Source organism: Carya illinoinensis, chromosome 15 (assembly GCF_018687715.1).
Source record: "Carya illinoinensis cultivar Pawnee chromosome 15, C.illinoinensisPawnee_v1, whole genome shotgun sequence".
Lineage (NCBI taxonomy): Eukaryota > Viridiplantae > Streptophyta > Magnoliopsida > Fagales > Juglandaceae > Carya > Carya illinoinensis.
The window spans coordinates 17,139,493-17,203,487 of NC_056766.1; the positions used below are offsets into that span (position 1 = coordinate 17,139,493).

The 63,995-nt window shown below is 39.7% G+C and overlaps 3 protein-coding genes across 3 annotated transcripts; 2 read left to right on the top strand and 1 right to left on the bottom strand.

The window, feature by feature from the left end:
• The first annotated feature begins 1,087 nt into the window (after positions 1–1,087).
• LOC122296709 lies at positions 1,088–2,038 on the top strand. The gene has a single exon (XM_043106509.1). It carries the CDS (start codon positions 1,088–1,090, stop codon positions 2,036–2,038), a length of 951 nt encoding a protein of 316 aa, XP_042962443.1.
• Positions 2,039–21,530: 19,492 nt separating this feature from the next.
• On the top strand, positions 21,531–25,977 carry LOC122295421 (U-box domain-containing protein 5-like). The gene is made up of 4 exons (XM_043104428.1): positions 21,531–21,629; positions 21,931–22,116; positions 23,321–24,405; positions 24,955–25,977. The coding sequence occupies exons 1-4, from the start codon at positions 21,576–21,578 to the stop codon at positions 25,700–25,702; spliced, it is 2,073 nt and encodes a 690-aa protein (XP_042960362.1). The 5' UTR covers positions 21,531–21,575; the 3' UTR covers positions 25,703–25,977.
• Positions 25,978–33,328: 7,351 nt separating this feature from the next.
• LOC122296710 lies at positions 33,329–33,937 on the bottom strand. The gene has a single exon (XM_043106510.1). It carries the CDS (start codon positions 33,935–33,937, stop codon positions 33,329–33,331), a length of 609 nt encoding a protein of 202 aa, XP_042962444.1.
• Positions 33,938–63,995: the final 30,058 nt, after the last annotated feature.

Below are 63,995 nucleotides of genomic sequence, written 5' to 3' on the forward strand. Positions count from 1 at the left end.
TTTGACAACGCATTGTTTCTTCTTATGCCCTACGACGAAATAATGATACATGGGAAAATAACTTTCGACAGTGAATCTTTCTGGATGCAAGTCCATAATCTACCTTTGGATTGTATGTCGGAGGAATGGGACAATCAAATAGGAAACTTGGTGGGAAAGGTAATAGAAGTTGACGTTGAGGAGGACGGCACTGGTTGGGGGAGGTGTTTATGTGTAAAGGTGGAGTTACAACTCAGAAAGCCTATTGCAAGGGGCTGATTCATAAATGTCCAGGGCACAAAACATTGGGTTCACTTCCGGTATGAAATGCTACCAAAGATTTGCTTCCAATGTGGTTGGATTCTTCATGAAGAACAGGGGTGTCAAGCAAATCGAGAAGACCATAGTGAAGAAGACTTTGCTGGTAAGTCACAGTTTGGACCATGGCTTCGGGCTGAGGGTGCTCCAAGATGCTGGTCTGGCCAAACGCGAAATTCCAATGGAGAGGGGGTCAAGGAAAAAAGGAAAAGTGGCGATTGGGGAGGGGAGGAAACACTCGAGGGAAGCGTTGCAAAAGGGTGGCCGGTAGAGGGGCTAGACAAAGGACAGGCGAGTCCCATTCTCCCTTAGGTGCAGAAACCTACGACAGCAATAAGGGGAGACAATGTAGATGCTAGCTGGCAGGGTCAGAAGTCTGTAAATCTTGAGGAAGGTAGGGATGTGATGGAAGCTGATCTCCCCTCTATCCTGGGGGAAAAATTTCGGTCAAACACTGGGTAGGGTATTTTTAGGCAGGAAGATGGAAGGGAAACCGAAGTGAACTATGGGCTAGAAAAAGGGACTAGGCTCTATGGTACACCAAGTCGACCTCTTAATCAAAACGGGCCCAATCCTCTTACAGTTGCTAGCTCGGATGAAAATGGAGTAGGGGAAATACCGAATCCTGCTTTAAGTTAGTTAATGCAAAAAGAGGTACGTAGATGGAAATGCCAGGCTCGGGTGCAGAAATGCTCAACAACCTCTTCCATCTCTACAAGGTCTCAAGGTGCAAAACGTGGTATAGAGGCAAGTACTGTTAGCCTTGTTCCTCAAAAGAAATCCAGAAGAAATGAAGATCTTAAGTTGGAACTGCCGGGGGCTTGGGAACCCCCAAACAGTTCAAACCTTTCGCATGTTTGTGAAGGAAAAGCTTCCCGACGTGGTCTTCCTTATGGAGACCAAAATTCCATATGCTAGAGCTCATGGTATTGCTAAAACTCTCAATTTTAATGGTTGCTATGTAAGTGAGGCAGTTGGTAGAAGTGGAGGACTCATTCTTTTGTGGAAGCAGAAAGATTTGCTTGAATTGGTAATTTTCTCAAAACACCACTTTAATGTAATGGTGAATGATGCCTATTTTAATTTTAAGTGGCTTTTGACTTGCTTCTATGGGCACCCGAATTCAAACTTAAGAAAACAGGCCTGGAGCTTGCTTTCCTCTTTCAAGCCTGGTGATGAGGGATGGGGAGTGATAGGTGATTTTAATGAGATTCTTTTTAATGATGAGAAGGTGGGGGGAAAACCCAGAAATGAAAATCTCATGTGCACGTTCAGAAACCTTTTAGAGGAGGGAAACCTGCTTGATCTAGGGTGGAAAAGAAACAAGTTCACATGGTGTAACTGTCACGAAGATGAGTCTTTCACTAAGGAAAGACTTGATAGAGCTATAGCCAACCCAAGATGGAGATTAAACTACTCGAAGGTTTCAGTGGAATCACTTCCAGCTATCTGTTCTGATCACAGCCCAATACTACTATCCTGTAGTTTTGAGTGGTGCTCAGCATACAAATATCACTTCTCTTTTAAATATGAGGCCAATTGGAACAAGAAAGAAGGATGCAGTGAGATAGTATCTGAAGCATGGCAAGGAAGTAACGGAGGAGAGACAGATTTGAATAGGATTTTAAAGAAGCTGGATAGAACAAGGAAGGGGCTTCAAAAATGGAGTAGGCACGTGGTTAGGGACAGAAACATATCCATAAAAGAAAAGACCCAGTTGTTAAGTGATTTGCAAAGTTGAGAAGGACCTAGGACCAAAAAAGAACAAAAAGGATTACGACAAGAACTTGATTTTCTGTTGGAACAAGAAGACACAAGGTGGAGGCAAAGGGCAAAGAGACATTGGCTGATTGGTGGAGACAAAAACACAAAATTTTACCATGCTTGTGTCAATCAGAGAAGGAAAAAGAATACCATCACTAGAATACTAGATATGGAAGGAACAGTAATGAGTGAAAAGGAAGATATAGCAGGTTTCAAGAGCTACTACACAACAATCTACAAGTTGACACAACCAAATTTAGTATGTATTGAGCAGAGCCTTTAGGGCTTGGAACCAAGGCTTACAGTTGAAATGAAGCAATAGCTGGACAGGGATTGTACAGAAAGGGAAGTGGAGGTGGCTCTCAAGCAAATGTCCCCCTTCAAGTCTCTAGGCCCTGATGGCTTTAGTGTAGGCTTCTTTCAAGAACATTGGGGAATAATTGGCCCTGAGGTCTCACAAGCAGTACTAGATTTATTTAAATTAGGAGTTTTACCAAGGGATTTAAACCACACACACCTGGCTTTAATTCCTAAGGTTAGCTCCCCTATTTCAGTACATGATTTCAGACCCATCTCCCTTTGCAATGTGGTTTATAAGCTTATCTCTAAGGTCTTAGCACACAAAATGAAAGGCATGTTGGACAAGGTGATCTCATGGAACCAAAGTGCCTTTATCCCCAAAAGATTCATAACCGACAACATAATGGTGGCTTATAAGGTCCTTCATACAATGCAAACAAAACAGAAAGGAAAATAAGGTTCCATGGCAATCAAGCTAGATATTTCTAAAGCCTACGACAAGGTTGAGTGGGACTTTCTAGAGGTTGTGTTATTAAAATTGGGTTTTGAATAGAGATGGATAGACTTATTGATGAAATGTGTAAAGTATGTACCATATTCTGTTATCATTAATGGAATCCCATATTCTGTTATCATTAATGGAATCCCATGGGAGGCCATTCAAGAGGACTGAGACAAAGTTACCCCTTGTCACCTTATCTTTTTTTAATATGTGTTGAAGGACTTAGTGCATTACTGCAAAAAGCTGAAATGAGAGGGTTGATCAAGGGAGTGGCAGTAACAAGGGGTGGATTAAGAATCAACCATCTCCTTTTCACGGATGACTGTGTTATCTTTTGTAGGGCAAAGTTAGTGGAGTGGTATGTAATTCATGACATCTTGGTACAATATGAGCAAGCTTCTGGTCAAACCTTAAACAAAGAAAAAACCAGTGTCTTTTTAAGCTCCAACACAAGAAGGGAAGCAAGGGATTTCATTTTACAACAAGTAAATGGCTCGAGGTGCAATGACTATAACAAATATCTGGGCCTCCCTATAGTGGTTGGAAGATCAAAGTATAATTCTTTTAGAAGTCTGAAGGAAAAGATATGGAAGAGAATTAACTGCTGGAAAATAAAATTTCTATCTACTGCAGGAAAGGAAGTCTTGATAAAAAGTGTCTTACAGGCTATTCCAGCATATGCCATGAGTGTCTTTAAGTTACCAATTCTGCTTCTAAAAGAGATTAAAGCCTTGTTGGCCAGATTTTGGTGGAGCCATAAAAGAGAAGGGAGAGGTATTTACTGGAAAACCTGGAAGTTTTTAGGTTCAGTCAAAAATCAAGGGGGATTAAGCTTCAGGGATCTCAGTTGTTTCAATAAAGCACTTCTTGCAAAACAATTGTGGAGGTTTATGAAGGAACCAAACCTTTTGGTTTCTTAGGTTTTCAAGCATAAGTATTTTCAACATAGTGATCTATTGGAGGCCAAACTGAGAGGTTCACCCTCCTTTGTGTGGAGAAGCCTATGGTCTAGTCTGGGATTGATAAAGGAAGGAATGGTATGGAGGGTGGGGAATGGGAAAAGTATCAAAATTTTGAAGGACAAGTGGCTACCTCGTCCTGTGACTTTTCAGATCCAGACTCCCATGAATACCTTTGATATAGAAACCAGGGTGGAAGCATTGATTGATGAGGTAACCAAATCATGGAAAAAAGAGGTGGTGGCTGCAGTTTTCAGAGAAGATGAAGCAATGTTGATCCAATCTATCCCATTGAGCAGCAGAGGGTCATGTGACAGAAGGATATGGGAAGCTTCAGCAAGAGGGACTTTCTCTGTCAAGAGTGCCTACTTCTTGGAAACTTTACTATAGAAAAGACGCACAGGTGACACATCCTCAGGTGGGTCTGCTAATGGCCTGTGGAAAAAGATCTGGTGCTTTAATATACCAGGTAAAGTCAAAATGTTGTTATGGAAATGTTTTAACACGATTCTTCCCACCAGAGACAATCTCTTCAGAAAGAACATAGTGGAAGGTAATACATGTCCAGTCTGTTTGAGGGAACCTAAAACCATAGTGCATGGAGTATGGGACTGTCCTGTAGCAACAGATGTATGGGGTGGGATTCCACTTTTTAGAAAATGGAAAAGGAACTTCCATGATTTCCAGCTGGCATTGGAACTGGCATTGTAGTTTTCCATCACATATGGACAAGGAGGAATGGTCTGATTTTTCAAGATGTTTTTAAGTCTCCCAATACAGTTACCACAATGGCACAGGTAGACCATGCAATGTACAAGGAGGTTTTGACAAAAAATTCAGAGAGAATAGCTGGAAGACAAACAGATGAATCTAGGGGATAGGGGTGGTTATAAGGGATTCAGAAGGGGAACTAATGGGGTGTTTGATTTGCACCAAAGGAGCACGTCTCTTAGGTTTTCCAAGCAAAAAGCTATGCTCTTCATAGAGCTATGGAGTTATGCTTTGAGTTAGGATTGTCACAAATGTGTTTTGAAGGGGATGCTAAAGCTGTTATAGATGCTGTAAACTCAAAGGAAGAAGATAGTTCATGGTCTGGACAGAAGATTGAGGATCTTCAACAACTTATGGCAGCTTGCCCTGCATGGAAACTAGTCTTTGTACACAGATCTGCTAATGTAAGTGCTCATACAACAGCTAAGCTAGCAATTAGAGTTTCTAGTGAAAATGTTTGGCTGGAAGATGGACTTGTTGAAGTCAAAAGATCCATCATGGATGACTTAGCTTGGATTGTACCAAGTCATTCTTAGTAATGAAATTGTTTTCCTTTCAATAAAAAAAAAAAAAAAGTTAGATGTTTTATTGGATTTTGAGAAATGATAGAGAAAAAATTGAATAAAAATATTATAAAATTAAAATATTGTTAGAATATAATTTTTGTTTTAAGATTTGAAAAAGTTGAATTATTTTTTGTGTTTGTTTAAAAGTTTGGAAAAATTGTAATGATTAAATGAAAAAGTTGAAGATTTATAATTGAAATTTATTTGTGTTTGAGTAATGTTTGGAAAGGAAATGAGATGAAATGAAAAGAAACCATCCAAATTCCCAAACAACCCCTATGAGGAGAGGGGAAGAACAATTCCATATCATGGGAGATATATGCATATAAAATAGGATAATGATTATCCCACAGACAAAAGCCACCGATGGTGGCCATCGGTTCTATATTTCTTTTTTACTTAGTGATTAAGAAAGTGTTTTTAAATAATGTTGTGAATTTTTTTTAAAATATTTAAATATATAAAAAATGCATGAAAACAAAGAGGAATAGCCTATTCGGGGTTCACCATCAATGGCTTTTGTTTGTGGCTGTAGCAAGATCCTATAAAATACTTCACATGATGAAACATTCCAAGGTTTATTTTCAAATTTTTATGGGAAACCGATTGGCATGTTTACTCTTAATTATAAACTTCTGTCCTTCATGTTGGATAACCTTTGGCTAGTTGTTTGATATGAAATTGAAATAATAGTTTTATTAAACTAAAAGGAAATGCAAACGATGGGGATGGGACACCAACAAATACCACAAATAAGTTAATATAGAGCAAAAAATAAAAACAACAGCCAACGGGAAATGGCACCAAACCCAGAGTTTATGATCACAACTCATGTGATTTTTAACTCATTCCATTGACAGGTTGCAATGTTGTGCATTGCTAGGATTAGCTATATATTTAGAGACGACTTTGAAATAGATTAGTAGAAGTAAATATAAAAAAACTCAACAATCACACAAAGAACATCAAAATCTTAGTGGTCCAGTTTGAAAAAGCAACCTACATCCATTGGCGGAGTCGATCTCAAGGATTTCACTATCACAAAGATAGAGTAAAAGAGAGCAATCAGAAATCACTTCTTAATCCCGAAAGCCCTAATACACCCAATGAGCTCTCATATCTCACAAAAGTAGTTCTCTCTCTGTTCCTCACTCACTTCATGGTTAGTCGTAGACGAAGACGCCTGGCCGCTTACCTCCTCACCATTAAGCAGAGGGAAGATGAGAGCCTACAAACTTATCTGGCCAGGTTCAACAAGGAGCGGATGACCGTGGAAGACCAAGACGAGAAGATCACATTAGCAGCATTGCTCGGAGGGGTCCGGCCCCGATCGATGTTCATGGCAAAGATGGCAACGAAGACCCTTGCCACTCTCTAAGAGTTTATGGATCAGGTTAACAACTTCATCAATGTAGAGGATACCCTCCACGCCTTGGCAGAAGGAGGTGGACGGGGCACGCAAAAGGGAAAGGGCCCTGAGCAAAGGCCCCACCTGAGAGAAGATAGAATGCAAGCAGCGGGAATCAAGAAAGGAGGAGCCCGCTGTGGGAGGCATGCGGCACAGGTTTGACCGTTCGATGTTCATCGTCGCGAAGGAGAAGAAGCAGCACACCTTGGGGGAACGTCCCTACTGCACCTACCATTGAACCACTTCCCACAACATTGGGGAGTGTCGATCACCTCCAACAGGCTACCATCCACCACGGTATCCACCCTCTCAGCGGAGGGAGCAGTCGTGGAGGGGACGCTTTAGGGAGAGGAGTCCAGCCTGGGAGCACCAATAGAGGAGGCGAGAGAGCCCAAGAAGAAGAGACACACAGTGAAAATTGCTCCCACCCTTTTAACATTTGTACCAGACGGTTCCCCTTGTAGGGGTAATTCACACCATCACAGGAGGATTCATCAGTGGAGGGGAAACTTCGTTTGGACGAAAAGCTCACGCCAGAGAGGCCCGATACCAAGAAGTTTACTCAGCCTCCTACTAACTAGTGAAGCACCCTCGAACTGAGCCCTCTCCTATAATCTCCTTTGGGGAAGCTGATGAGGAAGTTTTCTATCTGCGCGATGATGCACTGGTGTCACCATGCAGATTGCCAACTTCAAGACTAGAAGAATCATCATTGACAATGGCAGTTCGGCGGATATCTTGTTCTAGGATGCGTTCATTCTCATGGGGATAGACACGGCTCATTTCCAACCAACCCCAATGCTGCTAAAAGGCTTTTCGGGGGAAACGGTCCCATCGTTAGGGACCATTGCCCTGTCAGCTTTGGTGGGCAACCCACCCTGCGTCACCTCAATTATGGTCAACTTTCTGGTTGTTAAGGCTCCTTCCTCCTAGAATGCCATCATTGGCCGCCCGATACTTAACCAACTATGGGCCATCACCTCCACCTACCACCTAAAAATCAAGTTCCCTATGGTCTAGGGAATCAGTGAGATCTAGGGAGAGTAGGCCTTGGCACGGGATGCTATATGTAGGAGTTGAAGCCCACCAGGGGGGAAGTGACATGCTACACAAGCATGCTCCAATCTTGAAGTCATGATAGGCTCCCATCAAGACGCAAGCTATCCTGACTAGGAGGGAGGAAGCGGGGCTCATGCCAAGAAGAAAGGACCATTGGGGCCCTACCCATTTTCTCACATTTTTATGTTTTGTCTGCTTGCTTTGTAAATATGAACTTCTGGTAGATTAATGAAAATGCTAAACTTCTTTCAAGAAATTTGCAAAACCAGTCCCAAATTGCAAATGACTACGATTCTTAATGAACGAAAGCTCCCTTGAGGGAATGACGAACCTCCCCTAAGGAACCACCTCGCGCAGGAAAGCTCCTATGAGGGAATGCTCCCCTGAGGAAATGACGAACCTCCTCCGAGGCCATGCTCTCGTGGGGGAAAGCTCCCCTGAGGGAATGTTCCCCTGAGAGAATGAACCAATACTCTCTTGAGGGACGGAACGAACCTCCCCAGAGGAAATACTCCTCGTGTGGGAAAGCTTCCTTGCTTGGAAAAACTTTTGTTAAGGAAAGCTCCTTGAGAAGATGATGATCCTCTCCTAGGGGGAATGCTCTTGGGTGAAGGAAAGCTCTTGGTCGAAGGAAAGCTCCCGTTAGGAAATGAACGAAGGCTCTCTTGAGGGAACGATGGTCCTCCCTCGAAGAAATCACCTCGCACGGGAAAGCTCCCGTAAGGGAATGAACGAAGGTTCCTCGGCACAAGAAAGCTCCCCGAGGGAGTGAACATGCCCTTCCCTCAGAGGAATGCGAGAAGTCCAGAGATCAGCTTAAGCTCGCAAAGGCCCTAAAGTCCCATCGTGCTAAATTGGAAAGATAGGTCGGTAATGGTCAAGTTAAGTTACATATATACACATGCACATTGACTTTTGCAGCAAACTTGGTTGGGTTTGCCTTACGTGTTGCTCGGCCATCTACTAAAAAAATGCCAAGTCAGCAGTATAGTGCATCAAGGAAATTTCCATCATGGCCTCAACTGCGCGACGTAATTCAAGCAAGATGGGGACCTTATGTGCAAGATCGCAAGCAGGTTACACTACAAATAGCCTCAGGGGTCAGTAAGGGCAGATGGTCAGTTATGCCTGGTGAGGTACCGGCAGGATAATCATCAACTCACTAGAAATCCAGAGGCAAGGTTTGGAAGTCGGATAGAAATCGGCTCAAAAGGGGGGCGCTGTCAACTCGAGCTCTATAGACTTTCACAAAGCTCAAGTTGAAGGAGAGATCCTCCGCTGTCCCTTTCATGGGACTCCTCTCCTACTTCTACTCCCCCATGGGCCGAAGAGGAAGTGTTCGAGCCTGTACAAACCCAAGATGTTTGAAATCTCCTTCGATACCCAAGCCAAGGAAGGAAGCCCCGCTCTTATTGGATGCTAGGGCAACTTGGCATGTAAGGAAGAACTGTCAACTATACGAGGAGTTCTGAGGCAGAAGAGCAGAATTCAAAGCATCACATCAAAAAGGAAAATGCTACCAGTAAACAGCAACCAAACAGTGCGAGAGGATAAGTCAAAGTGTGAGAAGGAAGTCAGGGCATAAGAGAAAGATACATTTCTTTATTGATTAATCCATCTACAAGTTACAAAGGGACACTTGGCATTTACTACCAACAAGACCCCAAGAAAGTAAACAACAAGGAAAAGAATGACTACGACTGTAGGGGAGGGTCAAGACTGGGAAGCTTCAATCCCTCTCGCGGATCAAAAGAGCCTGTCTCTACAGGGTTCCACTCATGTTCGGTGCTAACCAGGTAATCTTCAAAGTCCCCTCCTCTTGTGCGAGCCACAGAAGTGCCCGTAAGGGGGAAGTCACCGGGGTCATCATCTTCTGGTAGGAATGCATCCGGGATCGTTTCCCGCCCCAGCTCGCCAACATGATTAAGGGTAGTGACATCAGGTTCAAGGATCTTGAAGTCCAAAGCCCGCAGATGCGCCTCCAGTGCCTCTGAACTACATTGAGGGTTGAGGATGACGTAGTCACTCATCCTACACAATCCCTCAAGGTACTTGTGAGATCACGCCTCTTTGCGGATAGAAAGAGTCTTCCTCAATTGCTCACTTGATCGCGTAGCCACCTCTTGCTCCTGCAATAGGTCGCTGTGTAGATCCAAGATAACCACATCCTGATTGGCAATCCTCTCATTGGCAGCAACCAGGTCAGTTAACGCCTCTTCCTCACAAACCCTCTGCAATGGCCAACAGGTTGGAATGCTTCCCTTCTGACATCTTGATCCGGAGTAAATGGGGCTCTCATAGGCCCCTTAACTCCTCATTCTCCATTTGGATAATGTCATGCCATTCTTGGAGCTTACTCAGAGACTTCTAGGCCTTCAAAGCCCAATCTCGAGCCACAGCCTACTCTGCCTCCAATCATCCCCGCTCTTCCCTCCCCTGCTCCACTACAGACTGGAGACACTGTATCTTGTCTTCAGCAACACGTTGGGCTAGCGCTTTGATTCCCTGCATGGACTCCGAGGTTAGACAGCAGACTCAAGACCAAGAAAGTTGAAAGGGAATGTAGAATGTAAGAACTACATTGGAGAGATGTTTTTGAAGTTGCTCCACTTCGCGGCTTATGGTGGGATCCTCCCGCAGGGACTCATTCAAAGGATCGGCAGGAACTGCTATGTTTGCGGTCTCCAAAGAAGGCATTTCCCTTCTTAGGGATCCGACTGCCAGCCCTCTGCTAGGCTCGATCAGAGCACCCTTGCTCACCAACAAAACAGGAGGAGCCACCACAGAAGGGCCACTTTTGTCCCCGCACTGGTGACCGTCACCCCCACAAGGACCTACGACCCCAGTCATCGATTTGACAGGGCTCGGCGGTGTGCCGACTAAAGGCACATCTGGCACATTCCTTCCAAGGCTAGGTGGGGTGGAAGAGTCTTGCGCTTTTGCTGGCCTCTCTTTTCTAGACCCACTAGTAACTCTACTAGCCACTAGCTCGGCCTGAGGGGCAGCAGCTGGGCTCTCACCCACAGCATGAACGCATCCAGGATCAGAGACGCATTCATCATTTGGATCTACCCAAAGGGGATCTGAAGCCTCTTTGAGATCAAAGGCTTCGATCAAGGACTGAGCAGTGGATGATGAAGAGTGAGACATCTCAACATTCAGATCCAGAGGGGGTTCCACCATCCAAGTTTGCGGAGGTGCCCTGTCCAGAAGAGTGCTCTAGAAGTATATATTGACCACTTCCGCCCTTCACGAAGTGCCAGATGCATTGCCAAGATACAACAGGTACAATAAGAAGAAGAGACTTAGAAGTTGCACTTGAACCCGGAAACTCCCTGGCCCATCGTTGCCGGGAGGGCATTGCAGAAGAAGGAATGCCAACCATCTCTGCTGAGATGAGACGACCTGCACTAATTGTCTAGGGAGCCAGGCCTTCAGAGATGTTTGGACCTCCACCCTTGGCTTTGGACAAATCCTCTAATCCTTGTCTTCAGGAGAGGATTCAGCTACCCATTTCCTTGAAGAGTACGACAAAGGATCAGCCACCACACCCCTAGCAGAGGGAATGACATGACCAAATGGGGGAAGGAAAGTGACCAGATTGTCTTCCCTAATGAAGTCCTTGGAGTGAACCAAGAGTGGGTGCTGAGCTACCCAATCCTGCACGATTGTGATGTGACGCAACTCATCTGACATGGCCACAGGGCACACCATGTTGTTGCCCGACACGACTCCCCATGCTGCCTTGATCAGGAACTCGGCCACCCACAAAGAAGAATCTACTAGATCAGTCCGAGACTTTGCGGTCCCTCAACTCTAGCACAACCAACGCAGGCGCGATTGCGCTAAAAGATCTCTCTTGTTCCTCTTTGTACATGGTGAGTTAGGAGGAACTCATGATCAGTAAGATCAACATTTTATGGGTCAAACTTTAATAGAGCCTGTCGCCATAGCAAGCAACAACACATCAGAATTCGCCTAGCATTTGGATGAAGCTAAGCAAGCACCAGCCCCAAGTGGTACAGGACTTTACGAACAGGACGGGGCAAGGGCAGTCTTGGCCCATAGGAAAACATGCTGGAACTTCTAGAGTAATTGAATTTGAAATGTGGTAGGTTAGCACCTGGGCTCTCATGAGCCGGCCTCAGAGTGGTGCACAGAGTCAGTCAGGTTGGTGGATTTTTGGGAAGCCATCGGGACTAGAAAAGCTAAGTCAAGCAAGGAAGGGTTGAAGTTGCAAAAAAAAGAGGGTACTGGTCACATCGAAAATACAAAAGGTAGAAGAGAGGTAGTAATGCGGACGGAAGGGGAGCGAATTTAAAGGCAAGGTCTCACAGTTGCGGAAAAGGGGTAGTGTCTAACAGCCTAACTTGCAGGATATGTGAAGCGACGAGAATCATGTCAACATCCCGGTAGTAGTATATGAGGAATTGGCATCGAACACGTGTAACGGCCATTGACCAGCCTATAACGCCATTCGGTGAAGACTGTGATAAGCAAGAAGCTATGGAAATTCCCATCAGGTCAACTCGATGAGAATTACTAGGGTAACTGTTAGCGGTTATTTTTTTCAGGGTCTAAAGCCCATAATACTACCCCAGGCTCTTTACTTTGCCAGGCCTCATAAGCCTTGAAAATGTCTGCTCGAGCCCTGAAAGCCCCCCCTTGGTAGCCTAGGGTGGGTCCTAGACCCATGCAGGTCAGGGAGGCTCCAGACTCGTGCGGGTCGGGGGTAATCATCAACATTGAGATGAGATGTTGTGGAAAGGCATGGGAAACCACGATTGGGGAAAATGGAAGAGACAACATCAGGAAATTCTGTCAAAGACCCACGCCGTATTAAATGACTGACATCAAGAAAACTATGCCTGATTAAATTCAGTATGGCGGTGGTGACTTTGAGGAGAGGCATCCCTCTGCCCCAAAACACAAGACATGGCACTACTAATCCAAAAGACCAAGTATAAAGGTCGACCAGAATTGCGAGGTTAAAAAGGGAATGAATTCAAGTCTATTGTCAATTATACACAACTATTTTCTTCTCATTTAAAGCATTTTTTATCTCTTCTCTATACTAACTTTGGTATCAGAGGTTCCCCGGGCCACCTCTCTACTGACTCAGGATCTGCCACGAGTGAAGACCCGTGTTGTTAAGCAACCGGGCCTAAGGGCGTACAAAACACGACGTTAACATATGGTATATGAAATCACTCTACTTTCTTGCCTGTTATATTCTCAAAGCCTTTCCAAGTGTTTGAATTCATCAAACATGACACTCACTGCTTTAGTAAAACAAGTCCAGCCTTTTCTCAAACGGTCATCGAACAACATGAGTAAGAATAGAGCACCACCTTACACAAGATGTACCCCAAAGATTAGAATAAATAAACTGCAGTTAACTTGATTCTGCAATGCTTCACAATGATACAATGCTACAAAAGTAAAAAAATAAAAAAAATAAATCAAGCTTCCCTATCTTTTGATTACACGAAAGCAAAAGTTGTCTACTCACAAATGACCACGCTCGTTTACCCATATGGCCCAATCGCATGTGCCATAAATGAGTAATACCTAAATTTGAAACGTCTGAAGATAACCTTATAGCTGCACCAATCACTATCTCACCAAATAGAAAATAAATACCATCAATCTTATTTCCTATCATTGTAACCAAACAGCCCTTATAGACTCAAAAGACTCCACCTTCAAATGTATACTAATAACCAAAGGAGTCAAAAGTAATCAAAGATATAAGATTTCTATTCAAAGATGGAATATGTAGAACATTAGACAAAGATCTAACGGTTCCATTATACATCTTAATTTTGATTGAACCAATCCCAACAATCTCAAAAGCCATATCATTCCTAACCAAAATTAAATCACCGTTGATTGATTGTAGGTACCAAACCAATCTCTATTGGGACATATATGGAACGTACATGGAGCCCACTTGTCACCAAAAACACCATTTCAGGCGTTGATTTTTAGGACAACATCAGAGTTATTAGTATTCTCAACAATACTAAAAAGATTAGAGGAACTTGTACCTTCGTCCTTGTTCTTCAATCTTGGACACTTATTTTTGTAATGACCGTATTTGTGACAATATTGATAGTTAACGTTTTTCTTGTTAAATCTAGGGTTGCCACTAGAATTACTCCCACCCTAATCCGAACATTTGCCACCAAATCTACCACCAGTGGAACATTTCACAAACAAGCTATCGGCTTGATTATTCGTGCCTTATACACAAAATCTTTTATCAACTCTTTATAATTCAAAGCAGATTTTATATTTGCCAAGGAGATGGTATCTTTACCATACAACATCGAGTTCACAAAATTATGAAACAACATAGGCAACGAACAAAATAAAATTAAAGCTTGATCTTCCTCGTCATGTTTAATATCAATGTTTCTTATATCCATAATGATTTTGTTAAATTCATTTAGACGGTTGGACATAGGAGTACCTATCTTCATTTGGAGAGTGTACAACCATTGCTTTAAATGCAAACTCTCCACTTTTCTTCAAAGATCTACGGTGGTCTCTTCTTCTACCACTTCGTGCAAAATTCCATCAGAAAGAGATAACAACATCGTGCTATGCGCTTTCTTTTTCTCTTCCTTTGTTGATATAGAAGGTTCATCTGACACCTTGTCCTCCAAAATTTTCGTCAATCCTTGTTGTCTTAACAGGGCCCTCATCTTGATGCACCACAAGCTGAAACTATTATGACTATCAAAGTTCTCTACTCCAAACTTTGCCAAAGCCATCTCTCAAGATCTTTCACAAAGTCTGGCGCTTTGATATCGGTTTGATAGGATTAGCTAGATATCTAGAGACAACTTTGAAATAGATTACTAGAAACAAATAACCAACAATTTGACAATCACACAAAGAATACCAAGATTTAAGTGGTTCGGCTTGAATAATTGCCTGTATCCACGAGGGAGTCAATCTCAAGGAATTCATTATCACAAAGATGGAGTACAATAAAGCAATAAAAAATCATTCCTCAATCCCAAAAGCCCCAATACACCCAATGAGCTTTCAAATCTCACAAAAGGAGTTCTCTCTCTTTTCTCTCTATTTTGGCCGCAACTCACACACTTCTTTATAAAAATATGTTTATATATTAAACAATGTGAGAACCAGGTTTTCTGAACATTTTCTCGAGTGGATGTTGAGCTAACAAGATGTTTGAATTTCGCTTGAGTGGACTATTGAGTAGATGTTGAGGGAAAAATCTATTTGAAATTTGCTTGAGCCAAGGTCGAGCCAAATTTTGCTCATGTCAAGGTTGAGTCATAGTCAAGCCAAGTCTCTAGAATGGCATTTTCAAAATAAAATCAAGCCACCATTTCAACGGTCCAAGTAAAGGAAAGTGCATGGAGTTCCTGAAAAAGCAATGCATAAGAGGTAGCATAGATGAGGAAGGGTTTAGCAAAACGTGTTCCACATGTGTTTGTCAAAACGAGATTCTAACTAAAGAGTGGTGAAGTATGATGGCTGTGTTCCTGCAAATAGGCATGTGCATGTGCGGCATTAGGTGGCTGACCGGCGTTGATCTAAGCTCTAGATTCCTTGCAGAACAACCAAAAAACCTACAAAAACAAATTCGCCAAAAAACATAAAATTTGAACTGTTAGATTTGTATATATACTGTGAGCATATATCTATTGACACACACACAATATTGGGGATTAAATGAATCTCCATTCGTTTATTTAGGTTCTGATATAGTGTGTTTGGAAACCCATTAGAGCTTGTTTGGGATTGTGGTAAGAAATAGAGCTTTTCATATTAGTGCTTTTAGTTGTAGAGCTTAAAGCTTTACAATTAAAAAGTTGTTTACTATTTGGTAGACATGGATCTAAAGTAGTTTTAAAGTTAGTTATAATAGTTTTTTTTTTTTTTTTAAAGTATTGTTATCTATGGGAGCTTCTTTTTTTTTTTCTTTTTTAATAACAAAAATAATTATTAACATCATAACAAATTACATGTAAGTTTTTTCAAGCCAAACAGCTTGTGCAACACACATTAGAATTGCTTCCCACCATATCTCAATATCTTCAACCTTCCAAGCATAGCATGCAAGTTGATGTATAACCTCATTTTCCATTCTCTTGTAAGGAATTTGCATGAGCTTTTCAATAAAAGTTTCAATTTGGTGTTTTAAAAAAAAATGGACTTTCACGTTTCTTTAGGTGCTTAAAGAACTGTTTATGAATTTATTTAACATAAAATCTTTTCTTTAAAAGAGCTTTTAGATTGTTAAAAGTACTTTTAAACTTCCAAACTCAAACATGTATAGGCTACTTAATTTAAAGGATTTTAATATGTGGATTTCATGTGGTTTCTATCTACTTATGTCATGTTAGTTTTTAAGACTATTATATGGTATGGATTTAACTTGCCTCTTGTTAAAACTTTCACTGGACATATCATGTTCAAAAGTGAATAGACAAAATTGAAAGATTAATGTAAAAGTCAACTTATTTTTTCATATAAAGCAATCTTGCCCATTCATTTTCCAAACACGATGTATACAGTAAAATCTTAATAGGATGAAAGCCAAACCCAACATGGTATAGGGTAATTTACTTAGGATTGAATGTCTAGCCAAAACCATGAAAATCGAAGGCTAGATGGTAAGGTTAGGGGATGCTTGGAGAATGAGATGAGATGAAAATTTTGTGAATAGTAGTAAGATAATTTGAGTTAAGTATTTTTTGGGTTTTGGAAAATGAGAGATAAAAAATTGAATAAAAATATTATAAAGTTAAAATATTATTAGAATATAATTTTTTAATATAATTTTTGTTTTGAAATTTGAAAAAGTTGAATTGTTTTTGTTTTTTATTTGAAAGTTTGAGAAAGTTGTAATAATTAGTTTGAAAGTGTTTGTGTTTGAGTGATGTTTGGGAAGGAAATGAGATTGTATGAGATGAGATGGGATTAGATGAGAATTATTTGCATACATCCCCTAAGTCCTAATACAAGTCTTGACTAAATCCATGTCAGGCATGAAATGATGTCCCTCACAGCTCCTTCCTAATGCTTGAAGAATACAAATGCGTTGTTGTGTTTTATTGGCTAGTGGTGTTGAAGGGGTCAAGTATTAAAACACTAGCCTCTTGGTTAAGGATTTCCTCTACGTCTACCAGTAGGTATCCCAGACAAATGGCTTATAAAGTTTTCAATCTCACTTCAAGAAGAAGCTGGTGATAATTCCTACCAAATATTATAGCAATAAAAACTGGGATTCTAGGTTTTTCTTTGTGTCTTGCTCGGGTTGGGAGTTCCAACCAATGGATTTGCCTTCTACTTATTTATTGTTCTCTTTGTTCTTGTACTCTACTTGTTTTTTTTTCTTGTCCTAAGTTAGAGTTAATTACAGTTTCTCCTTCTGTCTGATGAAGGCATGTACCACATTAGGAAGGTGAGCTATAGGAATTGAAGAATGAGAACTCATGTTTGGAAGGTTTTTGTTTCAAGTGAGTGCTTGGAAGAGCACTAATTGTTTGAGCGTCTAGTGTAGGCTGATCAAAAGGTTGATAAAAGAAAGAAAGTCAACGATCCCCTAGGGCAAGAGGTGTTGAATTGAGGAACCCTCATGAGCAACCCTCCAAGTTGATAGAAAATATAATACATAATTGAAAATGAGAGAGAGAGAGAGAGAGAGAGAGAGAGAGAGAGAGAGAGAGAGAGAGAGAGAGAGAGAGAGAGAGAGAGAGAGAGAGAGAGAGAGAGAGAGAGAGAATTAGGTAGAAATTTTGTGGGTCACATCTTTCTTATTCTTAAGTACAATTGAATATAAAGCATAGTTCCCTATGATAAATATTTTAATTATTATTAAAATCAAAACAAGAAAATATCAAATCAAATTCTTGTTTTGATATTATCTTTGACACAAACTTTTTGGGGAGAAAAAGCCGGATGCAAGTAGCTTGGGCCGACATCAAGCTCCAATCCCTTTGAGAGTAGTGCTTTTGATGACATTTTTTTAGATGAGTTGGCTGACTACTAAGGGGACAAGCGGCTCCCTTTTTAAGAAAAAGCTATCAAGTGACAGCTTTTCATGACCTAGTTTTGATACTTTTTCCTCTTACCCTAAAACCCCAAGGTGGCCAATTATGTACCTTTAATAACTTGGAGATGTCTACACCTCCAACCCACTACAAGGTCATTTTCTTGGCATTCAAGCACCTTGGTCGCTAGGGTTGATTGGGACTCCTTATCATTGGTTGGGACTCCTTATGTAGTGCTACTTTAGGCTTCCTCCTCATAAGAAGCAAAGACCTCTACCCTTGAAGGAGTAAGGACCTCCTTTGCTGAGCCTACCTAGGTTGCTTCTACCTTCTACCTATCATAATCGAGTCGAGATTCCCTTGACTCCTTCAACTTTGTAAGCTCCTTAACTTCCTTGACTTTTTGTTATCCTGTGAGATACTTTTGAATTCCTTGTTAGCTCCTAAGGGCTTCATGCAAGGGAGCGGCAAAGTTTTTTTTTTAATGCAAATTCAATAGCACTCTACAATGTATGTGTTCTCTCGACCCTAGCAGAAGGGTAGGCAAGCCCTTGCTTGTGCAAGCGAGGGGTTGAGTTGGGCCCCCAAGCCCTGCCCCGCCCGACATATGGGCCCAAAATATATTTTTGTAGTTTTTGAGCCAATTTCTAAACCTATTCTTCGCTTTGAAATTACAATTATTAATGCAAAATTGAAAATATAAAAATATAAAATTAAATATTATCTCCAAGTGTAAACAATTCTAATAAAGTTGCTAACTAATAATGAGAAGTGCTATAGTTATTAGTTACAAAGAGATCCCATGAAAGCAAACCCAAAAACTGATGTGACATCATATATTACATTAGATCTACTTTACAATAAAAGTAGTTTTACAATATAATAAACTACATCAAACCATGTAAGTTTGTGAATTTACTTTTGTAGAATTTTTTTGTAGCTAAAATATTTTTTATAATCCTAACCTATTACAAAGTAGTATAAACTATTACACATTAATCTAAAACTAGTACAAATTAATCTAAAAATATTATAAATCGTCAAATAACTTGAACGAATAATAATGTTATCACAATTGAAATACATTAAACAAAGAAAATAAAGATAAATAAGAGAACTTAGCCAACTCCAAGTGACATCATAGAACCTAAAAGAGCATATGAATAATATGATGTCTCAAAAAGAAAAGAACATCAATTAGGAAAAACCAATAGCACAAGTACAAACTAAAAAGAATTAATTAACAAACCAATGGTGTATCAAAGTCATACTATCAATGTGTAGCTGATGTAGATTGAGATGGAGTCTCTTTTCTCAAAGTTGTCCCTATAACATTTGAAATTAAAATTAAGTTTGTCAAATAAATATAACTAAATCTATTATAAGCAAAAATAAAGATTAAATTAAGAATGATTACTGCTTTCAGGGTGATCAACATACTCCTCCTCATAGCTTTCACAAAGTCTACAACCTCCAGAATCTAAATTGGCTTCGTTTTTATCCAATCCTGAGCGCAAATCAAAGTCTCTACAGTGCTAAAAGACAAGGAACTCCAAAATAGAATCAAGATGTGACCCCGGTGCTAAATGCGGACTCTTAAACTACAATAGAAATAAGGATGACCAAAATACTGTGGACAAGGATGAGATACTTGATGGGTTTACCTTCCAGCAAGCTAAGATATCAAATTTCTCCACATATAGGTGTAATCCTACCGACGAGTGTCTTTTCAAGTCAAATTGGCTGTCTAACTTCTTCCAAAACTCGTGGGTATCACCAAATCTCATACCTTACTTATGCTTTTTCGGCCTATCAGTTTTGATAGGAGGCGATACGGTGAATGGTGGAACGTCTATATTAGTTCACTCCAAATGCGGCGAACTCATCATACAACTTATTGAGGGTGTCCTTAACCCTTAGAACAAGTTGACCCGTCCATCCCTTCCTTCTAGTGTTTTTCAACCCATACATCATTTCATCTATTTTGTATCGTGGGTCAATAACAATAGCAACAAAATCACCAAACAGAAAGTTCGCTCAATGTTTGTGCCCCAAATCGCTCGAGTAAAGTTCAAACAGAGAGTTTGCTTTGCACTCGTTTGACATGTTGCTTGAGCAAACATAAGACAGAGAGGTCACTAGAGACTTGTTCGACATCTCGCTCAAACGAATAACGCGATAATTGAAGAATTAGTGCTTTTTCCTTGTAATTATATTAACAATAAGATTGTTCTCAGCATTGTAAGTTGGCCCTATAATGTACTTTGACATTCCTCAAGAGAATAAAATCCTCTACAACTCCAAAAATGTAGGCACATTACTAAATCACACAAATTTTTATATCGTCTGATTGATTTCTTGTTTTACTTTATTTTCTTGCTATAATTTTTCTCTACAAAACTAAGATCTCAAATCTCTCGGGCACCTTGGCATCATCACATCAAAAGTCTTAACGCTACTCGAGCTTAGCCGGTATTGAGCAAACCAAACAGGAATAGTTGGCTACTCAAGAGAGCCAACCTCTAATTAAACTCGTTGATATTTTTTTAATAATAGTATAATTTCTTTTTACCGTTGCTTTCCTTCACATAAATGGTAGTATTCAAATGCCAAAGACAGATATCTTCAACGTTGTTTTTAATAGGCAAGAAAAGTTACTGTTTGTTGGCTTTGAAGGGTTATTAGAAAATGGTGGGTTTAATTGTTTTTCTGATTTAAATCCAGGATCAGTTTTTTGTTCAATAGGTTATATATATGTTTGTTTATTTGGTTATTCCTATTGTACGAGTGAGAAAAAATATACCTTGGAAAAGTGAGATAGGAAAAATAAGTTTAGTGAGTTTATATTTTTTGCAGTATTTCCAAATAAAAGAAAAGAGTTCTATTGGTAGAGCTCGAAGCTCCACCACTTGTATAGAGTTGGTTTGGGTTATTCGACGATTAGTTGTACTGTTGTATCCTGGAAGAGTCAAGTCAAGAAGATCAATTCTGCTATATTGATTAATTTGAGACTTTGTATACTGCAGAGAGCTTGAATCTCTTTAAAGAGAGTGAGATTTCCATGCCTCAATCCAAACTAGTTTCGTTTAAATATTAATTTCATTGTAATTTTTATTTTATTATTGTGTATTTCACTAACATAACCAAAAGCTGGTTGAGGCATGCGCGTGGCTTATATATATAAGGAATACCACTTGGGTCTTTGAAAATCTAAAAGATCTGGTTGTCATGAGTCTAAGGATTTGGGCAACTTATTGTAGCTCTCCTCACAGCTAGTTCCCTTCGGATGAGCAAGCTGTTATAAACTTGATCGCTATTGCATAGGGCATTGATGGTATAGGTGAATATTCTAACTCCATCGTAGCCCTATCTTTGCCTTGGAGAGCTATGATAAGTTGCCCAAATCCGACGTACAGCTCGACGCTGATGGTCTAGGTGATTCTTACTACTCCATCGTAGCCCTATCTTGGATGTGCATGTCACTATCAGGGGTGTAGCTAGTCCCGTTCGATCCCCTTTTTTGATATATTATATAATTTATATTATAGTATATAATAATATAATGATAATATATTGTAACATATTATAATATATATTATAATTATATTATAAATTATAGTGATATATTATAGTATATTATAATATATAATGATATAATATTAGTATAACTACTAATACAATAGACTATAGTGATAATATATAGTTATTAGTATAAGGTTTTAAAATTTAATATTATATTAATTAATAATTTATCATATAATATAAAATTATATATAAAAATGATATATAATATAAAAAATTTGCCTTTTTCTAATGTTTCTTATCGTCTGAGTACAGTCTTGCTATTTGTGTAAAATTGATAGAATTGCTCAATTTACGCAAATGGATTGATCTTGTCAATTTGCAGATTGGATGGAGAACAACAGTCCTGAAGTCGTTGAGCTTCGATATTATTGTACAATTAAGGTGAATACTCATACACAAATGTTGCAGCTTTCTTTAATGACATTTTCCAAACCCTCATGGACAGCTCTGGGTTAGAGTTCACTGGTCTTAATATTATTCCCTATCAGGACATAGATAATTGATTCTAGGTTGACAACCATTCTAGAATGTACAGAAGTGTTGGCTAACTATATTTTAAACCATACAGTGATCCCCTGAGGGATAAGGCTTTATCGTTCTGTTAATGTATTTTTTTAACTTTGCTTATTCCAAATTTCCCTGTTCTACTACAACTTTCTGACTAAATTACAATTGGATGCAGGTTCATCGTTTAATGTGTTTAGAACTCAAGAAATTCATTGGCAGAACCTCGGAAATATTACCAGCCATTGAGTCTGCCCCGCCACGATGCACATTGGGAATACAGGCACTGTGCACATTAAAAATTGCAATGGATAAAGCAAAATTACTTATACAGCACTGCTCAGAGTCTAGTAAACTCTACCTGGTACATATTCTCTTGTATACATTCTGAGTGGTTGGGCTTTGCCTTCTGGTTATCAATAAAATTTCCTATTACCTATACAGAAACATATTTTTCTGACATAGTTTGGACACAAACGGGGTCTTTGAAACAAAAATATCTGCATTCATACAATTTTTAATCTGTCATTGTGCAAACCTGAATTTATAATGTGTACGAGAAGTAGATGTCTCATCCTCTTCTAATAAGAATGAAGATTGCATTTTTTGGTTACTGATAATCGCCTCAGGATAGTGTTCGTTATTTTATAAAATCTGTTAAAACCAACCTGAATGTGATTATTAGAGCTTTAAACCATATAGAAATTATTTTAACTTTTGTTTTTTGCTCAATGAACATGTGATTACTAATGCCACAAACTATTATAGATGAGTTACCACCTTTCCAAGTTGTAAACTACATTTGAAAGGCAAGCATTGCGTTCAGTCCTATTAATATTTGTATGTATGTTCTCAAGGCTTTTATTTGCATCTTTCTTCACTATTAAATTGTTAATATTTTTCAGGCAATTACAACAGAGAGGATAGTTTCCAGATGTGAGAGAATACGAAAACCTTGGGTAGTATCTTTGAGTCAAATTCAAAATATGGTCCCATTGCTTGTTGGCTGGAAAGGTTTGCAATACTTCAAGGCCTTATTATATATATTTAGGAAATGGTGAATAATCCGAGATGTTCAAATTCATTTTGTTCTAAATTTCCGTGCATGGCTTTGTAGGTTGTATACCCTTCGATGCCTCAGTAGTAGTCCCCTTCCCAATCAACTTTTCCTGCTAAACGGTGTTGAATGGAGTAGAGAATTAAAAGAGTTTACACACCTCTGATGGTTCTACCTCATAATGCAGGCTCCACATGCTCATGTAGTATGAAACAGAACATAATTAACTCTGACTGTTGTTTTAAAGGATCCTTACTTGTTTCACAGACTTCCAAAATGGACTACGTACTGAAGAGTCTCATTTTCCTTTTGTCTTCTTCTTCATCCCTTTTATTTTTTATTTTTTCTATCTTGCTTTAAGTTTGGCAATTCTAATTTGGAAAATTGTTAGCTATACTTTTTGACGACCTTATATTGTATATTCTAAGTAGTCCAAGTCACTACATTATATGTCTGGTCAGTGCACCTTTTAATCCCTCAACTAAATATTCAAATTGAACATTCTCTGTAGATATCTGGAATTGCCCGTGATCTTAAGCGCACAAAGTTTCCCCTTGCACCTGCTGAAGAAGAGGCTGGGAAGGTTATATTAGGACTACTTCGACAAGCAATTCCTGTGTCCAATTCTGTAAATGATTTAGAACTCGAGGCTGTTCAACTTGCAGCTTCGACACTAAAAATTACATTCCCTTCTGCAGTTTTGATAGAGAAAAGATCTATTAAGCGTTTGCTTGATAAAGCCACTGACACAGACCCTAAGAAAAAAATCTTGAAGTGGTTGTTCTATCTTTTGAGGAAATATGGAGAAATAATTGGACGAAACCAGGATGATGACAGCCATATGCAGCGTGATGAGACTCGAGCCAATGACTTTGGTACACCCGAACCTCCCAAGGAGTTCAAATGTCCCATCTCTATGCAGGTGATGCATGATCCAATGATTATTGCTTCTGGGATGACGTTTGAACGATTTTGGATGGAGCAGTGGTTTAATGAGGGTAACCAGACATGCCCTATAACTCATATGAAGCTTGACAACTTGTTCATGGCTCCAAACTCTATTCTGAAAGAACTCATTGACGCTTGGTCTTCCCAGCAGGGGATTACTATTCCTGACCCATATTTAGAACCAAACATTTCCTCTCTTTTCTCCCAGGATTCTTCTGTTTCCAGTTCCATTGCCAGCTTTCCTAGTTCTGTGAATAACTTGAACCTTCATCTTAGTGCTGTGTCCATACGCTCTTCAGGGACTGATGATGTTTCAGAAATTTTAGATGATTTTAGTGAAAGCAGATTAAGTTGTAGGCATGGACAGAAGAATGCAGTTTCTGAAAAACTTAACCACCCTATAGAGACCTATGGAAACATGTTGGCTTCTCTTTCCAGACTTGCTGCACTTTCATGGGGATCACAGTGCAAGACAGTTAGAGATGTGAACAAAACACTTCAGGAAAATAAACACGCATGTCATACTTCAATTTCCAACAGTTGTGTCGAACCTTTGATTGCTTTTTTGAAGGATGCACATGAATTAACTGATGTAAAAGAACAGAGAGATGGAGCAGAGGTGCTGTTGGCGATTTTGCGAAATAACAGGTGATAATTCTTTTGCATGGATAGTTTTTTTCTTCTTTTCTGCAGATTATAGCTTTAATTATGAGCCTGTATGGTTTCAAGGCATGAGGCTTTCCAGTTTTTCTTGAAATGAGAAAAATTGAAACAGAGTAGCATAGGATTGAAGATTATAAGGCATGCTACAAAAGTATGGTTTCACATCAACCAAAAGAGCCATAATGATTAGATGAAAATAATATAACCTACTCTAGAAAAAAAAATATATATATATATATATATATATATATCATTTTTTGGGGCTTAAACTTTTAGGTAGGTAAATGTGAACTTATATGAAAGATATTCCATGGATTTCCCAAACAGTTGTAGAAAGTACTAAATAGTAAATGAATTGCTAGTATATACAGGCAAAACATTTTTCATCCTCTTAACAATATTTCTGCTCCCACACTTTGGTGGCGGTTGCTGTGAGCATGAACCTGTTTGTTCTTCTTTCTATTGTTCAGTATATTTTGGTGCATGAGAAATTACTAGATCCTATGCTGATCAACTTTCTGTTATTTCATGCAGCAGTGAAATGCTACTGTTTGATAAAGATGGGATTTACATGTTGGCATCGTATATTGAAACTGAAATCACTGGAGAAGTCCTTAGTATCATAGAGGTTTTGTCTTCCCAACCTGAATACAAGTCTATGATAGTGGCATCTGGTGTTCTTCCTTCCATTCTTAAAGTCCTCAATACCAAGACTATGGACTTTCATAGTATTGCAATGAAGATACTGTGTAATTTGTCCTGCAATTGTGATATTGGATACCATATGGTGTATTTGGACTGCATTCCAAAGCTGATTCAGTTATTGGGTGATCCAGATCTGGCCTGGTTTTGCATTGAGATCATTAGGAACCTATGCAGTATAGAGGAGGTTAGGATTGCAGTAGCTGAAACCAGCTCATGCATCAGTAACATTTCCCAAATACTCGAAACTGGAACAAAGGAGGAACAAGAACATGCTGCAGGTGTTCTTCTTTTTGTATGTCGTGAGCATGCTGATTTCTGTCAACTGGTCATGAGAGACACCATCTTACAATCTTTAGTTGATTTGTCTCTCAATGGGAATTCCAGAGGTCAAATAATTGCCTCTGAATTGCTCCACCTCTTGGAACATGTCAAAGATGATCCCGCGGAGTGTTCAATTCCTGAAACTGATCTGGCCCTGCTCGACATCTCAAGCTCCTCCAGTAGCCAGTATGAAGATAAGAAACTGCCTTTCAGGGCTTTTCGGTTCTTCAGAAAGATTTTATCACTATATTTGTAACGCCTTGTACCCAGGAAGGGTCGAAAAGTTAGCCCCTATTACTGTAAGGTCCTTGATAGAACCTACTGCAACCCAACACAAGAACGCACGCAGGAAGAAACTACAATCACCCACAGAAAGTAAAACACTCAATAATGTATGAACAAGATTCCATTGCAAATCTTGTAGAGAATCTTCGAGGGATCTTCAACCTCCATCCTGCCAAAATGTTCAAGAACCATGCATGGTCACTTATGCTTTTATATATTTGCAGAAGTGAAGTAAGAAATATCAAACACACCGTTTTAATCCCAAAACACAAACTAAGAACAATTAAACGCAACCAGATGAATTACAACAGATTGCAAAACGCGTTGTTTCATTAATTATCTCCATCAAAACGCAGCAACTTAAAACACTAAATGGCTTCCTTCTTTTCTTCAAAACTCACTGTTTCACTTATTCCTTTCATATAGTTAATTCCTTTCATATAGTTAATTCATATAGTCAATAGTATCAGCTACATTCTTCTTCCTCATCTCCTCCTCTTCAAGTCTTTCCCAAGGCACCAATTACAGTTACCTAAAATAAGCTCCAATAACTCAAATATATATACTTTAGAGACTATAAAAATATTAACTTATTTGTTCAATACAAATATCTGTGTTCCTCTACATGGACACCAAAGAAATACTTTAATAAAATAAATTAAAAAATCCACAAAGACTAGCAAATATTCTTGACTCAAAATATGAAAAGAACATAAAATAATAAATCTACTAAATAGGACTCTTCAATAAATACTTCACTTATTCAGCAAACCTTGCTAATACTTCCTCCTCTTGATTTTCAGTTGAACCATCAAAATTATTTGAAAAATATTGTAGAGATAAGGTGTGAGTTATCAACAATTTAGTAAGTAGAAAACATTACTAGTATGTAAACATGAGCATTTACAAAATTCAAAATACAGAACAAAATATTTTTACTTTTAGAATGCAAAATCAAAACATGTTATCAAAAATATCAGAGCGAAAGTTTCAAAAATATTCTTATTCAAAATTCCTTTGGCATGGCATAACTGAAACATTTCATCAAAAATAGAATTTCATGTTTAACATTGGTGTTATGGTTGTGCAAACCCTGACAGCCAACCAAGCAAAAAAAAAATGTGAGATCTCCCCCGTATTCATTTTTGGAGTCCTGCATGTGTACACAAGAAAGACCATGTAGAAAACTACTTTACTTTCAAAGTGGGTGCATTAGAAACAGAAAGATTGGTACCAACCCGAACAGAGGCTACAATTTTACACCCATGGTAAGGTTGGAACAGAATAGAAACATAATGTCATGCCATAAGTTTTCAAAAGTCACATTATATCATATCAGATTATAGAACATATCCAGAATAGAATATAATCGGATCACAATCATAGAATTATGTACAAATTTTCATATTCGCTCTTTACACAATTCATAAACAGAGTACCAAAAATTAGCTCATGTCAATGACAGTTATGATGAAAAATACTTCTCTCTTTGATACAGATTTCATGAGTAATACAGAAGAAATAAATGAGGTTTTTTTTCACATTTCTTTTCAAAACAAACATGCATATTTTCAAAATCAATCTCGTTTAATTTTTTTTTATGCAAAATCTAATATAGGAACCCCGCTTGGATTTTTCAGCTTTTTGGAATTTTCCAAACTAGTCTCGAACAAATATTAATTGTCCCCTATAAAATAATCACGTAACTTTTGTAAATTTTCAATCGAATACGTATTTCGATACTTAACCTAAAATACTAAAGTAACCTATTTTTCTATAATTTTCATAACTCTAAAATATTTTCACTTTCCAAATTTATCAATATCCACTTAATATTCACTCGACATAATTCTAACTCAATCACAAGTCTATTTAAAAAAATTAAGCCCAGCCCTCTTAAGTATTATAACAGATGTTGTAACCAAAATATTACAATGTCCAAAATGATTTAGAACCCAAGCACAACTCAATAACATACATGTTTACATCATACTTGTATTCAATTTTTTTTTTTTTTTAACTTTATAATATTTTCATTTAACATTTTTTCTCACATTTTTCAAAACCTAATAAAGTATCTTAACTAAAAATATTTCACCAGTATTTACATACCATTTCACCACTATTCATAAACTTCTAATATACTCCATGTGTCCACACGAGCCTTAAGTTGTCCCAAGTGCTCAAACAAGAATTAGATGAATGATTGTCTAATTATTATATATATTGAAAAAAAGATTTTCTTTATTATATCAATAAGGAAAATGCTAAATGTATTTAAGAAAAACTTACAAAAAACTTATTTCTCCACATGTAAGTTATTTCTATGTTGAAAATCATTCAAATTCAAATTCAAATTCTGAATTTTAAAAGAAAACTAACAGAATGATAAGTTTTGTAAGTAAAATTGTAAGTAAAAGTGTAAATACATATAGCACTACTCTTATCAATAACGATGCAAATATGTTATTGAAGATTGAATAATCAAAAAGTATGTCATTAATTTATTTATTTATATTAATTTATTTCAATAGACTTGGGAGTATTAATTCACTACAACAAGAAATACTTTTTGAAAGGAAAATATATCATTGCAAAAAGTTTTTTTTTTTTTTTTTTTTTTTTTGTTGCAACTGACTATTTTCATCGAATAATATTCGTTGCCTTACTTTTGGAATTGTAGCATTGGCGAATGGTTATACCAATGCATTTTTTCGTTGCAAAATGAGGACTTTTAGTGACATATTCTTTTGTTACAAATTTATATCTTCTTGTTGCAAATGTATAGGCAACTATTGCAATTGGTCTTTTACCTACAAAATATTTCATTCTTGTAACGAATTTAGTTGTTGCAAATATACATTTTTAACAATTTATATTCGTTGCAAATGTATGAAAGCAACGAATTTAGTCCTTGCAAGTATGCATTTGCAACGAATTTGATGCATTACAAATACATTGCAACGATTTATTTTTGTTGCAAATCTATAGTTGCAACAATTTCACTTCGTTGCAAATTTGTAGTAGCAATGATTTCAATTTGTTGCAATGTAATGTATTTACAATGAATATAAATAATGTGAACTTGCGAAATTGGAATCCCTTGAACCCACAATCAATTCAAAAACTCACTCAAAAAAGTCAAAATCAAGTCAATGGATGAAAAATCTAGACCCATTGAGAATCCGTTTCAAGAACTTAGATTATATTAAAATCTAGACCCATTGAAAAACTTGTCTCAAGAACCCAAATTACAAAAGAGGAACGCCACAAAAGTTATGATTTATCTTTGATAAGTTCAAAAATTCAATAAAAACCAAGAGCAGTAAACTCAACTCACAATAAAAATTCAATATTATCTAACATTTTCAAATGAGGCTGCAAGTGATTTAAATAAACCATCACCAAAAATCTTAGTGAATAGTGCCACAGATACTGTAGCGTGAATAGTACTGCGCTATAGTAACTTCTAAAACCCTAGTTCAAATAAAATAATAACTTTCCAAATAAGCCCTTGGTCAAAATACAAGGCCTTTCTAAAAACTCTAGTTCATTTGAAATAAGATATATGTGGGCTAAGCATCCTCAAGTCCACTTATTCTAAACTAATAATAAAAATTCTTTAAACAAATTGAAAGCCTTAACAACAACAGACCTTATCTCTAAATCATGTCTTCCAAAACTTGGATCAAGTGAATCAAAACTGGTTTGTCCTTCTTTTAAGGCCATCTTGAGGCTCTTGCTAGCTTCATCCTTATTAGATTACACCAATCTTTGCATTGCTTCATTGATCTTCCTGACTCTTGATCTTGTAATTGATCCTTAAGACTTGGTCCATCTTGGGTCCCATCAGTAAATCATTGCAAAAGTCCATTTCTAAGAACTAATTCATTGTAGAAGTGCATTTGTAAAGAAGGTACATCATTACAAATGTAGTTCACCAACAAAATGCATTTATTGCAAACATCTCGAAGCAACGAATGCAATTTGTTGGAAATCATCATTCGCAAATACAATCTCGTAACGAATTAATTCGTTGCAAATAGATATTTGCAATGACGTAGGTTCATTTCAAATGTATTATAGCAATGATATATTCATTATAATTAGACATTTGCAACAATGTACATTCCTTACAAGTGTATTTTACGAATGAAACTCTTTCGTTGCAATGTGAAGTCACTTTCATTGCAAAAGTACTTCACATTGCAACGACTTGTTTTCCTTTGAAATTGAGAAGTTGCAATGAATTGTATTCCTTACAAATGTATATTTCGACTAGAAAATATTTTTTGCAACTCAAACATGCCGTTGCAAATTCATAAAATTTGTTACAAAGTTAGTTATATTTGTCATTGCAATTATTTCTGACTTTGGTTTGCAAAAGGTACTGGGTTTTGAATTTTGTTACAAACAAATTCAAATTATTTAAAATTTCAATAAATCGTCTATATACTTACTTTCCTTAGTTCACAATGCAATTAAAGTCACTAGACAACTACTACTTATACTGCCATGGACTTATAAAAAAAATATATTGCAATGCCTCTTACATCATTGGATTGATTAGATCTCTTACAATCTAATCTCACATGATCTATTATATCATTAATAAGTCCAAGTAACATATCGAAAAGATGGGTAGGTTACCAAACACAAGGTTCGTAGCTGCCCACTGCGCCACTGAGTGCGCACATCGATTTTGAGATCGATGGATTTTGGTAAATTTCCAAGATGGGTGATCTTCTGCATATGATCTGATGTCTTCTACAATGGGAGAGATTGACTAGAAAAGGGTAGAATCTTTACAATCAATAGCCAAAAAAACTGACTGAGCATCACCTTCGATTGTTACTGAACTTGAGTTAGATTGGAAAGAACTACTAGCCATGACAGTTGCAAGTAAGGCCGCTTTTGCTTCAGCTACCAACGGGATGGAAGAGACGAGTTTTTCTGTGTATATCTTCAGTATATCACCTAAGTGATTTCTTTGAATTGCTGATGCTACAGAAAAATCATTTCTCACTGCTGCGTCAAAGGAGATACTAAAGGATCCAAGAGGAGGAGGGTTCCAATTGAGAGCTGGGATTTTGGTCAGAGAGCAAATGGACCAGGCGTTTTTGTAGCTTTCATAAACTGTGGCGAGCTGCTTCTTTATTTCTTCCATAGAGAAGCTTGAAGAATTGTGGACTTTCTCATTTCGGTTTTTCCACAGAAGATCCAGAAGAACGACTGCATATAGTTGGAAATGGTGGGTCTCATTCTCCTGTAGGCCCAGGAGTTTATCCGGATAGATGATCATTTTTATCCAATCTGCACTGGAGTGAATTGGCAGTCTTTCTATATTTAAAGGCCAGCTACCTTGTTGCCATAGTATTCTGACAATAGGACATTTAACAAATAAATGAAGTGTTGTTTCCTCCTCCTGGTCGCAGAAAGTGCATTCCGTGTTGACTTGCTGAGAAATTCTTTCACTGATCTTTGCCTTAGTTGGTAAAATATTCCACAGTATTTTCCATAGGAGGAGCTTATGACGGTCATGAATTTTTAGACTCGACAAAGGCTTAAAAAGAGTGTTTTGATTTTGGTGAACCGATTCATGGTAGTCGACTTGTGCGTGATAAGCTGTCTTCACTGAGAATTTCCCACTATGATTGAGTGCCCATATTTCTTTATCTTCGCCTTGCGATGTTTGAGACAGTGGGATCTTCAAGATTTCTCTTATGCTGGTTTGGTCAAAGAGGCTTTGCAATTTACTCATATCCCAGGATTTTGGATGGTTTTGGATAAGATCAGAGGCTTTGACAAGGGGATGTATGGTATCCATATCCCTGATGGGAGTAGGCTTGTAAGTTTTTAAAGTAGGAATCCACGGATCTTGCCAAATATTGACCGATTGACCATTTGAGATTTGGAAGCACCTTCCTTTTAGAAGCAGATCTTTTGTCTTTAGAATTCCTTTCCACATTGTAGAATCTGAACTTTTTGGGTTTGCCATCCAGAATGATGTGTTCTTTAGATATTTGGATGATAGTATAGAATGCCATATTCCAGATTTTGATCCACTTATCTCCCAACCTGTTTTTGCTAAGAGATCCTTGTTCATGTTTTCTGTTGATCTGATGCCCAGTCCCCCCATTGTTTTTGGTAGACAGATAGATTTCCATGACTTCAGGGTGAGATTGTGAACTTTATCTTTCGAGAAGCCCCACCAAAAATTTTTTTGCATTTGATCTAGAGTCTTGCATACTGATTTTGGGATTTGGAAAGTATACATGCTGTAAGAGGGAATGGAGCTTGCCACTGATTTTATCAACATTGTTTGCCCTGCTTGTGATAAGAGTTTTGCTTTCCATCCTTCTAGTTTTTGTCTAACTTTGTTTAGCAGATCTGCGTAATTTTCTTTTTTCCTTCTGTTAAAGGAGGTTGGAAGGCCCAAATACTTCATTTTTGCCGAGGAAGCTTTATAAGGGAGCCAATTTGAGATGTCGATTTTGTCTTGGTTGCTTGCATTCCTTGTGATAAAAATGGATGATTTTGAGAGATTTATTTTTTGACCTGACCAGCTTTGATATTCTTCTAGACATTCTGCTATTGCCTTTGCATTTTTTTCAGAAGCTTTTGCGAAAATGATTGTGTCGTCTGCGAAGAGTAGATGGGAGACTGGCGGGCTGGTTCTACTTAATTTTATCCCTTCGATCTTTTTTTGTGCTTCAGCTCTTAATATTAGTCTGGATAGAGCTTCTGTGACCAAGGTAAAAAGGAAAGGCGATATCGGGTCTCCTTGTCTTATGCCTCTCTCTGCTTTGAAGAAACCTCTTGGTGAGCCATTGATTGTCACTGAGAATGTAGCCGTTGATATGCACTCCTTTATCGAGTTAATCCATTTTAAGCTGAAGCCCAGGCTGTTCATAACTTCAAAAAGAAAGTTCCATTCCACTCTGTCAAAAGCCTTTTCCATGTCCAGTTTTATGGCCATCAAACCTTTTTTCCCGGATTTCTTTTTCAGTAGGTGGAAAAGCTCATGTGCAATCATTGTGTTTTCTTTTATGTTTCTTCCTGGGACAAATGCTGTTTGTAAAGGGGAAATTATTTTGGGAAGCAGCTTCTTTAGTCGATTTGCCATGATTTTGGTTATGATCTTATAACTGACATTTGTGAGGCTAATAGGGCGGTAATGGCTTGGGGAGCTTGGACAAGATGGTTTGGGGATCAGCACAATATTTGTGTGGTTCATCTGTCTTAGAAGCTTTCCGCTTAGAAAGAAGTTTTGGATTGCCCGAGTAACTTCCACTTTTATGATGTCCCAGTAGTGCTTGAAAAAAAGAGCTGTCATGCCATCGGGGCCAGGAGCCTTGTTGTTTGGGATTTGTCTGAGAGCACTGAGAATTTCTGCTTCGTACGGGATTTTGCTGAGCATATTGTTTTCTTCATTTGTTATTTGCTTTTCGAATAACTAACCCAATTGTTCCGGGATTTGAGGCTTCATTGAAGTGTATATAGATTTAAAATAATCTATGAAAGCTGATTCAATGATTAAAGGGTCCATAGACCAATTACCTGGCCCCAATTTGATTGACTCAATGGCATTTCTCCTTCAGCGAATCGTGGTTGTCAGATGATAGAATTTTGTGTTGAGATCCGTTGAAGTGAGCCAAGTAATATGGGATTTTTGCTTCCATAGTATCTCCTCGTTTGCTCTCAATTTGTGAATTTTGTTCTGCAATATAACCTCCAGCTCTTGATTCCTTGGTGTTGGCGTGCTACTTTGAACTTCTAGCAATTCTTTTTCTGTCTGGGTGATGTTATTCTGAATGCGCCCGAAATGAGTTTTGTTCCACTTTTTTAAGGCTTCCTTTGTTGAGCTTATTTTCTTGCATAGAATGTACGAAGGATTGCCTTGAAAAGTTGAGTTCCACGCTTCTTGAATTATTTGTTTGCTCAGCGACTCCCGGGTCCAGAATTCTTCGAATTTAAAGGATGAAGCATATCTCGAATTAGCTGAAGTGTTGAGTAGAATGGGGTGGTGGTCAGATGCTGAGGAAGCCAGGTGTTGCAGAGAAGCATCAGGAAAGAGAAGTCTCCATTCTTGGTTGACAATGACTCTATCTAATCTTTCTTTAATAAGAGCAACTCCTTTTCTGTTGTTTGTCCAAGTAAACTTTGGCCCTGTGAATCCGATGTCTATAAGTCCATTACGATCCATTAGTGTTTTTAAGCCACTATTCTGGTTGATATGAACTGGCCTGCCCCCATATTTTTCTGTCTGATTTATCAAATCATTAAAATCTCCCATGCATGCCCACGGACCCGGAAAGTTTTGATAGATAGAGTCAAGGTGACTCCAAAACTTTTCTTTTTGATTCGAGTGAGCCGGACTATATACATACGTAAGCAACCAAGGATGGTGTGAAGGATCAGAGTAAACAAGAACAGAGATAGCATTTATATTAATATTCACAGGTTCTAGATCAACTCCCGGGCGCCATAACAACAACAAACCCCCTTTTTTACATACAGCAGGCGAGTGCACAAAAAGGTGGAAACCAAGACTATTAACAACAAAATTAGTGCGGTCATCCGACACTAAGGTTTCCGATAGGAAAATGACATCCGGATTATGTGATCTAATACTAGCCCTTAGGGTTCTAATTGCCTTGGGTCGGGCAAGCCCTCGGCAATTCCACGCTAAAGTCCTCATGGAATCTTTGGAGGCATGTTTGAGCTTGCCTCAAGAGCTGACTTGGACTTTTTCTGGGTCTGAGTTGCTGGTCTAGAATACGGATTCACTTTTCCTTTTCCTTTGAATTTTTTTTCCTTTCCACCTGAACTGTTTTGCATTGCCATGAGAGTAAGTGCTGAAATGGCTTCCTCTGTTTTTGACTGAGCTTCATTTGCTTCCTATTTGTCTGACTCAATTTTTTCTAGCTTTATCAGTCGCTGTGACTTTCTCTTAGGAGCCTCCTTATTCTCTGCTAATAACATTCTTTTCAGAGGAAAGGTGCAGTTGAGCAGATCCGTAGATGGGGGGGTATGAGATGGTTCTGAGTCAATTATTATAACCTCATCTGGACTGTCTGTAGAGAGTTGTTGGCCTGGTATGATTTCATTCAGCACTGGGGTGATCACCTGAGCATTATTTTCCTCATCATGTTGATTGGACTCTCCTATCGTAGCCGGTTCTATTTCTTTCGGAAGCAAGGATATGGATTTCATCTTCATGTTTTTCTGTGGTGGCTCAAGAGAAAAATAAGTGCTGTTTTGCGGGAAGTGAGGAGTTATAGAGAGGAGATTTTTTGACGTTGCTTCCGGTCGGTCCATGATGAGAGGACGAGTTTCAATGCTACAGTTTTGAGGCCGAGTGGATAAACCTTCCAGTCTGGACGTTGACTCATAAAAGTGCTTTATTTTCCCTTCTTTCTGATCCTGCAGGGCCGAATAGACTTTCTTCCACTGTGCTCTCCATGTGGCGTTTCTTCTAGTGGATAGAGACTCTGATGGAACGGGTTTGACAGGGTAGAGTAGCTGTGATTCTAACAGGGGGACATTGTTTTGGTAAGTACATGGGATATCTGACTGGGTAGATGAAATAACAGTGTAAGGTATTACTCCGGATGGTGGGGTAATAAATGAGGAAAAGTCACTGTAGCTGGATTGTGCTTGCTGAGTGTTTGGCGGTTGAGAAAATGAGAGGATGTTGCTCGTGTCTTGCTTCCCATGCAGTGAAGATGGAGGAAAAAAGTTTCTCAGTTCCATATTGTTCTCTGATAGGTGGATGTCTTCTTCTTCATAGCTGTAAGATTGCAGGTTTAGAACCGATGAGGATCCTCCATATTCCTTCCCACTTTTGCCGCTGACCTCTTCTAGTTTTTTCCAGATTCCTATTGCGAATTCGGCATTTGGTGCATTGTTTTGGGATGGCAGGATATCTTCTGACTCCATGTTACCCACTTCATCCTCTGTATTTTGCATTGAGGGGAGGTTTTGTGGAGAGTAGTATTCTGCTCTTAAGGCTGGCCCGAACCTTATGGAGGACCCATCTTTTCAATTCCTCATTGCTTTTTGTATCTGGACAGTGGAAAGGACCCACCCCCTCTTCTGTAATTCTCTTTAATATATATTATAAGCTTGATTAGAAAAAAAAAAAAAAGTCCAAGTAACATATCAATTTAAAACATGTAGTGCACAAGAACATGATCATGTTCATACAATAATGTCATATTTATGTTCCATAATCACAACATACAAGCATATCCATTTCATTAAAAAAAATAGCACAATAGCCTTTAGACAAACACTCCACATACACAATTTCATTATATTTCCATTACAATATAAAATCATCATTTGTGAACGACACAAAAATATTAATATGTAATTGGCTTATATATATAGTTGGAAAAGTAGTTGCATACAAATGTACAGATGCCTTAAGCTAAATTCCAACACTAACTCTAACAATTATCACTTGACTAAACATATAATTGTTTTCTTTTGCATTAGACAAAAGATCAAACACTTTGAGAACGAAATTTTGTGTATGGCATGTGAAAATTAATATCATGACGTTTACATTCCACATATATAAATGTAAAATATTAACTATTAATTGGGTTGACACCTTGAGATGAGAAAAATCTCCACAAAAAACAAGAATATGCATAGACATTTGGCAACTCGGATTGAATAAAAGTCAAGTGCTATTGATCATGAATATAAATGAAGGATAAAATATAAAAATAAGTAAATCATCATAATATGTATAAATTAGAAAAACCACATCAATGTTGAAGTACAATAGAAATTTGTCCATAGGAATTCAAGAAGTCATCGGGGTTCATTGCATAATATATATACATTATACATGCATTTATGGAGGAGCCTTACCTTAAAGCTATTTGATGCAGGACTTTCCTGGATGCAAGAGAGTATTATATGTAAATAGCAAATTTTAGGAATGAGTCAAATCCAAGAATGGGAAATAACCCAAAGAAAATGAAAATCAGATCACAGCAACTTGCCTTCCTGATCGAATATTTACAATATTGCTATCTCTCTCATTTTTCAACAAATATCATTGTTATTGTCTCAAAATTATTACTAACTAAATTGGCATTCCAAACTTGAGGTTTCTTGCAACAATTATCTTACAAGGAAGTTTTTCCATTACAATTGCATCAATTTGCAAAGAGAAATAAACTTTTATTGGAAAAAAATGTACACTTTAGTATGGAAAAAAAATTCGTTGCAAAAAGCATTTCTTGTTGGAGTATATATATTAAGGCGTTGACTGCCGGTCAAAAGTGGTAAAGATGTTGTGGAATATGAAAATATCAATACCATTGTTGTAACTTGTGAGGCCAGGAGGCTGCCCATTTCACGCCGTCCTGTCCAAGACCCAAGTCTTCAACCTTTGACTGGGTCGTCGTCTCGTTCATATGACTTTTTTTATTTTTTTTTATTTTTTATTTATGAAAATATGCTTCATAGCATTCATTCATAAACAAAGTTATAACTGTGACTTATCAATACAGGAGAACCAGACTATAAGTCAACTAATGCAACTGCTCAGGAGCTTTCCAGCCAACAAATTTCTTTGTGACGGACATTGTCTAAACTTCTACACCTTCTCTCCTGACAGTAGTCAAAAGAGAAAGCGCTCTATCAAAACAGAGCTAAAACAAACATTTCTTCCAAAGAAGAGAGGTACACTCACGCTCCATCCTCCCAAGGAGGAGGAGTACAATCACACTCTTTCCTACTAAGGAGGAAGAGTACTAACACCTACCTTCCTCCAAAAGAGGAGTAGGACAAGCACCCACCTTCCTAAAAAAGGAGTGAGATACTAGCCTATTTATATTATTTATAAAAACTAAAACAGACTAATAACTACAAATATATAAAATAAACTGATAATGGGCTGTAAAGCAAAAGGGCCCAGCCTGGGCTAAAGGCCCAGCGTGTATGCACATGGGGGCCCAACCTGATAGGGTTTCATCTCATCACTCTGTTGCCGCCGCCCATCTTCATCCCTTCTTTCCTCTGCATCTTCCTATGCCTGTCTCTTGCCCAGCCTAGCAAAGCTCTCATCAAAGTAGGTTTTGAGGACAGCCCACGCCGCACCCTAAGATTTTTCCACTCAGTCACGCCCCGGCGGTATCTCCCCCACGTTCCAGCAGCACCAACATCCATTCTAGCAGCCCTCTGCACTCCACAGCCAGCCCACACCGCCCCTGCTAAAACCTGAAAAATAGAGCAACTGGTCAAACGTCCGTAAGAGCCACCGCCCGGCCACTCACCCCAAAAGACCCGAGGCCAAACCTCTGACCACCGAATCCTCTCTGCCAGGTTAGCCCACGCTTCCACACTGCTCAACAACACCACGATGCCATATATGACCGGAGAGAAGGGTATTGGGGTGAGCCGAGGGCAAGGCCTTGGCGTAAGAGTCACGGCGATATAGCTCCCTTCACTGAGAGCTTATCCAAAAACCAAAAATCAAAAACAAGAGAATAAAACAAATCTAAATTAACAGCTACTAATAAAAGAAAAGGAAAAGGAGGGAGGAAAGGAAGGGAGGATGGAGCCGAAGCCTCGTTCCCCCCTCCCCCGAACTGGTTCTGCTTTGGCTGGGTTTCTAGAGAGAAGTCAGAGGTTCTTTCTCTAGGTTGTGTTTTTCTCTAGGCTCTTGCCTCGTTCATATGACTTAGAATCTTACTTTTGCTTTCCTGTCGTGTCGAATCTGGAAGAATACAGTGTGTTTTATTCTTCAAATTTTCCAAGCAGTGTTCCTTAATATTTGTCTTTTTAGAAAGCCTTTAATTATCTGCACACTAAACATTAATCTTATCATGTTGCTATGTTGAAGTAATGAGAGAGATCAGAATAATATATGGAGTAAATTTTAATCATCTTCATTGTTTCTTATTTTACTGTCTTCGACAGTTGTTGCAGTTAGAGCTTAAATATATATATACACACACATACATACATACATATACATATATAGGCCTGAACAACAGCCCGCCCAATCAAAATTTGGCTCGACCCGTTGTGGCCCGCAACCCAGGGCCAGCACAGAATGACCCTCGCAACGTTTTAAAATGAGAAGAAAGCCCTTTTAAAAGAAAAACCCCACCTCGCAACGTTTTAAAATGAATTGAATATCTATCTATGATATGCATAGAGTGATGGATGCATGACTAAAAACATATGTTATTATATTTTAATTGTATAAAGTAATGCTTATGAGTCATCAACTCATTTTAGTTTTTATGTTTGCCCTCCTAGGGACAAGATGAGTATGACGCATTAGAACAGACACGGCCCAAGAGGAAGAGCATGAAAGCCTTGGCACAACGTTTTGTGTGAGAGACGTAAATTTAAAATTTTAATGTTTTCTGCTGTAACCTTTTAAATTAATAAACATGTTTTATTTATAAACATGGAGTCTTTTGTATCCTGGCATGGAAGGAAAAGCATTTTGAAAAGGAACCATAATTCTCGTCTATTTTCTTAAAATCACTTTTTAAAGGACTCACCACAAGGATGGGCATTACAAACCTTGCTAGCAGCACAGTCTTGTGCTTGTTCATCTGACAAATCTGACACTCTCTCACCAATTTCTTGATATCCTTCCTCATGCCTTGCCAGTAAAAATCCATATTGGAATTTAAGCAGCATGAATCACATGATTCAAAGGGAATAAATTTTAGATCAAGACCGTCTTGGAAAAGGTTGTGATAAAAGGATAGCGAATATTACAAAAAGATGAGTGGACAAGAAATCAGGTCATATTCACATGCTAACGTATGAGAAATATGTGATTTTGTAAAGGAGGGCTGATGGAATTATATGCTTCTCGGCATGTTGGACATAAATTTAAAAATAATATTTTATCAGGGAAGGCCTCAAAGGACCCTTAATTGAATAAAAATATTATAAAATTAAAATATTGTTTGAATATAATCTTTGTTTTAAGATTTGAAAAAGTTAAATTATTTTTTGTATTTTGTTTAGAAGTCTGAAAAAGTTGTAATGATTAGATGAAAAAGTTAAGATTTATAATTAAAAAATATTTGTGTTTGAATAATGTTTAAAAAGGAAATGAGATGAAATGAAAAGAAACCATCCATATTCCCAAACAACCCCTATGTGGAGAGGGGAAGAACAATTCCATATCATGGGAGATATATGCATATAAAATAGGATAATGCTTATCCCACAGACAAAAGCCACGATGGTGGCCATCAATTCTGTATTTTTTATTTTTTTTACTTAGTGATTAAGAAAGTGTTTTTAAATGATGTTGTGAATTTTTTTAAAAAAATATTTAAATATATAAAAAATGCATGCAAACAAAGAGGAATAGCCTATTCGGTGGCCACCATCAATGGCTTTTGTTTGTGGCTGTAGCAAGATCCTATAAAATACTTCACATGATAAAACATTCCAAGGTTTATTTTCAAAATTTTATGGGAAACCAATTGGCCTGTTTACTCTTAATTATAAACTTCCATCCTTCTTGTTGGATAACCTTTGGCTAGTTGTTTGATATGAAATTGAAATAATAGTTTTATTAAACTAAAAGGAAATACAAACGATGGGGATGGGACACCAACAAATACCACAAATAAGTTAATATAGAGCAAAAAATAAAAACAACAGCCAGCGGGAAATGGCACCAAACCCAGAGTTTATGATCACAGCTCGTGTGATTTTTAACTCATTCCATTGACGGGTTGCAATCTTCTGCGCTGCTAGATTAGTAGAAGTAAATATAAAAAAACTCGACAATCACACAAAGAACATCAAAATCTTAGTGGTCCAGTTTGAAAAAACAGCCTACATCCATTGGCAGAGTCGATCTCAAGGATTTCACTATCACAAAGATGGAGTACAAGAGAGCAATTACAAATGACTTCTTAATCCCAAAAGCCCTAATACACCTAATGAGCTCTCATATCTCACAAAAGTAGTTCTCTCTTTGTTCCTCACTCATTTCATGGCTAGTCGTAGACAAAGATGCTCGGTCGATTACCTCATCACCATCAAGCAGAGGAAAGATGAGAGTCTGCAGACTTATCTGGCCAGGTTCAACAAGGATCGGATGACCGCGGAAGACCAAGATGAGAGGATCACGCTGGCGGCATTGCTCGAAGGGGTCCAACCCCGATCGATGTTGATGGCAGAGATGGCAAAGAAGACCCTTGCCACTCTCCAAGAGTTTATGGATCAAGTTGACAACTTCATCAATGTAGAGGATACCCTGCATGCCCTGATTGAGCCTTGGCAAAAGGAGGTGGAGGGGGCACACAGAAGGGAAATGGCCCTGAGCAAAGGCCCCACCCGAGAGTAGATAGAATGCAAGCAGCGGGAATCAAGAAAGGAGGAGCCCACTGTGGGAGGCATGCAGCACAGGGTTGACCATTTGAAGTTCACTATCGCTAAGGAGAAGAAGCAGCACACCTTAGGGGAACTTCGCTACTGCACCCACCATTGAACCACTTCCCACAACATCGAGGAGTGCCGATCAACTCCAACAGGCTACCATTCATCACAGTATCCACCCTTCCAGCCGTGGAGGGGACACTCCAAGGAGAAGAGTCCAGCCTGGGAGCACCAACAGAGGAGGCGGGAGAGCCCAAGAAGAAAAGACACATAGTGCAAATTGCTACCACCCTCTCAATATGTGTACCTGACGGTTCCCCCTGCAGGGGAAATTCACACCATCACGGGAGGTTTTGTTAGTGGAGGGGCAACTTCATTCGAAAGAAAAGCTCACGCCAGAAAGGCCTGATACCGAGAAGTTTACTCAACCTCCTACTAACCAGCGAAGCACCCCCGAACCAAGCCCGCTCCTGTAATCTCCTTTAGGGAAGATGATGAGGAAGGTATTCTATCCGCACGATGATGCATTGGTGTCACCATGCAGATCACCAACTTCACAACCAGAAGAATCATCATTGACAATGGCAGTTTGGCAGACATATTGTTCTGGGATGTGTTCATTCTCATGGGGATAGACACGACTAGGCTCCAACCAGCCCCAATGCAGCTAAAAGGCTTTTGGGGAGAGACGGCCCAGTCAGTAGGGACCATCGCCCTATCAGATTTGGTGGACAACCCACCCTGCGTCACTTCGATTATGATTGACTTTTTGGTTGTGAAGGCTCTTTCCTCCTACACCGCCATCATCGGTCACCCGATACTTAACCAACTATGGGCCATCACCTCTACCTACCACCTAAAAATCAAGTTCCCTACGGTCCAGGGAATCGGTGAGATCCCTGGAGAGTAGGCCTTGGCACAAGAATGCTATATGCAAGAACTGAAGCCCACTAGGGGGAAGCGACATGCTACGCAGGCATGTTCTAATCTTGAAGTCGTGACAGGCTCCCATCAGGATGCAAGCTATCCCAACTAGGAGGGAGGAAGTGGGGGCGCATCCCAAGAAAAAAGGACTACCGGGGCCTTACCCATTTTCTCACATTTTTATGTTTTGTCTGCTTGCTTTTTAAATATGAACTTGTGGTAGATTAATGAAAATACTAGATTTCTTTCAGGAAACTTGCAAAACCAGTCCCAAACTCAAATGACTATGATTCTTAATGAACGAGGGCTCTCTTGAGGGAATGACAGACCTCCCCCAAGGAACCACCTCGCGCAGGAAAGCTTTTGTTAAGGAAAGCTCCCCTAAGGGAATGACGAACTTCTCCCGGGGCCAAGCCCTCGTGGGGCAAAGCTTCCGAGAGGGAATGCTCCCCTAAGGGAATGAACCAAGGCTCCCTTGAGGGAAGGAAAAAACCTTCCCCGACGAAATACTCCTCATGTAGGAATGCTCCCTAGCGTGGAAAAACTCTTATTAAGGAAAGCTCCCAGAGAAGATGACGATCCTCTCCTAGGGGGAATGCTTTTGGACAAAGGAAAGCTCCCGTTAGGGAATGAACGAAGGCTCTCTTGAGGGAATGATGGTGCTCTCTCGAGGAAATCACCTAGCACGGGAAAGCTCCTGTAAGGGAATGAAAGAAGGCTCCTCGGCACAGGAAATCTCCCTGAGGGAGTGAACATGCCCCTCCCTCGGAGGAATGCGAGAAGTCCAGAGGTCAGCTTAAGCCCGCGGAGGCCCTAAAGTCCCACCACGCTAAATTGGAAAGACAAGTTGGTAATGGTCAAGTTGAATTACATATATACACATGTGCATTGACTTTTACAGCAAACTTGGTTGGGTTTGGCTTACACGCTGCTCGACCATCTACCAAAAAAATGCCAAGTTAGTAGGATAGTTCATCGAGGGAATTTCCATCATGGCCTCAACTGCACGATGTAATTCAAGCAAGATGGGGACCTTATGTGCAAGATCGCAAGCAGGTTACACTGCAAATAGCCTCAGGGGTCAGCAAGGGCAGATGGTCAGTTATGCCTGGCGGGGTATCGATAGGATAATCATCAACTCACTAGAAATGTAGAGGTGAGGTTTGGAAGCCAGATAGAAATTGGCTCAAAAGGGGGGCATGGTCAACTCGAGCTCTATGGACTTTCACAAAGCTCGAGTTGAAGGAGAGATCCTCCGCTATCACTCCCATGGGACCCCTCTCCTACTCCTACTCCTCTATGGGCTGAAGAGGAAGTGTCCAGGCTTGAGCAAGTCCAAGACGTCTGAAATCTCCTTCGATAGCCCGGCCAAGGAAGGAAGCCCCGCTCTTCCTGGATGCTAGGGCAACTTGGCATGTAAGGAAGAACCGTGAACTATATGAGGAGTTCTGAGGTAGAGAAATTCACTAAACAGTTGTCCCACAAAGCTAGGGGACATGCCATCTTTTTGAAACATCTCCCGTAATGAAGAACAACATAACTTTTGGAAGGGCATCTGTGGGAGCCTCAAGAAGGCCGCCATGCACATATCTCTATGAGAACTCATTGCAAGAGTCAGCATCACAAGGTCAACCCTGAGCTAGGGTACCCATCGAAGTGAAGAGTAACCAGTATGAGTCTAATGGGGAAGGAAAGAAAGCAAGATTTCACAACGCTTGAGGAAGTAGGAGGGAAGACTTGGTGGAAGGCAACGAAGGTGGGAAGGCCTATATATAGGCTGGGAATGATGGTTCACATCCCGAGGTTTAGAGTACATGCATGTTGTAGGGCTCCATCAAATCATACGCGAATCTCGTGAAAACCTCCAAACAAATTTCATGGCATGCATGGGGAAATGGCACCCACACCATAAAGGTAGGGCAACCAAAGGATGAGCAATGAATGACTGACTATTCAAAATCTTTTCGGATCCACAGAACAAAATGCCAGCCATTAACTCACTCCCTCGGGAAGGCTAAAGGGCAGGTATAGCAATAACGACATAAGAGTAGAATTCAAAGCATCACATCGAAAAGGAAAATGCTAATAGTAAACAGTAGCCAAACAGTGCGAGAGGATAAGTCAGAGTGTGAGAAGGAATTCAGGGCATAAGAGAAAGATACATGTCTTTATTGATTAATCTATCTACAATTTACCAAGGAACACGTGGCATTTACTACCAACACAGCCCTAAGAAAGTAAACAACAAGGAAAAGACGCACTACGATCGTAGGGGAGGGTCAAGACTGGGAAACTTTAGTCCTTCTCGCAGATCAGAAGAGCCTATCTTGGCAGGGTTCCACTCATGTTTTGTGCTAGCTACAGAAGTGCTCGCAGGGGAGAAGTCGCCGGGGTCTTCATCTTCTGGTAGGAATGCATCCAAAATTGTCTCTCACCCCAACTCTCTAGCATGATTAAGCGCATCAACGTCAAGCTTAAGGATCTTGAAGTCCAAAGCCTACAGATGCTTTACTTGATCGCATAGCCACCTCTAGGTACCCGTGAGACCACGCATCTTCACGGACAGAAAGAGCCTTCCTCAGATGCTTACTTGATCGCGTAGCCACCTCTTGGTCCTGCGATAGGTCGTTGCACAAATCTCGGATAACCACGTCTTGACCTGCAATCCTCTCACTGGCGGCAGCCAGGTCGATTAATGCCTCTTCCTCACAAACCCTACGATCCTCCGCAATGGCCAGCAGGTCGGAATGCTTCCCTTCCAGCATCTTGATCCGACTTAAGTGGGGCACTTGCAGGCCCCTTAACTCCTCATTCTCCATTTGGAGAAGGTCGTGTGATTCCTGGAGCTTACTCAGAGACTCCTATGCCTTCAAAGCCCAATATTGGGCCATAGCCTGCTCTGCCTCCAATCATCCCTGCTCTTCCCTCCCCTACTCCACGTTGGGCTAGCGCTTTGATTCCCTACATGGACTCCGAGGTTAGACAACAGACTCAAGACCAAGAAAGTTGAAAGGGAATGCAGAATGTAAGAAGTACATCGGAGAGATGTTTTTGAAGCTGCTCCACTTTGCGGCTTATGGTGGGATCCTTCCTTAGGGACTCGTTCAAAGGATCGGCATGAACTGCTATGTTTGCAGTCTCTGGAGAAGGAATTTCCCTTCTTAGGGAGCCGACTGCACCCCTCTGCCAGGCCCGGTCAGAGCACCCTTGCTCATCAACAAAATAGGAGGAGCCACCATAGAAGGGCCACTTTCGTCCATGCCCTGGCGACCATCACCCCTACAAGGACCTATGGCCCCAGTCACCGATTTTCCAGGGCTCGACGACGTGCGAACTAAAGGCACATCTGGCACGTTCATTCCAAGGCTAGGCAGGGTGGAAGAGTCTGGTGCGTCTGCCAGTCTCCCTTTCCAGACCCACCAGTAGCTCTACTAGCCACTAGCTCAGCCTGAGGGGCAGCAGCTGGGCTCTCACTTGCTGCGTGAATGCATCCAAGATGGATGATCAAGGACTACCCAGAGGGGATCCAAAGCCTCTTCAAGATTAAAGGCTTTGATCAAGGATTGAGCAGTGGACGATGAAGAGGGAGACATCTCAACATTCAGATCTGGAGAGGGTTCCACCATCCAAGTTTGCGGAGGTGCCCTATTCAAAAGGGCACTTCAAAAGTACATATTGACCACTTTTTCCCTTCACGAAGTGCCAGATGCATTGCTGAGATACACGGGTAAACGGGATCCTCGACAGGTACAGTAAAAGGAAGAGAATTTGAAGTGGCACTTGAGCCCGAAAACTCCCTAGCCCAATGTTTCCTGGAGGGCATTGCAGAAGAAGGAAGGCCAACCATCTCTGTTGAGACGAGATTACCTCCACTAATCTTCCTAGGAGCTAGGCCTTCAGTGACGTTTGGACCTCCCTCCTTGGCTCCGAATAGATCCTCTAATCTTTGTCTTCGGGAGAGGATTCAGTAACCCATTTCCTTGAAGAGTGTGACAAAGGATTAGCCACCACACCCCTAGTAGAGGGAATGACATGATCCAACGGGGGAAGGAAAGTGGCCAGATTGTCTTCCCTAAGGAAGTCCTTGGAGTGAACCAAGAGTAGGTGTTGAGCTACCCAATCCGGCACGATTGCGATGTGACCCAACTCATCTGACGTGGCCATAGGGCACACAACTCATCTGACATGGCCACAGGGCACTCCCTAGGTCACCTTGATCGGGAACTCGGCCACCCACAAAGAAGAATCTACCAGACCAGTTCGAGACTTTGCGGTCCTTCAACTCTAGCACAACCAATGCAGGTGACATTCCCCTAAAACTGCAGATCTCTCTTGTTCCTCTTTATACATGGTGAGTCAAGAGGAACTCATGATAAGTAAGAGTAGCATTTTTAAGGTCAAACTTCAATAGAGCGTGTCGCCATAGCAAGCAACATCACATCAAAATTCGCCAAGCATTCAGATAAAGCTGAGCAAGTGCCAGCCCCAAGTGGTACAGAACTTCATGGACAGGATAGGGAAAGGGTAGTCTTAGTCCACAAGAAAACATGTTGGAAAAAATGGCGACCCGCTTCATCGAGCCATCTGCATTCACAACCCCATCATGTGGCCTAGGAACTTCCAGAGTAACTGAATCTGAAATGTGGTAGGTCAGCACCTGGGATTGAAAAAAGGCCGGAGTGGCCCCCGAGTGCCAGTGGCAACCCAAGAACCTAGGCTCTGATGAGTCGGCCTCAATGCGGTGCACAGAGTCAGTCAGGTTGGTGGATTTTGGGAAGCCATCGGGGCTAAGAAATCTAAGTCAAGTAAGGAAGGGTTGAAATGGTAGAAGAAGGGTGGCAGTGGACACAACGAATATACAAAAGGCAGAAGAGAGGTAGCAATGCGGACATAAGGGGAGTGAATTTAAAGGCACTATCTCATAGTTGAGTAAAAGGGTAGTTTCTGACAGCCTAACTTGCAAGATAAGTGAAGCGACAGTCATGTCAGCACCCGAGTAGTAGTATATGAGGAATTGGCATCGGACACGTGTAACGGCCATTGACTGGCCCATGCCGCCATTCGATGAAGACTATGATAAGCAAGAAGCTATGGAAATTCCCATTAGGTCAACCCGATGAGAATTAGAGGGGTAACTATTAGCAGGTATTTTCATTAGGACCTAAAGCCCATAATACGGCCCCAGGCCCTTACTTTGCCAGGCCCCATGAGCATTGAAAATGCCAGCTCGAGCACTGAAAGCCCCCTCTAGTAGCCCAAGGTAGGTCCTAGATCCGTGGGGGTCAAGGGTAATCATCAACATTGAGATGGGATGTTGCAGAAAGGCATGGGAAACCATGATTGGGGAAAAGGGAAGAGACAGCATCAGGTAATTCTGCTAGAGACCCACGCCGCATTAAATGACTGATACCAAGAAAACTACGTCGCATTAAATTTAGTATGGCGGTGGTGACTCCAAGGAGAGGCCTCCCTCTGCCCCAGAACACAAAGCATGACACTCCTAACCCAAAAGACCAAGGATAAAGGTCGACCAGAATTGCGAAGTTAGAAAGGAAAAGAATTCAAGTCTATTGTCAATTATACACGACTGTTGTCTTCTCTTTTAAAGCATTTTTTTTTATCTCTTCTCTATACTAACTTTGGTATCAGAGGTTCCCTGGGCCACCCCTCTCTTGTCTTAGGATTCGCCAAGAGTGAAGACTCGTGCCGTTAAGCAACCGAGTCCAAGGGCGTACGAAACAAGATGTTAACATACGGTATATGAAATTGCTCTGCTTTCTTGCCTGTCAGATTCTCAAAGCCTTTCCAAGTGTTTGAACTCATCAAACACGACACTCACTGCTTTAGTAAAACAAGTCCAGCCTTTTCTCAAAACGGTCACCAAACAACATGAGTAAGAATATAGCACCCCTTACACAAGATGTACCCCAAAGATTAGAATAAACAAACTGCAGTTAACTTGATTCTGCAATGTTTCACAATGATACAATGCTACAAAAATAAAAATAAAAAAATAAATCAAGCTTCCCTATCTTCTGACTACACAAAAGCAAAAGTTGTCTACTCACAAATGACCATGCTCGTTTACCCATATGGCCCAATCGCATGTGCCATAAATGAGTAATACCTAAATTTGAAACATCTGAAGATAACCTTATAGCTGCACCAATCACTATCTCACCAAATAGAAAATAAATACCATCAATCTTATTTCCTTTCATTGCAACCGAAGAGACCTTGTAGACTCGAAAGACTCCACCTTCAGATGTATACTAATAACCAAATGAGTCAAAAGTGCCCAAAGATATAAGATTTTTCTTCAAAAGTGGAATATGCAGAATGTTAGACAAAGATCTAATGGTTCCATTATACGTCTTAATTTTGATTGAACCAATCCCAACAATCTCATAAGCCATATCATTCTTAACCAAAATTAAATCACTGTTGATTGATTGTGGGTACCAAACCAATCTCTATTGGGACACATATGGAACGTACAAGGAGCCCACTTGTCACCAAAAACACCATTAGAGACGTTGATTTTTAGGACAACATCAGAGTTATTAGTATTCTCAACAATACTAAAAAGATTAGAGGAATTTGTACCTTTGTCCTTGTTCTTCAATCTTGGACACTTATTTCTATAATGACCAAATTTGTGACAATAGTGATATTTAACGTTTTTCTTGTTAAATCTAAGGCTACCACTAGAATTACTCCCACACTAATCTGATCATTTTCTACCAAATCTACCACCAGTGGAACATTTCACAAACAAGCTATTAGCTTGATTATCCATGCCTAATACACAAAATCTTTTATCAACTCCTTAGAATTCAAAGCAGATTTTATATCCGCCAAGGAGATGGTATCTTTACCATACAACATCGAGTTCACAAAATTATGAAACGACATAGGCAACGAACACAAAAAAATTAAAGCTTGATCTTCCTCGTCAAGTTTAATATCAATGTTTCTTATATCCATAATGATTTTGTTAAATTCATCTAAACGGTCGGACATAGGAGTACCTTTCTTCATTTGGAGAGTGTACAACTGTTGCTTTAAATGCAAACTCTCCAATTTTCTTCAAAGATCTGCAGTGGTCTCTTCTTCTACCACTTCGTGCAAAATTCCATCAGAAAGAGATAACAACATCGTGCTATGCGCTTTCTCTTTCTCTTCCTTTGTTGATATAGAAGGTTTATCTGACACCTTCTCCTCCAAAACTTTCGTCAATCCTTATTTTTTTAACATGGCCCTCATCTTGATGCGCCACAAGCTAAAACTATTCTGACTATCGAAGTTCTCTACTCTAAACTTTGCCAAAGCCATCTCTCAAGATCTTCCACAAAGTCTGGCCCTTTGATATCAGTTTGATAGGATTAACTAGATATCTAGAGACAACTTTGAAATAGATTAACACAAGCAAATAACAAACAATTCGACAATCACACAAAGAACACCAGGCTTGAATAATTGCCTATATCCACTGGGGGAGTTGATCTCAAGGAATTCATTATCACAAAGATGGAGTACAATAAAGTAATCACAAATCATTCCTCAATCCCAAAAGTCCCAATACACCCAATGAGCTTTCAAATCTCACAAAAGGAGTTCTCTCTCTTTTCTCTCCATTTTGGCCGCAACTCACACACTTCTTTATAAAAATATGTTTATATATAAAACAACGCGAGAACTAGGTTTTCTGAACATTTTCTTGAGCGGACTGACGAGTGGATGTTGAACTAACAATCTATTTGAATTTCACTTGAGCTGACTATTGAGTAGATGTTGAGAGAAACATCTATTTGAAATTCACTTGAGCCAAGGTCAAGCCAAATTTTAAATTTGCTTGAGCTAAGGTCGAGCCAAATTTTGCTCATGTCAAGGTTGAGTGACAATCAAGCCAAGTCTCTAGAATGGCATTTTCAACATAAAATCAAGCCATCATTCCAACGGTCCAAGTAAAGGAAAGTGCATGGAGTTCCTAAAAAAGCAATGCACAAGAGGTAGCATAGATGAGGAAGGGTTTAGAAGAACGTGTTCCACATGTGTTAGTCAAAACGAGATTCTAACTAAAGAGTGGTAAAGTATGATGGTTGTGTTCCTCCAAATAGGCACCTGCATGGGCAGCATTAGGTGGCTGACCGGCGTTGATCTAAGCTCCAGATTCCTTGCAAAACAACCAAAGAACCTACAAAAAAAAATTCGTAAAAAAACATAAAATTGAACTGTTAGATTTGTATATATACTGTAAGCATATATCTATTGATACACACAATATTGGGAGTTAAATGAATCTCCATTCGTTTATTTAGGTTATGATATAGTGTGTTTGAAACCCATTAGACTTGTTTGGGATTGCGGTAAGAAATAGAGCTTTTCATATTAGTGCTTTTAGTTGTAGAGCTTAAAACTTTACAATTAAGAAGTTGTTTACTATTTGGTAAACATGGATCTAAAGCACTTTTAAAGTTAGTTATAGTAGGTTTTTTTTAAGTATTGTTATCTATGGGAGGTTTTTTTAAGTATTGTTATCTATGGGAGGTTTTTTCTTTTCTTTTTTAATAACAAAAATAATTATTAACATCATAACAAATTACATGTAAGTTTTGTAAAGCCAAACAGCCTGTGCAACACACATTGGAATAGCTTCCCACCATATCTCAATATCTTCAACCTTCCAAGTATAGCGTGCAAGTTGATGTATAATCTCACTTCCCATTCTCTTGTAAGGAATCTGCATGAGCTTTTCAATAAAAATTTCAATTTGGTGTTTTTAAACATAATGGAATTTCATGTTTCTTTAGGTGCTTAAAGAACTTTTTATGAATTTATTAAATTTAAAATCTTTTCTTTAAAAGAGCTTTTAGATTGTTAAAATCCTTTAAAAGTGCTTGTGTTTGAGTGATGTTTGGGAAGGAAATGAGATTGTATGAGATGAGATGAGGTTAGATGAGAATTATTTTCATACATCCCCTAAGCCCTAATACAAGTCTTGACTAAGTCCATGTCAAGCATAAAATGATGTCCGTCACAGCTCCTCCCTAATGCTTAAAGAATACAGATGAGTTGTTGTGTTTTATTGGCCAGTGGTGTTGAAGGGGTCAAGTATTAAAACACTAGCCTCTTGGTTAAGGATTTCCTCTACTTCTACCAGTAGGTATCCCAGACAAATGGCTTCTAAAGTTTTCAATCTCGCTTCAAGAAGAAGCTGGTGATAATTCCTACAAAATATTATAGCAATAAAAATTGGGATTCAAGGTTTTTCTTTGTGTCTTGCTCGGGTTGGGAGTTCCAACCATGGGATTTGCCTTCTACTTATTTATTGTTCGCTTTGTTCTTGTACTCTACTTGTTTTTTTTTCTTGTCCTAAGTTAGAGTTAATTACAGTTTCTCCTTGTGTCTGATGAAGGCATGTATCACATTAGGAAGGTGAGCTATAGGAAATTTAAGAATGAGAACTCATGATTGTAAGGTTTTTATTTCAAGTGAGTGCTTGGAAAAGCACTTACTGTTTGAGGGTCTAGTGTAGGCCGATCACGAGGTTGATAAAAGAAAGAAAGTCAATGATCCCCTAGGGCAAGAGGTGTTGAATTGAGGAACCCTCATGAGCAACCCTCCAAGTTGATAGAAAACATAATACATAATTGAAAATGAGAGAGAGAGAGAGAGAGAGAGAGAGAGAGAGAGAGAGAGAGAGAGAGAGAGAGAGAGAGAGAGAGAGAGAGAGAGAGAGAGAGAGAGAGAGAGAATTAGGTAGAAATTTTGAGGGTCACATCTTTCTTATTCTTAAGTACAATTGAATATAAAGCATAGATCCCTATTTATAAGACAATACATTGAGATGAGATATGGTAAATAGTTTAATTATTATTAAAATCAAAACAAGAAAATATCAAATTCTCGTTTTGATATTACCTTCGACACAAACTTTCTAGGGAGAAAAAGCCGGATGCAAGTAGCTTGGGCCTACATCAAGCTCCAATCCCTTTGAGAATAGTGCTTTTGATGACATTTTTTTAGACGAGTTGGCGGACTACTAAGGGGACAAGCTGCTCCCTTTTTAAGAAAAAGCTATTGAGTGACAACTTTTCATGACCTAGTTTTGATAGTTTGTCCTCTGACCCTAAAACTATAAGGTGGCCAATTATGTACCTTTGATAACTTGGAGATGTCTACACCTCTAACCAACTACAAGGTCATTTTCTTGGCATTCAAGCACCTTGGTCGCTAGGGTTGGTTGGGATTCCTTATCATTGTTTGGGACTCGTTATGTAGTGCTACTTTAGGCTTCCTCCTCATAAGAGGTGACCTCTACCCTTGAAGGAGTAAGGACCTCCTTTGCCGAGCCTACGTAGGTTGCTTCTACCTTTTACCTATCATAATCGAGTCGAGATTCCCTTGACTCCTTCAACTTTGTAAGCTCCTTAACTTCCTTGACTTTTTGTTATCCCATGAGATACTTTTGAATTCCTTGTTAGCTCCTAAGGGCTTCATGCAAGGGAGCGGCAAGGTTTTTGTTAATGCAAATTCAATGGCACTCTACAATGTATGGGTGCTCCCCACCCTAGCAGAAGTGTAGGCAAGCCCTTGCTTGTGCATGGGCGAGGGGGCTAGTTGGCCCCCAAGCCCTACCCCGCCTGACATATGGGCCCAAAATATATTTTTGTAGTTTTTGAGCCAATTTCTAAACCTATTCTTCGTTTTGAAATTACAATTATTAATGCAAAATTGAAAATATTAAAATATAAAATTATGTATTATCTCTAAGTATAAACAAATCTAATAAAGTTCCTAACTAATAATGAGAAGTGCTACAGTTAGTAGTTACAAAGAGATCCCATGAAAGTAAACCCAATAACTGACGTGACATCATATATTACGCTAGATATACTTTATAATAAAAGTAGCTTTACAATACAATAAACTACATCAAACCATGCAAGTTTGTAAATTTACTTTTGTAGAATCTTTTTGTAGCTAAAGTATTTTTTATAATCCTAACCTATTACAAAGTAGTATAAACTATTGCACATTAATCTAAAACTAGTACAAATTAATCTAAATATATTATAAATCATCAAATAACTTGAATGAATAACAATGTTATCACAATTGAAATACATTAAACAAAGAAAATAAAGATAAATAAGAGATCTTAGCCAACTCCAAGTGACATCATAAAACCTAAAAAAAAGGATATGAATAATATGATGTCTCAAAAAGAAAAGAACATCAATTAGGAAAAACCAATAACACAAGTACAAACTAAAAAGAATTAATTAACAAACCAATGGTGTATCAAAGTCAGACTATCAATGTGTAGCTGATGTAGATTGAGATGGAGTCTCTTTTCTCAAAGTTGTCCCTATAACATTTGAAATTAAAATTAAGTTTGTCAAATAAATATAACTAAATCTATTATAAGCAAAAATAAAGATTAAATTAAGAATGATTACTGCTTCCAGGGTGATCAACATACTTCTCCTCGTAGCTTTTGCAAAGTCTACAACCTCCAGAATCTAAATTGGCTTCATTTTTATTCAATTCTGAGTGCAAATCAAAACCTCTACAGTGCTAAAAGACAAGGAACTCTGAAATAGAATCAATATGTGCCCCTGGTGCTAAATGCGGACTCTTACACTACAATACAAATAGGGATGACCAAAATACTGTGGACTATCACTCCAATGATGGGATACTTGATGGGTTTACCTTCCAGCAAGCTAAGATATCGAATTCCTCCACATATGGGTGTAATCCTACCGACAAGTATCTTTCCAAGTCAAATTGGTTGTGTAAGTTCTTCCAAAACTCGTGGGTATCACTAAATCTCATACCTTACTTATGCTTTTTTAGCCTATCAGTTTTGAGAGGAGGCGATATGGTGAATGGGGGAACGTCTATATTAGTCCACTCCAAATGCAGCGAACTCATCATACAACCTATTGAGGGTGTCCTTAACCCTTTGAACAAGCTGACCCGTCTGTCCCTTCCTCCTAGTGTTTTTCAACCCATACATCATTTCATCTATTTTGTGCCGCAGGTCAATAACAATAACAACATAATCGCCAAATAGAAAGTTCGCTCAACGTTCATACCCCAAATTGCTCAACTAAAGTTCAAGTAGAGAGTTTGCTTGGCACTCATTCGACATGTCGCTTGAGCAAACATAAGACAAAGAGGTCACTCGAGACTTGTTCGACATCTCGCTCAAACGAATAACGTGATAATTGAAGAATTAGTGCTTTTTTCCTATAATTATATTAACAGTAAGGCTGTTCTAAGCATTGTAATTTGGCCTTATAATGTACTTTGACATTCCTCAAGAGAATAAAATCCTCTACAACTCCAAAAATGTAGGCACATTACTAAATCACATAAATTTTTATATCATACGATTGATTTCTTGTTTTACTTTATTTTCTTGTTATAATTTTCCTCTACAAAGCTAAGATCTCTAATCTCTCGAGCACCTTGGCATCATCACATCAAGCCTTAACGCTGCTCGAGCTTAGCTGATATTGAGCAAACCAAACAGGATTAGTTGGCTACTCAGGAGAGCCAACCTCTAATTAAACCTGTTGATATTTTTTTAATAATAGTATAATTTCTTTTTACCATTGCTTTCCTTCACATAAATGGCAGTATTCAAATGCCAAAGATAGATATCTTCAATGTTGTTTTTAACAGGCACGAAAAGTTACTGTTTGTTGGCTTTGACGGGTTATTAAAAATGGTTATTAGAAGATGGTTGGTTTAATTTTTTTTCTCGTTTAAATCCAGGATCGGTTTTTTGTTCAATAGGTTATGTATATGTTTGTTTATTTGCTTATTCCTATTGCACGAGTGAGAAAAAATATACCTTGGAAAAGTGAGATAAGAAAAATAAGCTTAGTGAGTTTATATTTTATAGAGTATTTCCAGATAAAGGAAAAGAGTTCTTTTGGTAGAGTTTTGAGCTCTATCACTTGTACAGAGTTGGTTTGGGTTATTCGACGATTAGTTGTGCTGTTGTATACTGGAAGAGTCAAGTCAAGAAAATCAGTTCTGCTACACTTGTTAATTTGAGACTTTGTATACCGCAGAGAGCTTGAATCTCTTTAATGAGAGCGAAATTTCCGTGCCTCAGTCCAAACTAATTTCGTGTAAATATTAATTCCATTGTAATTTTTTTTATTATTATTGTGTATTTCACTAACATAACCAAAAGCTAGTTGAGGCACGCGCGTGGCTTCAATAAGGAATACTACTTGGGTCTTTGAAAATCTAAAAGATTTGGTTGTCATGGAGTCTGAGGATTTGGGCAACTTATTGTAGTTCTCCTGACAACTAGTTTCCGTCGGATGAGCAAGCTGTTATAAACTTGATCTCTATTGCATAGGGCATTGATGGTATAGGTGAATATTCTAACTCCATCGTAGCCCTATCTTTGCCTCGGAGAGCTATGATAAGTTGCCCAAATCCGACGTAAAGCTTGACGCTGATGGTCTAGGTGATTCTTACTACTCCATCATAGGCCTATCTTGGATGTGCATATCACTATCAAGAGTTTAGCTAGTCCGGTTTGGTCCCCTTTTTCGATATATTATATAATATATATTATACTAAATAATAATATAATTATAATATATTATAACATATTATAATATATATTATAATTATATTATAGATTATAGTGATAGATTATAGTATAACTACTTAATACAACATATTATAGATTTATAGAAGTGAACATCAGAAATATTGACTTTTTTGCCCTTTTTCTCCCTAGATGTGCGCGATTAGGGTGACTGGGGTTTGCTTCCTGGGCAGGTGCGGTTGTGCCTCTTATGGCCGCCGTGGGTTCTGTGGTTCCGATGGTTCATTCTCGGACCTTCGTGGACTTGGTCTCAGTGGCTCCACAACCGATTCTAGGTTTTGATGTGCCATTCAGGGCATCGAAAGTGGTCGACAGGGAACTCTATTTTCTGTTCTCTAAGGATGAAATTAGAAAATCTGTAGAACCTTTCTGATTCTCTCTTGTCCTCAAATTCCTCCGGAGACGTCCTTCTCTTGATGCCATCAGAGCCTTCATTCGTTCCCATTGGGGATTGTCTGGTATCCCAGTAGTTTCTTCCATGAGTAAGCCTCGCAATGTATTTATTCGGTTTCAATCTGAGAGTGATTTGAACAAAGCTTTATCCAGAGAAGCAACAAATGTTGATGGAGTTCATTATAGGGCTTTTCGCTGGTCGACTGATTTTTCTGAGAATGAGGAACCTTCGTTGGTCCCAGTTTGGATCAATCTTCCAGGGCTTCTTCTTAATTTCTACCACTCATCCTTTTTGAAGATCTTCACTACGCCTATTGGAAGATTCATATGTTGCGATAACTCTACTCGGTGTGCCACAAGGACTGATGGAGCTCGTGTGTGTGTGTGGAGATGCATGCTGCGAAGCCTCCTTTGAATTCCTTTTGGATTGGATCCCCTGGGTCTCCTTCTAGTTGGTTGCAGGAAGTGGTCTTTGAAACGCTGCCTGCCTTTTGCATAAAGTGTAAACAACAAGGCCATAATGGGAAAACATGTAACATGGGCGAGAAGAGTAAGGTAAATAAAAAAAAGAAAATAGCTTGCAAAAATCTATAGTGGAGCTAGAACGTGTGGAACCTGAAAACATCTGTAACGAGGAAACTGTGGAGGACCATGTGGAAGTTACGAAGCTGTAGGAGAGTGAAAGGATTGAAGGTGGCCCGTTAGTGGTGACGAATGATGTGGAAGTTATTAATGAGGAGGTGGAAGAGGGGGAAGTGTTACCAAACCAAGTTCTGACCAACAATATAGTTGAATTACAGGAGGTGGATCCCGGTCAGTTTATGGCCATCGGTGTAGTACTTGTGGAGAATCTAGAGTTGGCGAATGATGATTTAAATGACCAAGTGGAAGAAGTGGGATTTCGGCTAAATAAAGAAGTGGTAGAAAATCATCTTGTTGAAAATGAGAATATCAGTGAAACAGAGGATGGAGTGTGTGATACAGTCTTTTGACAGGCTAAACAGCTAGCAAGCCAGGTGTATGCTGAAGTTGACTATAATAAAACTTCACGGGTGGAAAGTGGGGATGTTCAACTAATGGTACCAGAGGAAGAGCAAACACGGATAACATCATTATCTGATTGGGAGGGTGCAAGTCAAGATGTCCATATTCAAACGGAAAAAGGAGTTATGTCAGAGCCGGAAGATTTTGTAAAAACTGTTAGTGCCAAGATGGGAAATAAGGTAAGGACTTCTCATAGGGCTAGGAATAAGCCGTCGCGTTTTAATTTTGATGCATAGGATTATTTATTGGAATGTACGAGGTATTGGGTCCTCTAGAAAAAGATTGGTGAAGATGGTGAGAACTAGTAAAACTTGCATTTTTGCTGTTGTGGAGCCGTTTGTGGATGAACAAAATCTTCAACGGTTACAAAGTGTTGTATCCTTTGAAGGAAGTGTTTCCAATCAAGAGCTGGGGGGACAGTTATGGGTACTATGGTCTAAAGAGGTAAAAACTTCGGTGATACATTTTTCTTCTCAAAGTATCACTATGGCTGTTGAGTTGAATGGTAAATGTATGTGAATTATGTTTGTTTATGCAAAATGTAATTACGAGGAGTGTAAAAAATTATGGGATGATTTATGTGGGCTACAGTCTTCGAATGTCCTATGGATGGTTATTGGCGATTTCAAGATTATTAGATCAGATAATGAATGGATTGGGGGGCGTCCTCATCCTCGCATTGCTTTGGAGGAATTTAATTCGTTCATTGATATGGTCGGCTTAACTGATTTGGAATTTCAAGGAAACAAGATGACTTGGTGTAATGGGCAGGAAGGGAGTTCTAGAAGTTGGGCAAGATTGGATTGAGCACTTGTTAACTCGGCTTACAACTTGGAGTTTCTCTCGGCTGGAGGCTTATATTTGCCAAAATTCTCTTTTGATCATGCTATTTTACAGGTTGATTTGTGTCCAGAGGATAGAAGATATGGTCATGTCCCTTTCAAATTCCAGCAGATGTGGACAACTCATGATGCGTTTATGACTCTTGTGACTAATGAATGGAAGGAGGATCATGGTCGTGGTGGGATGATTCAGCTGGCTAGGAAATTAAAAAAACTGAAGGGTGCTCTTTGTTTATGGAACCGAACTGTGTTTGGATGGATTGGCCTTCATATTCAATAGCTAGAGGAGAGAGCGCAGGCTTTAGAGGAGCAACTGCAATTGGGTACAAATGAGGAATTGGAATTGGACCTTGTAGCTACCAAAGTAGAACTTAATACGTGGAACGGTAGAGAAGAAATTCGTCTTGCTCAACAGGTGAAACAAGAATGGATTAAATTGGGAGAAGCAAGTTCAAAATTCTTTAAGGCTATGGCTGCAAAAAACCATAGAGTGGTGGGGCATATGAAGGTGAGTGAAAATGTTTGGTTTAAATCTCCAGAAGAGGTTCACTTGGGTACTGTGAATTATTTTCAGAACTTCTTGGCTTCTAATCATCATTCATCATTACCGGACCTTTCTTCTATTATTGTACCTGTTATCCAGGTGGAAGACAATTTGGCTGCTAGAACTTCCTTCAATCCAAGAGGTAAAACAAGCTTTGTTTTCGATTCCTATAGATAGTAGTCCGGGTCCTGATGGGTTTGACTTGGGTTTTTATAAAGCTTGTTGGGATATTGTTGGTACGGATGTGGTGGATGGGGTCCATGATTTTTTCAAAGGGGCAAAAATTTCGAGGGAATTTACTGCTTCCTTTTTGGTATTGATTCCCAAGGTTGACAATCCAAAAAGCTTTGACAAATTCCAACCAATTAGTTTGTGCTCGGTTTTTTATAAGACTTGCACCAAAATTTTAGTTAACTGAATAGCTTCCTTGCTTCCTCGTTTAATCTCTGAGGACTAGGGAGCTTTTATTCCTGGGAGAAGCATTTTTGAGAATGTGAGTTTGACACAGGAAATGATTTAGTATATTAATAAGCCTGTTCGTGGTGGTAATGTGGTTTTGAAGATTGATATGGCTAAGGCCTATGATAGTATGAATGGGGATTTTCTTATTCATTCCTTGGCTAGGTTTGGTTTTTCTGAGGGAGTTTGCAATATGGTGAGACAATGTATTTCTTCCCCTTGGTTCTCAGTTGTCATGAACGGCATCCCTAAGGGTTTCTTTCAGGGAGGTAGAGGTTTGCGGCAAGGTGATCCTTTATCACCATACCTTTTTATTCTGGGGGAGGAAATTCTTTCCAGACTTATGAAGAAGAGTTTTCAGGAAAAGAAGATTATTCCGTTTCAGCATCCTAGAGGGGCTCCCACAATATCTCATCTTCTTTATGCAGATGATATTGTGATCTTTGCTAACGGTAATAAAAAGTCGATACGGGCAATTTTTGAGGTGCTTATAGTCTATGAAAGCTGGTCTAGTCAGCAGGTTAATAAGGAGAAATCATCTATTATTTTCTTGAGTCTTATTCCTCGCTCCAGGTGCCGAAACATATTGCGTAGCTCTGGTTTCTCTGAAGGTGCTCTTCCTTTTAAATATCTGGGGGTTCCTATTGTGTCCGGGAGACTTAAAGCTGTGCATTTTGATAAGTTTCTTGTCAAGAGTAGGGATAAAATTGGGGGTTGGCAGTCTCGGCTATTGTCAAGTGGAGCTCGGCTTTTGCTTTTAAAGCATGTATTTGGTAGTTTTCCCATTCATCTTATCTCAATTTTGTAGGTAACCAAATCTGTCCTATCTTTTATTTCCAGAAGTTTTAGCAATTTCTTTTGGGGTTTTAAAGATGGCAGGCCAAAAAAACACTGGAAATCTTGGGAGTTCATGTGCAAACCGGTAAAGAAGGGTGGTATTGGTATTCGAAATCTAGATGAGGTGCAAAAAGCCCTTCATATGAAATTTGCCTAGAGATTATTAACAGAGAACTCTCTTTGGTCCAGATTTTTTAAGGCCAAATATATTAAACATAATCATATTTCTTCTGTTAATCCCAATAAAGGTTCTAGATTTTGGAAGATGTTGATGAAAAGTATGCCGGATGTTATTGACCAGTCTAAGTGGAAACCAAGGAGGGGACATTTCTTTTTGGTTGGATAAATGGATTGGGGATGAGCCTCTTGCAGCTTCTTTTTCTATTATCTTGCCTCACATAAAATTGAAAGATTGTTGCAGGACCAGTGGATGGGATATGGATCTTCTTGTTCAGCTAGTGGGTTGTCAAAAGGTACAGGAAATTTCTTGTTCCTTCCACGGTTTGAGAGATGGGGAAGATCGACTAGTATGGATGGCTAAGGAGGATGGAACTTTCTCGTCTAAGGGTGCTTGGGAGGTCACGTGGATTAAAGTACCTAAGGTTAGATGGACTAATTGGATTTGGCATCCTTGTCTTCCAAAAAATATGGCTACTACTATGTGGAAAAGCAGCAACAATGCTCTTTCTGTTGATGATAAAATTAGGCAGGGTGGGTATTCCTATTGTTTCCAAATGTAACTGTTGTACAAAAGGGGTGTATGAGGATATGAACCATGTTCTATCTACGGGTGAAGTTGCTAATGTTTGGAAGAGATGTGCCATAATTGTGGGGTTCCTTCGACATCAACACAGCACTTGGATGGAAATGGTCTCAGCTTGGTTTGCTAAAGCATCCATGTCTTCTTTCAGGGGTTAGCTTATGGGTCTTATTCCTTCTATAGTCACTTGGAGGCTTTGGATTTGCAGGTGTCGTGCTCGAATGGAAGGGAAGTGGGTTAGCTATTTGGAGGAGCATTAAATTTTGGTTGGCTAAATTGAGTGGAAAATTAAAGGTTTCAAAGCCTTTATCCCGAAGTGATGAATCTTTGGTGGTGGACTTAAAAATTCCTATTAGAGAGAGGCGATGCAAACCTTGTCAAGTAGTGAGTTGGAGCCGGCCAAGGGGAGGTTGGGTAAAGCTAAATGTTGATGGGAGTATAAGAGAGGCCTTGATGAAAGCTGGAGCGGGTGGCTTAATTCGTGATCCTTCAGGTAATCTGATTCTAGCTTTTGCTGTACCTCTTGTTTTTGGCACAAATAACTATGTTGAATTCATGTCGTCATTACACGGAGTGAGACATTTGAATAGATTAGGGTTCACAAATGTGGAAATAGAGATGGATTCTATAGTTGTCGTAAACTGGGTATTAGGATCAAACTGTCCTATTTGGTATTTGGAAGATTTTTGGATTGAGCTCATGGAACTTCTTGGCAATATCAACTTCAATATTAGTCATGTTTATAGGCAAGGAAATAGCCCTGCCGTCTTCTTGGAAAAAATGGCGTCTGAGGATTGTAATGCTACCTGGGGTTCTTTGAATATGATTCCTCCTTTATTAAGGGGTTTAATTAGAATTGATAAGCTGAGCCTTCCTTATATTAGAGTTTGATTTTCTTTGGGATTAGTTTTTAAGGCTTGTTTTGTCGCTGTGTTTCTTTGGTTTGGTTTTCTTTTGACACTGGGTTTTTGGGATTTCTTGTAACCCCAAGTGTAAAGATGTTTCCACAGTTTTCCTCCGCCAAAAGTGAGGGATTTTGAATAAACTTGGGACGGGACTGCTATGTGGGTGGCTACAGACTCTTTATTAAAAAAAAAAAAAACTGCTTAATACAATAGACTATAATTATAATATATAGTTATTAGTATAGGGTTTTAAAATTTAATATTATATTAATTAATAATTTATCATATAATACAAAATTATATATATAAATGATATATAATGTAAAAAATATTTTATATAATATAAAAAATTAATATATATATACATGAACTGGTTTGGTCCAGTATTAGAAGAAGGAAAATTGAAACTGGATCATTTTTGACCAGTTTAAAAAAAAAAAATGAAATTGATACCAAACTGGATTGAACCCGACACCCGATCAAATCCACTTGTTCAGTCTAGTGCTGTCCCTTTTTTCCCCCTAATCACTGTCTACACCAAGCAGGACCTGATGTTGAGAGGCCCAAGTTGATGCAAGCAAACGTACATCTGAGCAGCTCCCCTTCAAAACTGGATGGACGCAGGCTTGGCACAAGCAAGTCGTCCTCTGACATTTTGATAGGGTCCTCGGTCGAGATCCTAGACACCAAGCTGCCGCGCCCCTTCTTGCTCCTCAATGACCAATGTGGGCTGCCACTTGCTTGACCGTGATGGTTATGGGTGGTGTTGGTTGAGTTCGTATGGTTGATCAGTGGCTGATGGTGGGCGAGATTCTAGTGACTGGGCGTGCATGCATGCATGTGCAGGAGCTGAATCGTCAAAAACGGTTGTGAATGGGATCAGGTGGTTAAGTGGCTGGCTGACCAAGTCAGGCACACGTGGCTCCTGCTGGTGGGTTGACCCAGTCAGGCACCAGGTGTCTCCTGATGGTGGCTGACCAAGTCAAACACAGGTGTCACTTGCTTGGGGGGCTGACCAAGTCTCACACAGGTGTCTTCTGATGATGAGGCACACGTGGCTAAGGGTGGTTTAAGTGGGTTGGCCGAGTGGGTGATGGCTAAGCGGTTTAAGGGATGGTTGGTTACTCCCTACAAAGTAGGGGAGCGGTTGTGGCTAGACAGGTGGCAAGGGCTGGGCGTGTGGCTTGGCTGGTGGGTGGTAACTGTGAGCTTGTCCCTGACCTTGCTCCAGATTCGACCAGGGTGGCCTGATGCAGACCAGATGCCCTTCAATGGCAACTCGTGGCTGCCTTAAGCGATGCCCCACTCGAACGGTTCAAAATAATCAGCAAGCAAATGTGAATGTAATGCAATAGACACAATCCAAAATGCTGAAATACCTCAACAATGCATTAATCAAAGGAAAACAATGAAATGAATGGGTTACCCTGATTCACGAATTGCACAGGGTGAGCCTTCTCCTTTGGGATTCACGGATTGCACCCAATGGAGCCTAAGTGACAAAACACCAATGTGTCTATGGGGGCTTACAAGCCAAATTCGTCCAAATGTTCAAAGATAAAAACTAAGTGATATCTTATTGCCTCACTTATACTAGAAAGCAATTAAAACGATTACAAAGGGAAAATGGTTCCGAGCCCACGCCTCCTGGTTAAGGCCTCATGCTGTCAGTGGCCCATGGGTGGCCAGGATGACTCACAGCATAGGCTTCATGCTTGCACATGTGGGTCTTTAGATTGGCCTGCCAGGCTAGCCTTGGCTGGTCCATGGTCCTTGCATGTGTGGCCAGGTTGTGTGGGCTGGGCACCATTGATGAGTCGCTGGGTTGGACCGTGGTTGGCTTAAGCATGGTAGGCTGCTGCATGGCCCAGGCCAGTGGGGCCAGTGGGGCCTAGGCGTTGGTTTGCATGGCCCAGGCTGTGGTGCCTGGGTGTTGGTCAGCAAGACCCTGGCCAAAGCCAGGGTGTTGATCAGCATGGCCCTGGTCAAGACCAAGGCATGGAGCAGCAAGGCCCTAGCAAAGGCCAGGGCGTTGATCAGCATGGCCCTGGTCAAGACCAGGGTGTTGAGCGGCATGCCAGCATGCGTGGGCCTGCTGGGCAGCCACACCATCAATTCCAAGGTGGGTGTGCAAGCGTGCGCTGCGCGGGTGCCTAGGCCATGCATTGGCCTTGTGCCTACGCATGGCCCATGCATGCATGCGGTGTGTGCGCATGGCCCATGCATGCCCGCTGCGCACGCGCACTAGGCGTGTGCGCAGTCTAGCCGTGCGCTGGGTGTGGTGTGACAACTTCGCTTGCGTGCGCACGCCGACTGTTCGCTGCCTAATGGAGGGTGACCGTGGTCTAGCATTCACCAAGGGCTCGGTTTGTGGGCAATCAAGTGACGCCAACAATGCTGCTGGCGTGCTGTCCTGGCATGGGCTGGTGCTGGTCAAGGCATGGCCCGTGGCCTCCTGCCTTGGGGTTTTGACATTCCCCCTCCCTTTTAGCATATCCTTGCCCTCAAGGATCAATTG

Bases quoted from the DNA above. Each gene is read 5' to 3' on its own strand.
- LOC122295421 (XM_043104428.1), top strand. From the start codon at position 21,576: ATGGAGAACAACAGTCCTGAAGTCGTTGAGCTTCGATATTATTGTACA. The intron at 22,117-23,320 runs GTACATATTCTC...CATTCTCTGTAG, and splicing joins AGTCTAGTAAACTCTACCTG to ATATCTGGAATTGCCCGTGA. The intron at 24,406-24,954 runs GTGATAATTCTT...TATTTCATGCAG, and splicing joins GCGATTTTGCGAAATAACAG to CAGTGAAATGCTACTGTTTG.
- LOC122296709 (XM_043106509.1), top strand. From the start codon at position 1,088: ATGAAGATCTTAAGTTGGAACTGCCGGGGGCTTGGGAACCCCCAAACA.
- LOC122296710 (XM_043106510.1), bottom strand. From the start codon at position 33,937: ATGGATCGTAATGGACTTATAGACATCGGATTCACAGGGCCAAAGTTT.